The sequence below is a fragment of the Pinus tabuliformis genome, chromosome Q (genome assembly GCF_031772625.1).
Source record: "Pinus tabuliformis cultivar Carrire ecotype Pingquan chromosome Q, CPIR1, whole genome shotgun sequence".
NCBI lineage: Eukaryota > Viridiplantae > Streptophyta > Pinopsida > Pinales > Pinaceae > Pinus > Pinus tabuliformis.
Genome location: NC_142296.1, coordinates 984,759,748 through 984,831,836, shown reverse-complemented (window position 1 = coordinate 984,831,836; position 72,089 = coordinate 984,759,748). Strand labels below are relative to the sequence as shown.

Below are 72,089 nucleotides of genomic sequence, written 5' to 3'. Positions count from 1 at the left end.
TACATGACTCTTCAACTTCGTATGTGGGTCTCTTGGACTTCCACATTACATTACATTAATTACAATAGTATGGCCCACTGTAGTGATGTGGTCGAGATGAATCATGACATGACTCGACATGACAGTGCTGGTATGTTCATGTTGATGGTGGTGTCCAAGCCGAGTTGCAATGCTGCTAAATGATGAGTGTGCTCTTGGTGTATCATAGCTTCACCTCTGCATGACAAGGTGTGCGAAGTCTTCGATGGTCTTGGTGTTTGATTGATGTTGCATATGCATGTATCCCCTTCGCTGGTACTCGACATGCTTCATGTGTTCATCTGTTCGCGAACAAGTCTCCTAGCATGCACTCCTTTTTCATCCCGCTCATCGTCGCGCCATGTATCATCCATGTACCTGTATTTGCAATCACTCATGATGAGATGACATCAAATCTAAAAATCCCCTAGCCTACCATGATGCATCATCTTTCGTTTTCGAGTGCAGGTGACCGGGAGAGAGGACAGGGCTCTGAAACTTCACAAAGCACATTTCAGGTCGGGATGCAAGGCTTCGAGGCACTGTCAAGAAAAAATACACAGAGGTCACTAAGAGGTTGGGTTGAGCAGTCTGAACAACAGTGACATCTGTGGGATCTGACTCAGCTGGGAGGCATAACTGCACAATTTTTCTAGGGAAGTTTGTGCAGGCAGTAGGAGGCACTGGCAGTGAAAACTAAGCAGAATTCTAGAGGAGGTCGGAAGCGGGCTGCGGGAGCTTGCTGGCCAAAACCGCACAGATCTGGGAGGTAGTCATTCAGGACATGTCTGCATAGTTTCCAGGCTGAGTAAGGTGTCGGACAGCAGATGGACAGTCTAAGAAAACTGCGCAATTTTCATGAGGAGCAGCAGGTCGGCCGACGAGGACACTGACTGACAAAACTGCGCAATTTTTAGAGAGTGCAGTGACAGGCAGCGGGTGCCTGTCACTCATGTCTACGCAATTTCTTCAGTCAGTGGAGGCAGGCATGCTAACAGCTTCTGCGTAATTTTGGGAGGAGTGAAGCCAGAGGTCACTACCCAGTCAAATTCTCTGGTTGACCAACCGGAGGCTTGATGGATAGGCTTGCAAGAAACGTAAATTGAGATAGCTTCTTGGGCGACTTCTGCGTTGTTCTGGGTGATAGTCATCCAGGTTGATTCTAGGATTGTGCAGTGCAGACTGCCTAGGGGGCAACCTCAAGCTCTGCACAATTCTGGGCAATAGTGCTTGGTCACTGAGAGCTGAGACTGCGTAGTGCAGCTCAGTGGAGGTTCGACTGATGGAGGGTTGTATGGTCAACATATCTTTGACAAAATGGTTAAGTATGTGAGCGGGTGAACTCGTGTATGCATGACCTTGCAAACACACACTCAACATGACTCGACGAAAAGACACCTCAGACCAACACGACAACATGCTCAATGTGACTGACTAAAGGATGTGAGTGACAAGTGCGACACTTGAGATAAATCGTTGAAAAACCGTGACAAAAATTGTGCAACATTGCATACAACTTTGTGTGTGAGTGCGACAAATGCTTACATAGCGAACACAAATTGTACACATGAAGACAGACCTTCAACATAGCTAGAAGTGGACCGCAAGCATGACATTACAACCAACATGCTAAAAGACGACCAGTGAATGGTCAAGCAAAGAGGGTGTAAAGACTTGACACGAGATCATGGGATGAGCCCGAGTGTTTGCAAACATCAAGGAAAAACCAAGGAAGGCTCCGAAATTGGATGCAGGCCAAAATTTTGGAGGGTGTTGCAGCCACTACAACTCCACCTTTTGGAATTTTCACATGTGAGACATTGGTTGTTTGACCAAGCTTTTTGACCATAGGTTGATTGTAGGTTACACGTGTGGGTTTGACTGTAGATTGATTGTAGGCCACACATGTGGATTTGACTTGAGAGTTGGCTGCAAGCCTTAGTTTTGACGAGGTTGAGTTGGCCGCAGGATTTGAGAGTTTGACCAAATTTGACTTGTGATTATTTCGACTAGTTTGACCAACATTAAATTGGAGTTGCTTTGATAAGGTTCGCCTAGTATTTTGACTTGGATATTGGCACGGATTTATAAACAAATTTATGATTTGTAAACCTTGTTGAAAGATAATTCTCCTTAAGAAAAGATTGTTGGATTTTCTCCTAGTGTTAGGTTTCCTTGGGTAAAATTGTTGTCTCTATTGTTCGTGCAAGTTGTCTTTCTATGATATTTACTATTTCCACTACATCTACTATTGAGATTTTATGGGTATAATTATTCAATGATAACAGTGGCATAAAATATTGTTTGAAAAACATTAAGAAGTATCTGGAAAAAAATTGTTTTCTTCTACACTTTTCATAGAATTTCAACACTTCACGTACCAAGATATGAAAATTATATAATGATCCATTATGAATCAGTGATAAATAAAATTAGACAAATCAAGCCATGGAAAGGAAAATATTGTTGTTCTCCACGCAATTGATCTATTGTGTCATTTCTTGATGGGACATTGTTTAAGAGTATGAAATATCATAGCATTTTTAATGTTTCTTGGAACAATGATTGTCCCTGTAGATAAACATAAGTGAGTCACTAAAATGTTAGGTTATGATTATGAGATCACCTACAAAAAATGTGGCAGCTAATGCTCCGGCTAGGAGGTATAAGGAAGGCTTGTATTTTGCTTACCTTTAATAATGCTTGTTTCGATAGTGGAAGTGTGTTAAGAAGCATTACGAAATGCCAAGATCGTGCATATTCTCCATTCATTATATGTTGACCTTGATGCCTATTCAAGGTACACTTGAATGATACACTATGCTATAAAGAGTGTATATTTTTTGTCATGATTTCAACCTTTAAATCAAAAGTGTTACCTAAATTACATTCTTCTCCCACATTATGTTACTCACTTTTTTAAAAAACATAAGAAAGGAATAAACATCTATTATTTTAGGGAGGCATGAAAAAATAGATCCACAACTTTGTGGTAGAATGTGACATGTACCATAGGTACAATGGGGAGATGATGAAGCCTCTAAGAGCATTACAACCTTTATCAATTCTTACCAGAATTTGTACTAACATTTTTAGAATTTTATTGTGGGGCTACATAAAGTGAGAAACAAATTAGCCATCATGGTAGTTGTGGATCGCCTTTTTAAATATGATCACTTATGTTCCTTACACAACCTTTCAAGACCTTCATAGTGGAATAATTCTTTATGGAAAATTCCCTTGTAACTAACTATGAACTTATGATCACTGGTAATTGCTAGTAGGAATTGTTTTAGTTTACTAAATTAAACATCAACATGACATATCATCCCTTAATATATGGTTAGACAGAAGTAGTCAACAAGTGTCTATTAACTTTTCTACAATGTTCACCTTGGAATGACATGCCAAATGGATTAGTGTCCACCTCTTGTAGAATGTTGGTACAATACCACCTATCCTAATATGACCAAAATGTAACCCTATGAGGTGGTCCATGGGAAAAAAACCCACATTAGTGTTCTCCTACTTCCCATGCATATCTACGGTTTTGAAGGTGGACAAAATCTTGATAGATTGTGTTTCATAAGGATGTTAACATTCTTCGTATACTTGAGAACAATTTGGTGTTGGCCTAAAATATGGTGAAGTAACATGTTGTTCAACATCATTTTGAGCACCATTTTAAATAAGGGATTGGGTTGTCCTTTGTCTCCAACCCTATATGTTCACTCAAGGATAAGAGACAACAAAAGTTAGCACCTAAGTTTTATGGCTTCTATACCATACTCAAACTTATTGGCCATGTGACGTACAAATTTGCAACACCTGATTTTTATGGACTCTATAGAATACTAAAAAAATTTGGTCATGTTACTTACGAGTTGGATTTTCCATGCCACTGTAAGATCCTACTAGCATTTCACATATCATGCATGAAGAAGGTGGTCAGGCCAAATTGTAGATTTTGAACTATCCTCTTAGAATTAGATGATGAGGTTTCCATTTAGTCACAATTAGAGGTTATTTTGGACAAAAGAGAGTGTTGTCTCTACTGACAAACTATTTACCCAATTTTATCCATTGAAACAATGCGCACCCTAAAGATGTCACTTGGGAACCAATCACCATCCTATAACAATTCCCTCTTCTCTAGCTTTGAAGAGAATGTTCCTTTGTAAAGTGAAGGATATGTCAAGGCTTGACCCTAACTCTCCCAATGAATGGATAGGTTGTTACTTAATGGATTATGGCCATCTCTATTAAATAAGTCCTACAAGTTAATTTGATTGTGTATTTAATAAACGTTGTATGGCCTTATTAATGAATTATTAATAGTTAGTTTGTAACCTCATTAATGAAGACTCATTAGGTGATTAGGGTTTTGGTCAATTAGAAACTGCTTACAATATTGGAAGCTACATAATAGCATACGAAAAGTATTTAATATAGCATAAAAACTCTACTTGGTTAGCTTAAAAAAGGCAAGCGAACATTGCTTTTTATTTAAAATATCAATAAAAATTTGTTATATTAATACTTTACTTTTGTTTTTATTTATTTTCTATAATTGCATTTATATATAGGCTTAGTCTAACTTATAGACGAAATGACATTTTTTCATGACATTTTTTTAACCAAAATCCAGTAGATATTTTTGAAAACTTGAGTTTAAGTTCAGAATTTAGGCTTCTGATCCATATTTTGAATGTTGAGAGATCAATCACATAAGATACTTTTAGTTGACGTGTTTCCAACCATCAAGTGTGGTTTATCGTCATGATAAGATGAAGAACTAGATCTTGGCATCAAATTAAATAGATGAAGAGAAATGTTTACTAGTCGTTAGAGTATAATAGCTAGTTTTGACCAAAGAATAGATATCTGTTAAAAATAAATTTATAATATAAATAAATAATCGTTAGCCAGTTAAATTAACTTAATTCTTTTTAGCCGGAAGTAAAGTCTTATAAAAATAACTCAAAAGGAGAAAAAGAAACGAAATAAAATGGTCGAACCTAAATAATCAAACAATAAAATAATAATAAGAAAATGGATCAATAATGTAAACAAAAATAAAAATAAAAATAGCATAACATATAATAAATAAATAAATTAAAATAATTAAAAATAAAAGGAATCTCTCAAATTCCAACTAGAACAAAGAAAAGAAAAAGAAAAAAAAAGAATAATAATAAATAAATAAACAATCAAATAGAGAAAATAAAATAAAAATCAAATACTAATAATAAAGTAAAAATATAAATTCTAAAAACTTAAGAAGACAAGGCAGGGATCCAACGCCTGCTAATATTCCAACCATCAGCGCTATTCAGATTATTAGGTCTCCTTTCAATTTCCATTGCCTCCTAAACTTACCGTGATGAAAATAATCAACCCTGGCAATGACCCTAGCCTCTTCAATGCAGATGTGATGTTTTGTCTTTTCAGCATGTTCTGCCAAAGCTGAGGAGGGGGACCTCCTATGTTTGATGTCGGTTGCGTGTTCCTAAATTCTCTGATTTATTTAGCCGCTAGTTTCACCAATGTACGAAGTCCCATAGGAGCATGGGATGACATAAACACATTGTTTAATATGTAGAATTTAAGTGTTTTTCAAGGTGTTTAGTCCATTTATGCATTCAAAAATGCATTTTAAATAACAAAAAAACCTGTTTTTTTTCTTGAAATTGTTTTGTCCGATAACTGTGAAAAACACTACTTTATCTATAAATTAGACTACATCTTCTTATATATATATATATATATATATATATATACAAAAGAAAATCAACTATACTTAAAAATATCCATAAACTTTTTAAAGATAAATCCAAAACCCCTCTCCTCTGAAATTAATTATGTGCTCTAAAAAGTTTTGAAATTAAAAACATCTTCTCGTGTAATATCACACTTGTCTGCTTAGTTTAAATATAGCTAAATTGAAGTATAAAACAATGGTCTGCAACCATTAATCATATAAAATTTAAAAAAAATAAACAAATTCTTGAGTATATTCCAAGAATCCCCACATGTCCATGAACCTCAATTGACTACACAACATGAATGTACAATTTGTTAAAATGTGTTTTGTTCTCTAATTTGTGATGTGATATATAATAATGTGTAGATATAAGGTTTCAAACTGAGTACCAATCAAACTTAATTGCCAATTTCTTTGGACAAAAAATTAAATAAAAACAAATAAAAAATTTAACCAAATATCAACTAAATTAATATGAAAAAAATAATATAACTTTAAAATCTTCTTAAATAGGACAACATTGGAGAGGCATGAGGGTTCTGGTAGCAGGAGGACTCGAACCAGGGCAGCCTAGGCCGTCGGCCTAGGGTGCTGCAGACTAGACCCCAAGCAGGATGACGAAGACTAGGAGGTACGAGATGGGTCAGCAGGTTTTCACATCGAGGCAAATGACTGGATGACTAGGAAGACGAGGACAGATGGGGTTCAAACTGCAGGGCAATATCGGAACGTGGAGGTTTTACACTTAACCGAGCAAACAAATGGTTATAACCCTTGAGGTGAATGCGTTGGCAGCATTACCAGACTACCCGAGGCTGAATATAGCATCTGCGGAAGGAAACGGACCGTTAACGGTTGACTGTAAGTGTTTACTGCAGGGTAATTACCATGGTGAAACCTAGAGAGGCAATCGACCTAGACCCTGCACCGGAAGACATCTTGTCGGTTTGGGGAAAGGAGGTAACCACCCAAAATATTGACAAGTTTCTTGGGTCAGCTAGTAGTCATGCATCCGAGGAATTCGTTTTGGAAGGTTCATGGAGCAACAAAGCAGCAAAAGGGTTACTGGAGGAAAGCCTGGAGCTGGCCGGGCTGAATAGCCAAGGAGAAAGGGTTTTTCAAGCTACAGTTTCTCAGGAGAAAGTTTTCATCTAACAGATAAACCATTCGACATTCAAGAAAGAAAGGATAAACCCCTCCTAAATGCTCCCTTTTTATCCGGAGGGCTTGAAGTCATCATAAACTACAAAGCGAGTCATGGAATCTGGAGATCAGTTGGAGGAGGCCTTAAAGTCGATATTGCAGTAGCGGAGGGGGGTGGATCGCCGGCAATCACCAGACCGATAATCGCAAAAGGAACGTTCAGGCCCAGCCTGGGAATTGGAGTGATTGCTGTAGGAACGGGTGAACCCTCGAAGCAAAGGGTTGAACGTGATGAACCAGCCTCTGGGTTGCCGAAAGAGGGTTCCGGATTCACAACAGGTATTGGAGGTAGAACCTCATCAGAGAACCCAGGCAAGGGGAATCAAACCCTAGATAATATTGAGCCCGGACAACAAGCAGAAGCAGTCAAGAGTGACCCAAAACCACAAGATAGGGAGGAGGACTCTAGGCAAGAAAAGACCGGGGGGAAAAGGAAAAAACCGAAACCCCTAAAGAAGAAAAAGTTTGAAGGGAACTTAGTCCTGGGTATGGATGTACAGGTAGAGGACGCTCTAGAGGTGGCGGAATGCACTCTGGTAGGGAGGGCTAGAGGTAAGAGCTACTCAGGAAAATTCATAAAACATTGGGCAGAGCAACAGTGGAAGACGGCACCGATTAAAAATTTCAAGGTAGCAGTCTTTGTGAAATGGTTGTTGGCATTATGATTCAAGTGTTGTCCTTGATGGCAACTCTCTCAGAGGTTGGTACAGGTGCTCAGAGGTTGGTACAGGTGATGGCAACTTAATCAGAAGACAGATCTTAGTACAGCATGCCAAGGAAGTTCATATACGCAGGTTCGTTAAGCCCAAGTCGCGTGTACACGCTAGTTGGATTCAGAAAAAGCGCGTGTATGTGGAAAAGTACCTTTGGTCCATGGTGGTTAGTCCTTGGAAGTTGTGCCTATGGTTTCGGACCATTGTGTCTCGACGGGCGTGTCGATCTCTAGTTTTGAAGTTGATGGTATTGTATTACTATGGTTTTGGCTCTTGGTATTGAGCAAGGCCTAAGGCTATATAAGGAGAAGAAGATCATTAGGCAAAAATATCTTTCGACAAGGCTTGAATATCTAAGAGAGAAAGAGATCTGATATGCAGGTTCTGAGTTGCTTGATCTAAGCCAAGGAGAGATCACATCGGTTGATGGAAGACTAGATCTAAGGATAGATCGGGATCTAATGGTTTGAAATGCACTATCATGATATGGTTGATTATGCGTATTTCTAGATCTGCATATTGTCGCAATGTTATGTTCTGGGTCTAACTAATGTCTGGTACAGCTGCAAATTGAGAAAGTTTATTTTTAGATCTGTACGCAGGTTGGCTTCGGTAAAAGCGCGTGTATACGCGGGTTTTGCTCATTGAAGTAGCGTATATCTTTTGAAGCTTGATTTTGGGTTTACAGTGGGGTCTGACTGTTATTGCAGAGTTCTGTAGTCTGCTCTGTGTTCTGGTAACTGGTGATTGACAGGGTTCAGTGGTTCAGTGATTCAAAGTTTGGTTGTTTTATGCTTCAATGATCTGTTGTGGAAATTGAATGAATTGTGGTCTTCAGATTGTAATGTTGTGCTTCAGGAATATCCAAGTCTGAAAATGTATGAAAAGTGATACCTGAAAGAAAGAAGATTGTAGGTCAGCACCTACGTACTAGTATCTTGGCTAGTACAAGAGCAAAGGGGGTTGGAGCTCCCTTCCAAGGAAGTTTGGAGAACGAGAGAAGGTTGTAGCCTTCTGCAGGTTGTAGCCTGCGTACTGGTATAAGGCTGCACCAGTACAAAAGATTGTAAACTGAAGTTTCATATTAAAGAAAGATAGAGACAACTTGCAGCAGGTGGTTTTCACCCACATTGGGTTTCCACCTTATATCTTGGTGTTCATGTGTGTGGCTTTTGATCTGTTCTGTTATACTGCACATGTTTACTGTTAATGTGGTGAATAATGTCCTGATGCACTTAACTGAAGAATAAGCTAACTAAATTGTGAGTTTTCTTCTTATACGCTGTTTTACTTAGTCACAGTAGCGTGTACACGCTGGTTCACTTAACTGAAGTAGCGTATATGTTTCTGAGCATTTAAAAGTTTGATTGATCTGATAATACTGATTCACCCCCCCTCTCAGTATTATTTCCAACAATTGGTATCGGAGCAGGTCCTTCAGAGAAGCTTGATCGCTTGAAGGTAGATCATTCATCATGAGCAACTACGAGAAAGAAGCATCAATCAGGCCACCGGTTTTTGATGGAACAAATTTCAATTATTGGAAGGTAAGAGTTACTGCATATCTTCAATCTCTTGGTACAGAAGTTTGGGACATTGTAGAAACAGGCTATGCTTTTCCTTCAGCTACTCCTACAGATCCAGCTGAGAAAAAGACATATGAAACAAATGCAAAAGCAGTCAGTACTCTATTAGGAAGTATATCCCAAACAGAATTCATGAAGGTCATGCACTTCAAATCAGCAAAAGAGATATGGGACAAAATGATCACTAGCTATGAAGGAGATGAACAGGTAAAGCAAGCTAAACTTCAAACTCTCAGGATTCAATATGAGACTCTCAAGATGTATAATGATGAAAGTGTGGCTAATTATTTTCTTCGGGTAGATGAGATTGTTAATTGTATGAAAAATTTGGGTGAAGAAATAAAAGAGACTATAGTAGTTCAAAAGATTCTAAGATCATTATCCCCCAAGTTTGAATCTAAAGTATCTGCAATAGAAGAAAAGGAAAATCTCAAAGTTCTCACTATGTCTCAGCTACATGGAATTCTAACTGCTTATGAAATGAGAAAGGGAGGTCCATCAGACAGAAGGGAAGCTGCTTTTAAGGCATCAGGAAAAGAAGATTACTATGAAGCAAGCCATGTTCCAGAAGAAGAGGAAGAAGAATCAAATTTTGTCAGAAATCTTCAAAGGGGTGCTGGAAGGTTCAGAGGTAAGCTACCTTTCAAATGCTTTGCTTGTGGAAGAGTAGGTCATTATGCTGCAAAATGTCCTTATAAGGATAAAGGAAAAGAACCTGCTAGATGGAACAAGAAACAAAGTGCAAATAAGAAAAGCTACTACACCCATGAAGATAGTGATGGCTTATCAAACAGTGATGAAGATGAACAAGGTAATAAATATAAGCTGTTAATGGCATTTGAAGATGATGATTATGAGGATGCTGTAGATGTGGATAATCTCTATAATGAAATTACTAGACTCAAGAGATGCATAGAAGAAAAGAATGTGATCATTGATACTTTGCAATTTCAAATTGATGAAAAGGAAAAACATCTTGAAAAACTAGAAGGTGAAATTGTTGGTCTCAGAAAAGAAATTGAGAAAACAAAAGCTATTAATCTTAAGTTTGTCAAAGGATCTGAAACTTTGGATGAGATTATCAATGTGCAGCGGTCTCCTCTAAACAAGACAGGTTTGGGCTATAATGGAGAAACCTCTCAAGCATCCACCTCAAAAAGTTATCTTGATGCAGCAAGAAGAAATGAGCAGAAGAACAATGAAGATAATCAGGTAAAGCAGGGACGAATTACAAACAGAAACTATCAGGGACAATCCTTCTTAAGGGTGAACAAAAGCTACAACCAACCACAGGTAAAATCTTCTCAGTTTGGCACAAGAATAGATGAAAATAGAAATTACAATCAGTTGGCTGGTAGATTCAATAACCGCAGAAGCTTCTTCAATGGACAATGCTTTTCTTGCCATAACTTTGGTCACAAAGCAGCTCAATGTGTTGCATATAAAACAATCATGACTAGGGAAGCTCAAAAACAAAGAAGTATGACAGGGATTACAAAGAGGACCTATAACAACTTTTCGGTTCTTGAAAATGAAGTTGAATGTTCTATTTGCAATAATTTTGGTCATAAAGAATCTGAATGCAGGAGCAGGTTTCAGGAGAAAAAGGAACAAGCCACGAGCACCAAAAAATGGAGAATAAAGGAACCTCAGACAGAAAGATGTGGGATAGCTTTTTATGCAGAAGGACAGGAAAATCTATGGTACATTGACAGTGGATGTTCGAAACATATGACAGGTGATAAAGAAAAACTTGAATCTTATTCTACTTTAGAAAAGGGAAAGAAAGTTTCTTTTGGAAATGATACTCCTGCAACTATAAAAGGAAAAGGTATTGCTCCTTTGAAAGAAAAGGTCAAGGCTGGAAATGTTTTGTATGTTGATGGATTGAAGCATAATCTACTAAGTGTCAGCCAGATGTGTGATCAAAAAACCGAGGTTATTTTCAGATCGAATGGATGTCTTGTTCGTGATCTTGATACAGGTAAAACAGTTCTCAAAGGCAAAAGAACTCCAAATAATCTGTACATATTTGAAGAAGGACAACAACAATGCTATCTTAGCAAGGATGAAGAGCACTGGTTATGGCATCGAAGGTTGGGACATCTAAGCTTCTCACAAATAAGGAAAGCATGCAAATATCAGGCAGTTCGCGATCTTCCAGATATCAAAATTCCAGACAACACCATATGCAAATCTTGTCAGTTTGGAAAGCAAACCAGAACTAACTTTCCAGAGAAGGAAGGATCAGCTAGCTTGCCTCTTGAGCTAGTCCATACAGATGTATGTGGTCCATTTAGGAAAAGGACACCTCGAGGAGAAGAATATCTGATATTATTCATTGATGATTTCTCAAGGTTTGTTTGGTTAGGGCTTATGAAGCACAAAGATGAAGCATTCGAAAAATTCAAATCCTTCAAAGCATTGGCTGAAAATGAATCAGGACACAAAATTAAGTGCCTCAGATCTGACAGAGGTGGGGAGTTCACATCAAATGAATTTTTCGATTTCTGTGATGAACATGGGATAAGAAGAGAATTCTCTACAGCTAGAACTCCTCAGCAAAATGGGGTTGTGGAAAGAATGAACAAAACTATCCAACAAATGGCTCGTGCTATGCTCGATGAATCAGGTACTCCTGCAACCTTCTGGGGTGAAGCTGCACATGCTGCTGTTATCATTCTTAACAAAACAAATGTCCGAGTAAACAGCACTCAAACACCTCATGAGCTTTGGAGTGGTAAAACTCCTTCCGTGAAGCATTTCAAAATCTTTGGGAGCAAATGTTATATTAAGAATACTGATGAGCAACTTGGCAAACTTGAACCTAGAGCAGATGAGGGCATTCTTCTTGGTTATTCTCCACATAGCAAAGCATACAAGTGCTACAATAAAAGACTTGGCAGAATTGTTGACAGTATTGATATAGTGGTTGATGAGAAGGGATATATTCCTAGGCAAGTTCATCATGAAGACATTGAAGAAGATGAAGGTTACTCTCAAAGGCGAAATGATGAAGAAGAAGAACCTCAAGAAGAAGAAGAATCTCAAGAAGAACCAGAGGAGCAGACAAGAATAGAAGAGAAGACTCCATCCAGATATGTCCAAAAGAATCATCCAGAAACTCAGATTGTGGGGCAGAAAGAAGCAGGAGTACAAACAAGAAGGACACTTGCAGAAGCTTCAAGCTACTTGGCTCTACTCTCCTCCATTGAACCACAAAATGTGAAAGAAGCATGCAAAGATGAATGTTGGGTCAAAGCAATGGATGAAGAACTTGAGCAAATCGAAAAGAACAACACTTGGGAATTAGTTCCTAGACCAAAAGATAAGAATGTAATAGGAACAAAATGGGTCTTCAAGAATAAATTAAATGAAAATGGAGAAGTAATTAGAAACAAGGCCAGACTTGTTTGTAAAGGGTATGCACAGCAAGAAGGAATAGATTTTGAAGAGACCTTTGCTCCTGTGGCAAGACTAGAGGCCATCCGAATGTTCCTTGCTCTCTCAAGCTTTCAAAACTTCAAGGTATTTCAAATGGACGTGAAATCAGCCTTCCTGAATGGAGACTTAGAAGAAGAAGTATATATTGAGCAGCCAGATGGTTTCATTCTTGGGAATGATCCAAACCTTGTATGCAGATTGAAAAAGGCACTCTATGGGCTCAAACAAGCTCCAAGGGCTTGGTACTATCGGTTGGACAAATATCTTCACCAACAAGGCTTTTCAAAAGGATCAGCAGATAGCAATCTCTATATAAAAGTTGAAAATAACAAATTGCTAATTCTTGTTGTTTATGTAGATGATATTATTTTTGGCAGCAATGAAGAGACTATGAGTCAAAACTTTGCCTTGGTTATGCAGAAAGAATTCGAAATGTCACTTCTTGGAGAATTGACATATTTTCTTGGATTGCAAATCCAACAAAATGAAGGAGGTATCTTCTTGTCTCAAACCAAATACCTCAAGCAGATCTTGAAGAAGTATGGCATGGAAGAGTCAAAGCCAGTTTGTACACCCATGGTTACAGGATGCAGCCTCAGTGCTAATGATGAATCAGCAGCAGTTCACCAACCCACTTATAGATCCATGATTGGGAGTTTGCTTTATTTGACAGGTACTCGACCAGATATTACACATGCAGTAGGAATGGTTGGAAGATTTCAAGCCAACCCAAAGGAAACTCATCTTCAGGCAGTCAAAAGAATCTTCAAATATCTTCAAGGGACCCAAAACTATGGCTTATGGTATCCTAGAAATACAGATCTCACTCTTCATGCTTACACAGATGCAGATTGGGCTGGAAGTGTGGATGATAGGAAAAGCACAAGTGGTGGTGCTTTCTTCATGGGTTCCAGATTAGTATCTTGGTTCAGCAAGAAACAGAGTTCGATTGCCTTATCTACAGCTGAAGCAGAATATGTGGCTGCAGCATCTTGTTGCACACAACTTCTTTGGATGATGCAGACCTTGCAGGACTTTCAAATCACTTGCACTCCACCAGTGTCTATCTTATGTGATAATACTAGTGCAATCAGCATTTCAAAGAATCCAGTCATGCACTCAAAGACCAAGCACATACCAATCAAGTACCATTTTCTCCGGGAACAAGTGCTTGAACAGAAGGTCAAGTTGGAGTATGTTCCTTCTAAGGAACAAGTTGCTGATATTCTCACAAAACCACTGCCCAGGGAAACTTTTGAATATCTCAGACAAAAGCTGGGAGTAGTTGATGCTTCATCCTGCTGTTGAAGCTTGTCTGTTCTACAGAAAAGTTGGTATACGCAAGTTACGAAAGGTATATACGCGTATACACGTGGATTTATAGTGGGAAAGTCGCGTTTAAGGTGTACGCTTGTTGCAGAGATTATATCCGCATACATACGTTGTTTTATGCAGGAGAACTCGCGTATATGAAGTTCTGAACAGCAAGGGAAAACTCTGGAGTTCTGAACAGCAATGGGAATGTCAGAATTCTTCAGGCACAGTTTCAGGGGGTGCAACAGGCACAGGTTCAGGGGGAGCAGCTTAAAAGTCTCATAAAGCATTGTTGGCATTCAAATGTTTTGGTTGTTGGTTTCAGGAGAAGGAGCTCAGAAAGAAATCCTGGTTGCTGATCTAACAAGATGTTTATCAGATGCTGCTGGTGCCTTTCCTAAGTCTTGGTCTAGATCTGTTGTCTCTATGTCATGTATCTCTCTTGTCATATCTCTTTTATGGTGTCAAGGTCATGTAACGGCCTATGTTGGTTTCCCCTCTATGCCTGGGATGAATGCTGTAATATAATTTGTTGTTTCTGATATGTCCCCTCTTGGTAGGGAGTATGGATGTATGTATTGAGTCTTTTGGTGATAGGAAGGTCTCTTATGGTGTATAAGTCTTGGTTCTTGTTGAAGAACATCTTTTGCAGATCTGGCCTACTGTCAGGGGGAGCACGAGTCAGCACAGCCAAGCAGAGGTATCAGCATGTCCTCAGGGGGAGCACAGCCCTTTGCCCTTGATGTCAAAGGGGGAGAGTGACTTGGTGTGGTGGTTGCCATCAAGTCCAAAGGGGGAGATTGTTGGCATTATGATTCAAGTGTTGTCCTTGATGGCAACTCTCTCAGAGGTTGGTACAGGTGCTCAGAGGTTGGTACAGGTGATGGCAACTTAATCAGAAGACAGATCTTAGTACAGCATGCCAAGGAAGTTCATATACGCAGGTTCGTTAAGCCCAAGTCGCGTGTACACGCTAGTTGGATTCAGAAAAAGTGCGTGTATGTGGAAAAGTACCTTTGGTCCATGGTGGTTAGTCCTTGGAAGTTGTGCCTATGGTTTCGGACCATTGTGTCTCGACGGGCGTGTCGATCTCTAGTTTTGAAGTTGATGGTATTGTATTACTATGGTTTTGGCTCTTGGTATTGAGCAAGGCCTAAGGCTATATAAGGAGAAGAAGATCATTAGGCAAAAATATCTTTCGACAAGGCTTGAATATCTAAGAGAGAAAGAGATCTGATATGCAGGTTCTGAGTTGCTTGATCTAAGCCAAGGAGAGATCACATCGGTTGATGGAAGACTAGATCTAAGGATAGATCGGGATCTAATGGTTTGAAATGCACTATCATGATATGGTTGATTATGCGTATTTCTAGATCTGCATATTGTCGCAATGTTATGTTCTGGGTCTAACTAATGTCTGGTACAGCTGCAAATTGAGAAAGTTTATTTTTAGATCTGTACGCAGGTTGGCTTCGATAAAAGCGCGTGTATACGCGGGTTTTGCTCATTGAAGTAGCGTATATCTTTTGAAGCTTGATTTTGGGTTTACAGTGGGGTCTGACTGTTATTGCAGAGTTCTGTAGTCTACTCTGTGTTCTGGTAACTGGTGATTGACAGGGTTCAGTGGTTCAGTGATTCAAAGTTTGGTTGTTTTATGCTTCAATGATCTGTTGTGGAAATTGAATGAATTGTGGTCTTCAGATTGTAATGTTGTGCTTCAGGAATATCCAAGTCTGAAAATGTATGAAAAGTGATACCTGAAAGAAAGAAGATTGTAGGTCAGCACCTACGTACTAGTATCTTGGCTAGTACAAGAGCAAAGGGGGTTGGAGCTCCCTTCCAAGGAAGTTTGGAGAACAAGAGAAGGTTGTAGCCTTCTGCAGGTTGTAGCCTGCGTACTGGTATAAGGCTGCACCAGTACAAAAGATTGTAAACTGAAGTTTCATATTAAAGAAAGATAGAGACAACTTGCAGCAGGTGGTTTTCACCCACATTGGGTTTCCACCTTATATCTTGGTGTTCATGTGTGTGGCTTTTGATCTGTTCTGTTATACTGCACATGTTTACTGTTAATGTGGTGAATAATGTCCTGATGCACTTAACTGAAGAATAAGATAACTAAATTGTGAGTTTTCTTCTTATACGCTGTTTTACTTAGTCACAGTAGCGTGTACACGCTGGTTCACTTAACTGAAGTAGCGTATATGTTTCTGAGCATTTAAAAGTTTGATTGATCTGATAATACTGATTCACCCCCCCTCTCAGTATTATTTCCAACAATGGTGGTTTATGGTGAGATTTGAGAGCAAGGAAGAGGTGGACTAGGTTGCAGGGAAGAATTGGGCTTTTGGGAATTGCCCAGTCCTATTCAAACGATGGACCCCCTTATTTGATGCGAAAAGGGAGAAGGTAGATGAATTTCCTGTTTGGGTAAGGGCACCTGGTCTACCCCCTTTTCTCTGGGTTGAATCGGTATTCAGGTCGATAGGAAACCTTCTTGGCACATTCCTGGAGGTAGACATGTCCTTCCTTCATACTCACAACAGAGCTATGGCCCAGATCCTGGTCAGCCTAAATCCAAAAGAAGGCCTTGCGGAATCCATCAATCTGCAATACAGAGACTATGTTTTTGAGAAACCGCTGGACTATGAACATCTACCCTTTAGATGTCATAGATGCCACGAATACGGGCATCTGGCAAGAGACTGTCCACTGGGCATCCGCATAAGAAGGACTCAGAAGAAAGTCGATCAGGGGGAGATGACAACGAAGCTGGAAAAGGATCCTGGAATAGAAGAAACATTAGAGGAGGGTTCTATGGAAGCGGACTTTAACCATAAAGGGGACCGAGAGGAACAGGCCGGAGCAACCCAACCGGTGGAAGGAGAAGCAAATGAGGACCATCGCAGACCCGAGAATTTATCAAAGGAGCCTATCAAGGAATCAACAGTCATCCCGGTCGAAGACACAAAGGGTATGCAAATAGACTCAAGTAACCCATCTTTATATTCAGATTTTAAAGATGCTTGCTTGATATCTGGCTCACAAATGAATAATTGTACCAATGATGAACATCTAAATATTGAAAACATCATTGATGCTATACCCTCACTTGACCTGAACTGTGAAGATGCCCCTCTTGGATTAAAAGAACCTGTTCCCTTCACCCCGGCGTGTCATTACAATCTAAGATCCCTTGACAAAAAGCATGTAATCCCTGAACCGGTTGGTGGCTTAGGCCCATCCTCATCTCAGGCCTTCAAAAGGAAGGCTAGAGGTAGGAAATCAAACATGTCCAAAGCACAGGTAAAGGCGAAGTATGATGTGGCAGACGACAAGCAAATGTATATCCCTGGGGCGCTTAGAGCAGCAAATCCCCATGAGAATGTTATCAAATGATCTTTTTATCCTGGAACTGCAGGGGTTTAGCCAGTAAACCCAAAAAACTGGCGCTAAAGGAGATAGTTATGCGTTATAACCCGGATGTTCTTTTACTTCAAGAGACCCTAGGCAGAAGTATAGAAGTGGAGATGACCCTTAGAGCTACTCTCCCAGGCTGGTTTTTTTAGCAGTAGACTCTGTTGGACACTCGGGCGGAATGGCCATAGGTTTCAGGGAAGGAAGAATGCAGCTAATTAACCACTGGGGAATGGCTCATGTGCTAGGGATGGAGTTTCAATGCCCAGAATTCGGTCATCCCCTGTTGATTTTAAATATCTATGGGCCCTGTCAGGGAAGGGCTACCTTCTGGACCGATCTTCTGTCAAAATCTCTGTTAAAAAATCAAAACCTGATAATAGGAGGAGACTTAAACTTCTCGGTGGGGAATGGTGAAGCTTGGGGTCCTTCAGCTAGAGAAGACCCACTCTCTGATTTTTTCTTGACCACCCTAAGCTCTCATAACATGATTGATGTAAACCTAATCAAACTAAAGCCTACCTGGAGGAATAGAAGAGCAGGGGATGAAAGAATTGCAAAGAGACTGGACCGGTTCCTGTTGTGCGAAGATTTGGCATCCAGAATTCCAATGTTCAGGCAATGGGTGGGCGAGGGAGGGAACTCAGATCATTTCCCTGTTCTTATGGAGCTCTCCAAACCTCCCCATAAACCAGCGGCCCCCTTTAAATTTAACGCGTCCTGGCTTCAAGAGGAATCCTTCAATAGGCTCTTCAGGGAAACTTGGAGACACCCGGATAGAAACTCAAGGGAAATCAAAGGCTTCCTTTTCATGGAAAACTTAAACAGACTGAAAAAAGATACCATGGAATGGGCAAAATTAAGGAAAAAAAAGTAGAATGAGGAAATCACCAAAATTGATGCAGAGCTACGAGAGCTGGAAGACCCCAAGACGGATGGATATGCAACTCAGGAGTCCAAAGAAAGGATTATGCTGCTTGAAAAGCACAGGAACCAAATCTTGCTAGATAGAGAAGAGGAATGGAGGCTGAAGAGCAGGGCGATCTGGCTAAAAGCTGGGGACGAAAACATGAAATTTTTCCATAACTATGCAAGAGGGAGGAAGAATGCAAACACGATTTGGAAGCTAAAGGATGATGAGGGCAGAGAGGCCAACTCTTTTGAGTCTTTATCCAAATTGGGAAGGAATCACTTTCAGAATCTGTTTACTGACCAAGGAGGGATAACATTAGCAGAAGTGATCAGAACTGCTCAATGTTTTCCCAGGTATGTAGAGGAGGAGGAAGCAGAGGACCTAATCAGAGAAGTTTCCAAGGAGGAGGTGGAAGGCATTATAAAATCAATGGCCAAAGATAAGAGCCCTGGCCCGGACGGGTGGACCATAGAACTCTTCCAACATTTCTTTGAACAGATCGGAGCAGAACTAACTGAGGTAGTGGAAGAGTCGAGGAGGAAAGGTGAGATTTATTCCCCCTTCAATTCCACATTCATAGCCCTTATTCCTAAAAAGGAGGATCCAGAATCCTTTGAAGATTTCAGGCCTATCTCATTGTGCAACTGTATATACAAAATTATTGCAAAAGTGATAGTTGTCCGGTTAAAACCGATTCTGTCAAAATGTATTTCAAATGAACAGTTTGGGTTCCTAGATGGTCGACAAATTCATGAAGCCATTGGAGTGGCGCAGGAGACAATACACAGTATCAGACAGACAAACAAGAAAGGAGCTGTGATTAAAATTGATTTGTCAAAAGCCTATGATAGGATCAGCTGGACATATCTGAGGATGTTGTTAACTCATCTAGGATTTAAGCTGGACTTCATCAACTGGGTAATGGGATGCATCACTAGTGTCAGTTTTGCAGTTTTAATCAACGGGGCCTCATCCTCCTTTTTTAAAGGACAAAGGGGCCTAAGACAGGGATGCCCCTTGTCGCCTCTGCTCTTTCTTCTAGTGGCTGAGGGGCTAAGTCAACTGATTCTGGAAGCCAGAAGAGCAGGTTTGGTAAAAGGTTTGGAAGTTGCTGTAAACATGTTCATTTCTCACCTCCTATTTGTAGACGATATCTTATTATTTACAAATGGGAGTTTGAATGAAATTAAAGAACTTAAAAACATTCTTGATTTGTTCATGAAAGCCACAGGGATGCAAGTAAATCTTAGGAAATCTCAGCTCATTATGGAAGGTTTCAATAGACATGAGAAAAGCCTGATCACCTCTATTCTGCCGTTTGATGTAAACAACATGGAAAATCCTTTTAAGTATTTGGGTTTCTGGCTGAAGCCAAATGCGTACAAAAAACAAGATTGGAACTGGCTGGTGGCAAAAATCGAAGCAAAAATCACACATTGGAGTTTCAAGTGGCTATCTAGAGCTGGTAGATTGACTCTAGTAAAATCTGTTCTGCAAGCCATGCCGGTTTTCTGGGCAGCCTTGACCTGGGTTCCTAAAGGGATTCTAAACAAGATCAAAAGAATATGCAGCAGATTCCTGTGGTCTGGCTCAAAGGAGGACTCAATCCTCCCCTAGGTTGCATGGGAGAAAGTGGCAAGACCAAAAGAATGGGGAGGATGGGGAATTAAAAATCTGTATGATTTTAGCCTATCATTGGCAGCAAAATCTGGGTGGAATCTCATCAACTCAGAAAATTTGTGGACAAGAGTGGTAAAGCGGAAATATGTAGATCCTGTACCCCTGGAAGAATGGATCAAAAACCCAAATAAGAAAGGAAGGAATGTTTTGGTGGTATGGAAAGCTACTACAAAGGCATTTAAAATTATTGAACAAGGATTGGCTTGGCAGGTTGGAAATGGAGAAAATTTGAGAATAGGGAAAGATCTGTGGGTTGGCTGTAATGGACAGTTTGCTCTCTCCCCAGGATTGATCAGACATCTGGAATCAAAGGACATTCTCTATCTGAATCAGGTTGAGAAGATCGGCCAATCCACAATCTGGGGGCAAGCATGGAAATCTGGTGAAGAATTAGATCTCAGACCCTACTGGTGGAACGAGTGGAAGGCTTTCATTCAGGAACTAATCAGATCAAATGTAAGACTGAAAGACAGCCTGGACCGATTGGTATGGGCTCATGCGGAAACTGGGGCTTACTCTCCAAAGTTCGGTTATAAATTTTTAATGACAAAAAAAGGATGGGAAGAGCCAGAATGGTGGGCCAAACAGTTATGGAAACTTAAATGCCCCAAAAAAGCCAGGCTTTTCTTCTGGTGTACTCTAAAAAGGAAAATTCCATCATGGGATATTCTCCAGTCCAGATTCAAGCAAGGCCCGGGGAGATGTCCCTTATGTAAAGCTGACTCAGAGACGATCAATCACCTGTTCTTAAAATGTCCTTTTGCCAAAGAATATGGGGAGAGGTTCAAAATCTCTTACAAAAGCAGTTGAGCTGGAATGGAGATAATATATCCGTGGCCTGGGAAAAGTGGTGGAGGCAGTATACAGAAGGAAATCTGCGGAATTTTCCCCCCATCATTTGCTGGGGCGTTTGGATAGCAAGGAACAGGTGTATTTTTACAGACAAAGAAACCCCGGCTGAAATTATTGCTCTCCAATGCACTGCTATCCTATCCAATATCCCAGATTCAGAGGAGGCAAGGAATCCTAAAAAGAGCAGAGAAGAACAAATCAAAGCAGGGACCCCATGGGCTTATTTCGATGGGGCCTCTCAGATCAACTCAGCAGGAGCAGGGATAATCATACACCTAAATGAAAATCATTCTTTAAAAGCTTCAGTGGGCCTAGGCAGCGGAACAAACAATTTTGCTGAACTCTCCGCTTTAAAGCTTCTTCTTTGTTGGCTTATTCATAGGAACATCTTCACAGTTCAGATCTTTGGGGACTCCTTAAATGTTGTAAAGTGGGTTAATGGTCAAAGTAGATGCCAAAATTACATGTTGAGACCTCTATTAGAAGAAATCTTGAATTTAAAGCGTTCTTTTAATGATTTTTCAATTGGCCATATTTACAGGGACCGAAATGAAGCAGCAGACAGGCTTTCTAAAGATGGTTTGCAGCAAACTATGGGCAGTTGGAAAATAGCTGAACAAGATCATGATCAGATCCGTGTGTCGGATCAACCTCCCTATGTTTAGTCTCTTCTGTTATCTTTATGTTTGTTTTTACATATGCTATACAAAAACTGATGTAACCGGATGTATGTACAGTCTGTCTATTGGCGAACTGTTGGCTCTTTTTTCTGATTTCCATGGTATCTAACTTCCATATGTGGGTTGTTTTCCTCAACGAGGAGACCCAGGAGTAGATACGCGACCTGGAACATTGTCATTTTTGGTTTATATGGGATGATTGTAGAAAGTAACTGGAATGGGTGCTGAATCTTTTGACCCAGATGTCCAGAGTCTCTTCCTACCTAGTTTTGTACAGAGAAGGTAGACTCTTTTCTGGAGCAGCTGTAGGACTTGCTCATACAGCAAACTGAATGCATTTGCATATACTTGTAACTTTTTATCGATTATATAAAAAGTTCGATTTTTTTTCTTTGGAACAAAAAAAAATCTTCTTAAATAAAATAGATATTGATTATGTGCTTCAATTTTGTTTCCCTAGAAGAACTTTAAACTTTCAAAAAAGTGATGAACAAACTCAAATTGGTGAAATTTGAGTTTCTCATTGGTGGGCAATTTGTTAAAAACTTTAATGAGGCTTTTACTAAAAGCTCACTCTTTGAATGATAATATGAAAGATTAAACTCTTTGAAATCAATAACATTTGATAGATTTTATTCTTTGTATATGGAAAAAGAAATTGAAATATGAATTAAACAAACGAATTTATATATTTAATGATATTTCCATGTCCAATCTTTTCAAATAAAACATTTTCTCAAATTGCTTTCAAAAAATTGTTCAATGGACAAGTCTATAAAATTGAAAGTCTAAAAATTGGAAAAATTGACATGATATGTGAATTTTAAGAACCTAAATAATAGAAAAAAATCATGATATGTGGACTTTGAGAACCTAGATAGTTGAAAAAATTGACATGATATATGAAGTTTTAAAACCTAAATAATAGAAAAAAATTACATGATATATGAACTTTAAGAACCTAAATAATGGCTAGTGAAACAAAACACTAAATGGGTAATACCATGCACGTGGCCCCTAAATAATATATCTAGAAAACATGACCAACACAAAAAAAATTAAACACCAACTTAGGAAAACTTCATTTACAAAACACTAGCTTCTACTCTGAAATGAAGTTATTACAACAACTCCAAATACACAAGTTTCTTAAATATTAAAAAAATATATATTCTTAGCAATTATGTCTTAGTGCACCTAATTATTTTCTAAACAAATAAAATAAAATTAACTTTTACAAAACTACATTATTGATTAAAAATTGTAACTAGAAAACAAGATCGAGTTTAAACACCAACACATGAAAGTTTAAATGAAGTTACTCTTACTCTTAAATGGAGTTTCTTATTACAAGAACTCCTAATACACTTAATTTCTTACTACAAAGACTAAATCTTAAATTCCAATTACTTTTAGAATGTCCCTGATTTCCCTCAATACATATAATCCCCAAAATTATATATGAAGTCTGAGTGAACCTAGCATAATCTATATGTGGATCAAAACAAAAATAGTGAACTTAGAATGCCCACATATAAAGAATATCAAAGTTGTGGCTGCCATTTTTGCTCCCTCGTGCACAACATTAGAATAATCATATAAGCTAAAGTAGTACTCATTGAGAAAAAAAAAATGTAATCTCAAAATCATCCAAGTAGTACTTCCCGAAAATGGCTTCAAGCCTTAGCCCTTTCCAATTTACACACAAAGTTATTTTCTTTTTATAGAGAATCACTTAATCTTTAACCTAAGTGGCATTGCTAAAATCTTAGGACATGCGCTTTAAGAAACTATCTCATAAACGCTCTTCAATATTTCAATATCTTATCGATAAAAGCGTACAAAAATATTTCAATATCTAATCGATAAAAGGGTACAGAAAATGTTGTGCTTGAAGCTCCCTAGCCTTGGCATTCATGGACCCTGCTCTCCCATGTGACATAAATTTCAAAGTTGGCTGTGATGAAACCTCACTGAAAGTAAATGAATGGCAAAATCACTTTTGTCCAAGATTTTGGCAAAAAAAATTAAGAAGAATAATTTTACAATGAAAATTTGAAGAGAAAGGAAATTTTTCCAAAAGCCGTAAATGAATAAAATCACTTTTGTCTCATTATGGTCAAAGAAATTGAAGAATAATATCTTAATAAGATTTTGGCACAAAAAATCAAGAATAATAATTTTAGAGTGAAAATGAGAAGAGAATGAAATTTTCTCTTGTGTAGAGGATTAATAATAGAAAAAAGAGAAATAAAATAAAAAAACTAAAAACTAAAAAAAATAGTAATTAATAGAAATTGAAATTAATAAACATCCCATAATTAGACATCAACAAATTACTTTAAAAATGAATAAATTTAAATAATAATAATATTGTTAGATATTATTTTGGGATTCAACTCTGTTAAGTAAGTCATTCATCTATGACCATTTCCATGAGAGGTAGTTATAACTGACTAATTTCTCATGATTTTTTAATAGTCCACTTAGCACTCAAGAAGTGGGATTGAAACTAGTGAAATGAATCACATAGTGTCAATCATCACTTCCGGGGCTTGCACCCTGTAACCAGGACTTCCCGTGAGGTCACCCATCCCAGATCGCCTTTGGCTCAAGCACGCTTAACTATGGATTTTCTCCTGCAATCAAGCCCACTTAGCTTGCTACCCCATTTGTAAAACCTTAGCAAGTATTGTGCCTCATGAACCATTCAAGTAGAGTTCTCTTCACTCTTTTTGAATTAAGTATTGGGGGTTTTCGCAGTGCATTATATTAGATATCATTTTGGGATTCAACTGCGTTAAGTAAGTCATTCATCTATGACCATTTCCATGGGAGGTAGTCGTAACTCTGACTAATTTCTCATGATTTTTTAATAGTCCACTTAGCACTAAGTAAGTCATTCATCTATGACCATTTCCATGGGAGGTAGTCGTAACTCTGACTAATTTCTCATGATTTTTTAATAGTCCACTTAGCACTCATTGCATCGGGCGATGCTCACAGGGGTGAAGAAGTGGGATTGAAACTAGTGAAATGAATCACATAGCGTCAATCATCACTTCTAGGGCTTGCACCCAGTAACCAAGACTTCCCGAGAGGTCACCCATCCCAGATTGCCTCTGGCTCAAGCGCGCTTAAGTGTGGAGTTTTCCCCACAATCAAGCCCACTTAGCTTGCTACCCCATTTGCAAAACCTTAACAAGTATTGTGCCTCATGAACCATTTAGGTAGAGTTCCCTTCACTCTTTTCTATAAGTTATCATAAATTGAAAATATATAATTAAAAAAACATATATAAGTCATGAAAATGGAAATAATAGAAAACATAAAATAAAAATAAGAAAAGTGAATAAAAAATAAATAAAACTTAAAAACAAAAAATTAGTAACTAATAGAAATGGAAGTTACTAAAAAACCTATAATAAAACTTCAACTAATCACCATACAAATAAATAAATTTAGATAATAATAAAAAATAACAAAAAATGAAATTCTAATATTAAACCATAGATAAGTAGCCAAAAAAATTAGTGAATACAAACTAAAGTCAAAGCAACACTAAATATATAATAACAATATAATAAATAATTACATATACATATGCTTTAATTAATATAAACTCTGTAAATATTGCTGGGCAATACACGGACACACTTATAGATTTTAGAAAATGGGTTATTTTTTTCCCAAATTGTGATAATATTTTTTTATTTATTTAAAAACATAAATCTTTATATAAAAACAATCTAATTTAATTTAATTTTTTTATTAAAACTTATTTATAAAAAACATATTTTTATTAATTTTTTATTAAAACATATTTATAAAAAACATATTTTTATTATTTAAATTCTATTTTTAAATAGACAAATAATTTCAACTTTTTACAAAACCATATAATTTACAAAATTCAAACTTCCTATTCAAAAGAATCCCATCAAATTTTAAATAAAATCAATAGCAAAATAAACCCCAACGAGTTAGACTATGTGGTTTCGGTTTGTTTCTGTTTCATTGTCGTAAGATCCCGATAATTACATTCGTTTTTGACAACCCTTTTTGGTCGTAGCCATGTTGTCGTAAGATCCCGATAATTCCATTCGTTTTTGACGAACCCTTTTGGTCGCAGCCATAATTATTGACTCATATTTACTCTCCATTTAATAATAACGCAGTGCGTACTTTAGGGGAGGGATTCCTATTCTTGTGCAGGGACCAGTGGTTGATATAATACTGGTCCCACCAAACCACCAGTGATTAAGACTTGTGAAACCAAATTTTAAACAGAAATAAATAACATTATGTATAAATAAGTTTTAAATTATGTCCAAAAATCACCCATATATTGACTGGGCCCACAACTGTCCATAAATAGTATTTTACTACTTAATATTGCAAAACATATTGACCGAAGTAGAAAACAGCTAGAGCCATAAAGGCTTCCAAACTGGTCTATTCCAGAAGTACAAAACAGCTGTCACTTCAACCCCCACTCATGAGAACTCCAACTTTGCATCCCAAATAAATATGCCTACCTGCACATAACAAAAGGAATGTTGTCAGCCATAACTGCTGTGTTGTTCAACAACTAAGCACCCTATGTTCAATAAATGACACCCAACCCAATAACAATTAAATCCAATTTGTTCAATAAATGACACCCAACCCAATAACAATTAAATCCACTTTGTTCAATAAATGACACCCAGACCCAATAACTGCAATAAATGACACCCAACTCATTCTATTTCTCATTAAAACAAATCAAAGCACATGGATCAACAAATAAACAATTCCCAACCCTTAGATCACAGCAAATTAAATCCATACCACACATTCAAAATGAAGCCATTGCAATCCATGTGCATCCATGTCCACCAATTAAAATCAAGTCCCCAAAACTATAAAACAAGTCCACCCACTGTTGAAGTTGTATCTTATGCTTTCAAACTATTCAGCAAACTTGAAGACAACATCACAAAACAGTGGCCAATATATTCAAGTTAGTTATATGAATTACAACTCATTCTTCTTACAGTTCTGTTTTCATTTATCAGATTTTTCTTACATTACAGTTCTGTTACAGTTCTGTTTTCATTGTTTTCATTTATCAGATTTCTTACATTACAGTTCTGTCCATTCATTTATCAGATTTCTTACATTACAGTTCTGTCCATAGGGTGGTCACAGTGAACCTATACAGTTACAATTAACCTTTTTTATACAGAGTTTATGTATGTGTTCTAGCTTATACAGTTAACCTATTGAATACGATGGGAAACTTCTAAACATCTAAACATCGTTTCTCCTAGTTTCTTCAATGGGAAACTTCTAAACATCGTTTCTCGTCCTGTTGTCGTTCCCGATAACCCTTTATACACGGTAGGGTCTCCGCAACGAAAGCCCCGCTGTGTCCATGTTGATTGGACCAACTTAACAAAAGCAATATGAAACAACACACTGTACAGTAAGCGCAACGAAAGCCCCGCTGTGTCCATGTTGATTGGACCAACTTAACAAAAGCAATATGAAACAATACACTATACAGTAAGCTCAACTTTCAGACTTCTAAAATAGATCATTTTTTCTAGGATTACAAACAAATTAGTGCAGTAAGCTATCAAACATCTTGCTCAGAAAGACAGCAAATCAAATAAGAGGACAAGATGCTATTAGATTTTAATGAAAAGTGAGACCTCTCAGCCGAATTTTAAGTTCAGTCACATTTTACAAAGGTCGCGCTTATTTTTGCTCATGCAACAAGCACATGGAACAAACTAAATAGGATTTTAGTGAACTATCGGTGAAGTAATATGAGGAGATGCAAGCCATTTGTTTCAAAAAGCCTAAGGACAAATTAATTGAAAGAAGAGACAGAGTAACTGTAAAGGAAACAATCAAAATAGGGCACTGAATCCAAATTTCCAGTAAGCATGGTAAACACCAATAAAATACTAAGCACTGAAGCAATAATTTCAACTCTTTTGAAATTATGTAAAGATAGAGAAAAAGACTCATTTAGACATTACATGAAAAACTAAAATCAAACTCACAAATTCCATATCAGTCAAGTGGGAAGCATTTCTAAGTTTTTGTAACCAGATATGCGAAGCAGAGGAAGACATGTCCCAATAATGTAAATAAAAGCACAAGTTTACCTCCATCGTAAAAATCTTGTTTTGACACCACAGATGAGAAAACATCTTATCTACCTAAATTTTTGTAGTCAGATATGCTAAGCAGAGAAAGAAAGTCCCAATAATGTAAATAAAAGCACAAGTTCACCACCATGGTAAAAACTTGTTCTGACATCACAGATGAGAAAAAATCTTAATCTCAAGATCTACCTAGTGTTGTAAGTTACAAATGGTATGAATTCTTTCAAAATGGTATTCATGTGTGTAAGTCTTTTGTTAGCCTTGAAAATTTAAGAATGCTATCTATTTATGTTTAATTTTATTTTTAAAACTGTAATAATTTGTTGACCTTATTTGTTGCTTACCTTACAGGAATTGAAGGTTAGCTTACAGGAATTATTCGATAATCAGCTTCATAGGGATAATTTTTGTAGAAGTAATAAAGCATAATTTAACATATATTCTAATGTCTAAATGCATGCAATAATTTTATAGGTTGTTGCATCTATGGCAAAAGGAAGTTACTCTGCTCGTACAAGGAGAAGTGGCAGGAGAGTGACAAGGGGTGCGCAGCGCCGATGCACATCGTCTGATGATGACAGGCCAGCTGATGTCGATGCCAGCAATGCACCAGGGAACATTGTTGAAGATGACCATGTGACAGTTGCTGATGTTAACACACCATCAGCCACAGAACCACCATCAACAACAGTCCAAGGGGCAAGCTCAACTAAAAAAATCAGTGCTATAAGAGGATGGACAAAAGAACAAATGTTAGTTGCAATTGACAACATAGAGTTTAATGGATACTCAGTTCGGGCATCTGCAAAAAAACATGGTATTCCTCCCTCGTCAATACATTATTGGATAAATGGACTGACTCATACAAAATGTAGAGGGCCTCTTACAGTTATGACTGAGGATGAGGAGGCCGAGGTGGTTGAGTGGTGTAAAGAGATGGCCCAACTGGGACATGGGCTAGAGTTGATACAACTCAAATCAACAGTTGCTCAAATCTGTCAAGGGAGGCCAAACCCATTCAAAGATGGGTTTCCTAGTAAATCATGGTGGTTTGGGTTTAAAAAAAGGCATCCAGAACTTGTATTGCGTACTGCTGAGGGCCTTGACAGAGACAGAGCATTAAATTTGCGCCCTGCAGTTGTGCAAAAATTCTATGACACACTTTCTAGTGCTTATGATAAACATTCTTATGGAGCAGACCATATATGGAACTGTGATGAAACAGGTTTACAGGCAGGGAGGAATTGTGGCATGCGGGTAATTGCCAAGAGAGGGAGCCGAAATGTGCCAAAGATTTTGCCCAAGAGCAGGGAGTGGATAACTATTTTATGTTGTGTTAATGCAATTGGTACTTCAATCCCAGGATTTTATCTATTCAAAGGTAAAAATCAACTGAAAAACTATATACAGAACTGCGAACCAGGTGCATGCATGGCTGCACATCCCCATGCATGGATGACTAAAGAATTGTTTCTAAGTTGGCTTTTTCACTTTGCTGCATCGGTACCAGGTGGCGTCTCGCCTAATAACAGACACCTTTTGATATTAGATGGCCATGGGAGCCACATGGCTGTACAAACAATTGAGGAAGCAAACAATTTAGGCATCGACCTATTGACATTGCCAGCTCATACCACTCATAGACTGCAACCCCTTGATGTTAGTGTGTTTGGCCCTTTCAAGAACTATTTCAGGTCGGAGCGTGCTGCATGGATGGCAAAGAATCCAGGGGTTGAGGTGAAAAGGTTTGAGCTAGCAGAGCTTGCAAGTAAAGCTTTTAAAAGGGCTTTGACACCATCAAATATCAAGGCTGGCTTTAGGAGGACAGGAATCTGGCCACTGAACTATGATGCTCTCATGCATGATACTGGTTGTAGCCAAGCGTTTCATGTGGATGGTCAGGAAGAAGGGAATGCCCAAACAGGTGTTGAAGTGCAAGAAGTAGATGACCAAGATGATGTTGTTGCAGCTGGTAATATGATTTCCTTGTCTCAAGGACACTTATATGCTGAAGATGATGAAACTGTATGTGAAACACAATATAACGATGAACAAATTCGCAGTAACATGGAGATTGTTCCACCAACTCAAGAACATGAAATTCCTGTTGTTGATATTGTTAATGTTATTGCTGAACATGCAGTTGACAATGACCAATTGACATTGCCAAGCCAAGTAACCCCACCTTCATGGCTAGCAGAAGCAATGATCAATATGAATGCACATAGTGTCTCAGCAACCAATGAAGAAAGCATGAACATGCCCTCACAACCAGCAGAATTGAACAGTGAAATTGTTCATTTTTTTGTGGACAATATATCAATGGAAGAAGATGAAGGACATAATGAGGCATCAAATGAAGATAATGATATAGTTCGATCAGTTCCAACAGAAACTGGAAGGGAAGTACCAAGCAATGACATGCAGGTGGGAGGGGTGGAGAAGACACTTGGACGATTCCTAAAGCTACCAGTACAGAGAGTATCAATGAAAAAAAAGCAAGGTGCACCAGGTAGTCTTTGTCTGGGCCGAAGCTCACAGTTACTCACCTCAGAGGACTATATAAACCTGTTAGTTGAGTCTGAAAAAAAGAAATTTGAAATGCAAGAATTAAAACAGAAAAAGAAGGATCTAGTCAAGGAGAAGAAGGCAGCAAGGATTGTTGCAGCACAACATCGAGCAGATGAAAAGATTGAAAGAGATAAAGCAAGGCAAATTAAGGACCAACAAAAGCAAATGGCAAGACAGGAAAAGGAAAAACGAAAGGCACAACAAATGCTTGAAAAGGAACAAGGGATGATCAATATGGTTGATAATGATACAAGAATAGCTAATGAAACCAGAATTATTTCAAACTCATTGGACTCCATTGCAGATAATACACCATTATTCCAAGATCTCATAAACATTCAAGTGCCTCACTATACCACTGAGGGTTTACCCACTTGCCTTATTCCTACCAGAGTTGGTGCCAATTCTATGTATGCTCATTACACACCTCCACTTAATGCAGGGACCAGTAGTGCAAATGTGAGGTATGGGTACTCAATACCTCCATGGTTGGAAGCTGCAAATTGGAGTCAATCATATGGCAGCAATCAACCATTTCCTAATCAACCCTTGACAGGTAGGCCAACCTACTTGGCTCAAGAAGGTAACTCGGGGAGTTTTGGCACTCAAGATTCTCAGGGCCATAAAGAATAGGGGTGTCATATGTTTTTGTTTGTAACCACATTATGATGTGGATTTTGGATGGATTGTGTCTTTTTCTTGTCACAAAAACATTCTGGTTTACAACCTAGGTTGTTTTATTGCTTTGAAACACTAACAACATTATGGTGCTATGCATTCACTACATTGAAAAGCCAACAGCAGCTTGGTTGGTTGTAAAGCAGTTTTATTTGCGAGTTAAGCACAAATGATATCAGTCCACAAAAGACGCTACAATGATAACTTAGATACTTATTCCCCTTTTGAAATTGTTATGTCAATTCATATTATGTCTTGGGGCATCTTTTTCCACTCCAAAGATGAACTATATTTCACAAAATAAATCACTTAATACTTCACCATTAGCTTCAAAATGATGCTCCCAACACTGATACGTGATTTCTTATGGATATTAAACCTTAGCAAATTGATTTCTTCTTACTAAAACAAGTACACCAGATCTCGAAAAGCATATTTCAGATATCAGAAAACATATACCAGACCTTAGATAAACACTTGGAAAGTCACCAACAGAAAAACATATGACTTTATTAGTCTCTTATGGTCAATGTGCAGTGGTCTTGGGCTTATTATTATTGTCTTATGGTATTTATGCAGTCACCGTAGCAATATGCTTTAGATCTAATTATTCATTGCAGTCAACAAGTATCATAGAAAGCAGGCCACTGTAAGCAGTTTTTCAACTTTGAAAGAATAACCTAGATCTAAGTAAGCTTACCTACAAGCACATACTTCTCTAAAATATCCTAACTCTCAAACACATCCATCTTCTATTGAATACAGAAAGAAGTTAATACACAACAATAGCTCAAAACCAAAACTGAACTAAACTTAAAGCCTACACAACATATGTACTCCACAAAGATCATAAAGAGTTACAATTGGAACTACTGGACTCTTTGAAGTCATTTTCTTCATTTTTGGAGTAATTATTATTTAAATTTGTTGAAGAAAACCTGAAACACTGAGATAATAAGACACAGAGCTGCAAATAAATTCTCAACCATAAATAAGTAAATAAATCCAACAAATCTGATTTTAATATAATCAAATATGTAGTCATATATAGTTCTAAAATAATTGAGCTAAGTATTGTTCCAAGGAAACGAACAAAATGCATGTGATAGACAAAATTGAATGGCATAGGCAAACATGGGAGATAGTCTTTAGGAACCTAACCCAAACTACTGCAAGCACTATATCGGTATTCATCAGATTAGTCCCATGGAAGTGAGAAGCTAACACAATGCTTGAATAAGAGTACTCATTGTAATCAATTCAATGGGAATCGGAGCCATATGTGTGAAATAGTTATAGGTATAAATGTATTACAGCTTCTACTAATATGGAGTTTAAGCTTAGTCAATTATATATGGTACATCAATTGATACCGTGTAAGTGATTAGACTATACGCTTCATATTCCATATCCTTACATTGAGCTTATATCAGTAATATGTAAGAGTTATGATATCACTGTAATCAAGCTATACTAATACAGGAACAAGAGCTTATCGTAATTAAGGCATGTAGATTATGTGAACACTGTCCATAAGGTTATGCATTGTGATTACTAGTAACCAATACAGAGAAACAAGCTATCATAATATATGAATAATACGTAAGCTGCTTACACCATAGGCTCTAGTATCCTTCAAGAAGCAAACCAACATTCCGAAGAAGGACAGAGACAATCTGAAGATGGTCTGAGACATTAGCTTAGAAGGACTGAGGAAGCTAGATCTTTGGAATGAAACACTAGACCTTGAATCCTTACAATACCTGCTTAGGAAGGAATCCGCATACCTTCTTATCTGTATAACTCCCTTCAAACCCTCAGAACAAGACTAGACGCAGTAGAACCCTAGAAACAGCTTAGCCACCTTAAGACAGTCTGACAAACTTCCTACAAGCAAACAACCTTACATCTCATAGAAGGATTTAGAACACCACCGGCTTAGGAGTCTTACAATTCATGAAGTATGCCTAAATTATATGGAATGGTACAGAAGCTTGAAAGGCAGTTGAAACATTCTCTGTTCATGCTCCAATATTGAAAGGAAGCCTATAATATGGCAGGGACCTGAAGCCTCACAATCTCCTGGTGGATAAGCAAAGAGGTGTAGTAAAAATAGCATATCTTGGCCTCGAAAGAGCATTTACAATTCCTATTAAGAAATATACACATGAGAATCCAAAACCCTAAACCCTTCAACAAAGCAGCTAATAAACATTAGCTTAGAAGGACTGAGGAAGCTAGATCTTTGGAATGAAACACTAGACCTTGAATCCTTACAATACCTGCTTAGGAAGGAATCCGCATACCTTCTTATCTGTATAACTCCCTTCAAACCCTCAGAACAAGACTAGACGCAGTAGAACCCTAGAAACAGCTTAGCCACCTTAAGACAGTCTGACAAACTTCCTACAAGCAAACAACCTTACATCTCATAGAAGGATTTAGAACACCACCGGCTTAGGAGTCTTACAATTCATGAAGTATGCCTAAATTATATGGAATGGTACAGAAGCTCGAAAGGCAGTTGAAACATTCTCTGTTCATGCTCCAATATTGAAAGGCAGCCTATAAGATGGCAGGGACCTGAAGCCTCACAATCTCCTGGTGGATAAGCGTAGAGGTGTAGTAAAAATAGCATATCTTGGCCTCGGAAGAGCATTTACAATTCCTATTAAGAAATATACACATGAGAATCCAAAACCCTAAACCCTTCAACAAAGCAGCTAATAAATTATACCTTCAACAAAACCAGAGGGCTACCATTATATCAGAAAAAGCACAAGACCTTAACACCGAAAAGCTACAACATCATTTCCGTATGTTCGGAGTCTCACACTAGCTGCAAGCTTTGGAGATGGCAACCAAAACCAAGCTGCCATTAGAATCCAAAACCCTAAACCCTTCAACAAAGCAGCTAATAAATTATACATTCAACAAAACCAGAGGGCTACCATTATATCAGAAAAAAGCACAAGACCTTAACACCGAAAAGCTACAACAAAACTTCCAATAAGCGAGGTGAGGTGTTGAGAAACACACGGTGAGAGGTGTTGAAAAACACTTCAGAAAATGGCTGGTAGGATAAAAATCCTACCGGATAGAAGCCATCAGTCCAAAGCTCGCCACACATTCGGCGGACCTTCCCCAGTGCTCGCTGGACCTGCCACACCTGCAACAATTGGAAAAAATTAACAAATGAGCAAATGCAGAAGAAAAAAACCCAAAAAACCACACAAATACCACCGAAATTTGCAGTTACCTGTAAATTGGTACTGGCTCCTCCCCAAACAGCAAATAGCACGAATTAAACAACCACCCAGGAAACCCTAAACCACCGGCGGTCCAGACTAAACAGCAATTGGCATAGCAATTGGCGAGCAAATAGCGCGAATTAAACAACCACCCAGGAAACCCTAAACCACCGGCGGTCCAGGCTGAACAGCAATTGGCGGACATGAGCTCAACCATGGCGGACATCATGCACAGGTAATGGAGCCCTCCCGCGCCATCATCGGCGGAGGGCTTCGAACAAACACCGGACCCGAACAGAAAACCCACAGTCGGAGCATACATCGCGCGGTAAAGGCGGAAATGAGCGGATCCATGGTCGTTAAATAAAGTGTAAACCCTTGACACGCATGTTAACAGGTGGCGGATTGAGTTGGCGTGGTGTCGTACGAGGCCACGTGCCTGCAACGTGCTTGTCCGCCAGGTGGAGGGGAGGGCGCACAGGTAATGGCGTCCCTCCCCTAATCTGACAAGCCCTATCTTTGAATCGCCTATCTTTGATCGGTTGCAAAACACGTAAGCATGTACTTTAACGATGTGTAGTATGCCACGTGTAAAGAACACTTTTTAAATTGTCATCGGCGCGATGCGGTGGAAAGAAAGAAAAAAAAAATATTTTAACGCTAAATATCGCTTATAGGACAGAGTGTTTTTTCATGTGGTTGATGTATTCGGCCATTACAGAGTGTTTCTTCATGTGGTTGATGTATTCGGTCATTTCTCTCTGAAACCTCACAATAAACGCTCTCAATTTCTCGACAAACACTAAATAGATTATCCTAAGAGCTAGCTGCAAGAATATTTGCATAACTTTTTGTGTTGTCTATGAAGACCTCTTGCTAAATAGATTATCCTAAGAGCTAGGTGCAAGAAAATCTGCATAACTTTCCCTGTTGTCTTTGAAGGTCTCGAATTCTAAAATGAAATGTGGTCTCGCATTTTAAAATGAAATGCTTTTATGTTACCACTTTTCCTGAAGATCAAAAAATACATGCTCTTTCCTCCCACACTTCTTTTGGCCTTTTCCAGAACCTGTGTCACAACGGAATTGGTGAGAATTGGTGAAAATTAGTCATTCATTGCGCAATAAGAATTTTGGCTCTCCAAGAAATATTGGCCTCTATGTACGTTTTTTGTTGATAATTATGAGTGAGATTAAAGACTTCAATATAGTACTTTTTCTTTCTGTCTAGCTCCTTATCCCAAATAGGCTTGTGAAATTTATCCATAACAAAAGTTTTTATATCTTCACTGTTTATGGGACAGGTATTCAAGCAAATACCCCATTTACTAAACCATTTGTTATTTCGCTACATCGAAGTTTTTTTTTTTGCACAATATGTCAATAAAGACAGCTTTGAGACAACCTTAGGCTATCTACCCTCTGCCATTTGCTCACTTTTTTTTAAATACCTTAACCAAAGCAATTGCTTCAATAGCAGAGACCCCTGTTTCACTTAACAATATAGCATAAGGAACTGGACTTTTAATTTTGAATTTGTTTGTAATCAAACACGAGCAACCCCTGTTTTATTTAACAATATAGCATAAGGAATTGGACTTTTGATTTTGAATCTGTTTGTAATCAAACACTTCTGCATTTTTTCAATTTGTTTCCACTGCATGTCAGATGTATCGTTAACCCACAGTTCACAATCATAGAATATCACAAACACAACTGAATCTTTTCAATTTGTTTCCTGTATGTATCAGACTCGGATATACTCGGATATACTCTGGCCCACCATCACCATTCATAACCATAAAGAATCACAAAAATCATTAGAAAGCCCAAAAAATTTGAGAAATTTTCCTATCGTAACACTGCTTTATTTTGAAAAGAATAAAATGGTAAAAGTAAAATTACATTGCAAAAGAGGCGGCGCAAAAGAGGTGGCGCAGACGTCATAGTTATCCTGACAAATTCTATTTATAGGGCCAGCGTTACCCTGTTTGGGCTCCCGCGTTAGTAAGTACTTGACTTTGAAAGCTTTTGGGCCGCAGGTCTCCAAAACGAATCCCAAATCCAAGGGAACGCCTGGTGCATCGACTATTCTGGTCTTGTTCCATTTTGTTGATAACTTTGGCCGATTTGGATTATCTGCAATTCCTCAGTATAACCTTGGAATTGCCAGAAAACGTTTCTTGACCTGCAAATCCCAGTAATTAACGCTTGAAGAGTTCCAATGGTGACCAAGGCACTGCAAAGCGGAGCCTGCGCTTTTGTTGAGAATTTTATGGCTAAGCCTGCGAGATTGTCTTCAAACGGAAAACAGAGCGTACCCATCTCTGTAATTTCATGTAAGAAAAGTACTTCCTGCGCCAAACCCTATGTCTTAACCAGCAATGCAACCATATTTCAAACAGGGAAAAAGGAAAACAGCAAAATGAGCTTGCAGCCCATCTGTGTAGATGGGCTAACCTGTGCCGAGGAAATGAAAGCCTGTCCGCCAGTTACCTCTGAGAAGCTCGAAGAATGGATGAGAGATTCAGTAATCGAGGTACGCTAATAACATGAAATGAAAATCTAATATTTTGTAACTTTTCGAAGATTTTGATGCAATATTGCTGATGGCTTTCTCCTTTTTGATGCAAGTATAGTGATGGATTTTTATTTCTGGATGGAATCTGATGAAATATAATTAATTGGTTTTCAAATTCTCTGGTAGGAAGATCATCATTTTGTATATATCACGCTGGTGAAATTCTGACTTTTGCTCTTTGTTTTATTGCCTGTTCTAGCAGATTGTCAAGCATATTCAGGAAGCCCCTTTTTTGCACTATGTATTTGACAGAAAATCTCCTTCGGCAAGTTTGAAGAAACAAAGGGATTATGCGGATATCTCTGGAAAGGTCGATAGTTGGGCTAAGATCAGAAATTCTGTGAGAGATATATCTCCTGAAGCGGTGATTCTTGTACAAAAGTTGAATCAAGATATCTCTGCTGAAAGTGAACTTTCAGAAGAAAATGTGCTCTGTAATGGGAATGGAAGGCATAGTACAGATCAGCAGGGCCGGACAGCTGTTTGGGGTTTGCTCATTCAAGGTAGAAGTGTTGGGATGAGCGCTTGTTATATTTTGAAGACAACGCAGATTGTGTCAGCCATTGGATATTGTACCAGTTTTTGTTTGACCAGAGCAAAATGCTTTGGTCCAACTCCCCATATACAGCTCACTAACTCTTGGCTTCTCTAGTCTGCACCATAAGATTTCTCAATACCAATTATTGTTCCAATCACTGAGATATTGATACATTCTTTTTTTTTTTTCGAAAGGAGAGATATTGATACATTCACTACCATTGACCTGTGTATATATCAATTATCATTCTAATAATTGCTTCTGTTTCTTTTTTCCAAAGGAGAGATATTGATACATTAACTACAATTGACCTGTTTATATATCAATTATCATTCCAATAATTGCTTCTGTTTCTTACCAGTTTATGTTTGACAGCTAAGGTCTGACAACATTTACATGGAAATTCCAAATTGTGAAGCTCTAATGAAAAAAAAAGACACTATATATTGAGAAAGTGCTTGGTCTACTGTAATAAATAAACGTAAATTTTTTTTCATTAATCATGTCAGAAAACTGGTTATTCGAATTGGTATACTGGTTCACTTCAATTAGTTTTTTATTGCTTTTTTGGTATGAATATAGTGTTACATTTTGGTCTTTTTCATTATAATATATTGATATTTTTTTTATGAGATTAATTTGTTTGTTTCAATAAATTAACACTTTGAAAAACTTAGGAACATTTGCATTTTGTTCTTAACCATTCATATATACAATTTCAATACAGAGCCAGTAACTCAAATATGGTATTCTAACTCATTTTGGTGAAATTTTACTCAAAAAATTGCTTTTAAAGACATTTGAAATATACAGGTGCCACTTTAAAAAGATTAGAAAAAAAAACATATACAGTTTTTAATACTAGCTAACTGAATATGTAATGATTAGAATTTTCTGTGGAAAAAAAACATATATATAGGTTTTAATACTAGCTAACTAAATATGTAATAATTGGAATTTAGGTGAAAAAAAAAAATCCCCCTTATTCACTGCATTTATTTGTTCACGTTAGATGTTTTTTATTTAAGTTAATGGGGTTGTGTTCTACTTATTCAATGCTATTATTATCTTGTTTATTAGTAAATTTTAGAATATTTGTTAAGGATTAATCCTTATACATATTTTTTTTCATAATAATTTGGATTAACCTGATAATTACGTGTTCAAATCTGTGAAAGCTGAATAATTTGGATGCTCCTAAAAGGTTTGCTTTAACCTTATTAATTGTGTTTGATCACCTGTAATAAAAGGTTTGGATTAGTTTATATTTTGAAACTGAGCATAAGGTTAATTCCATTAGTCGAATTCAATCACGGTTTTGTAGCTTGCCTTCCGAATCCAATAACATATAAAGTAATAAAAAAGAGAAAACCTACCAATAAAGGACTTGGCTGCCTTCAACAGCGTTGTAGAACAAACCTAGGAAGCGCAAAGCCACCTTGCAATTCCAATCGAGGGAGGTTTTGAAGGTGGACAAAATCTTGATAGATTGTGTTTCATAAGGATGTTAACATTCTTCGTACACTTGAGAACGATTTGGTGTTGGCCTAAAATATGGTGAAGTAACATGTTGTTCAACATCATTTTGAGCACCATTTTAATAAGGGATTGGGTTTTCCTTTGTCTCCAACCCTATATGTTCACTCAAGGATAAGAGAACAAAAGTTAGCACCTAATTTTTATGGCTTCTATACCATACTCAAACTTATTGGCCATGTGACGTACAAATTTGCAACACCTAATTTTTATCGACTCTATAGAATACTAAAAAAATCTGGTCATGTTACTTACGAGTTTGATTTTCCATGCCACTGTAAGATCCTACTAGCATTTCACATATCATGCATGAAGAAGGTGGTCAGGCCAAATTGTAGATTTTGAACTATCCTCTTAGAATTAGATGATGAGGTTTCCATTTAGTCACAATTAGAGGTTATTTTAGACAAAAGAGAGTGTTGTCTCTACTGACAAACTATTTACCCAATTTCATCCATTGAAACAATGCGCACCCTAAAGATGTCACTTGGGAACCAATCACCATCCTATAACAATTCCCTCTTCTCTAGCTTTGAAGAGAATGTTCCTTTGTAAAGTGAAGGATATGTCAAGGCTTGACCCTAACTCTCCCAATGAATGGATAGGTTGTTACTTAATGGATTATGGCCATCTCTATTAAATAAGTCCTACAAGTTAATTTGATTGTGTATTTAATAAACGTTGTATGGCCTTATTAATGAATTATTAATAGTTAGTTTGTAACCTCATTAATGAAGACTCATTAGGTGATTAGGGTTTTGATCAATTAGAAACTACTTACAATATTGGAAGCTACATAATAGCATAGGAAAAGTATTTAATATAGCATAAAAACTCTACTCAGTTAGCTTAAAAAAGGCAAGTGAACATTTCTTTTTATTTAAAATATCAATAAAATTTTGTTATATTAATACTTTACTTTTGTTTTTATTTATTTTCTATAATTGCATTTATATATAGGCTTAGTCTAACTTATAGACGAAATGATATTTTTTCATGACATTTTTTTAACCAAAATCCGGTATATATTTTTGAAAACTTGAGTTTAAGTTCAGAATTTAGGCTTCTGATCCATATTTTGAATGTTGAGAGATCAATCACATAAGATACTTTTAGTTGACGTGTTTCCAACCATCAAGTGTGGTTTATCGTCACGATAAGATGAAGAACTAGATCTTGGCATCAAATTAAATAGATGAAGAGAAATGTTTACTAGTCGTTAGAGTATAATAGCTAGTTTGACCAAAGAATAGATATCTGTTAAAAATAAATTTATAATATAAATAAATAATCGTTAGTCAGTTAAATTAACTTAATTCTTTTTAGCCGGAAGTAAAGTCTCATAGAAATAACTCAAAAGGACAAAAAGAAACGAAATAAAATGGTCGAACCTAAATAATCAAACAATAAAATAATAATAAGAAAATGGATAAATAATGTAAACAAAAATAAAAATAAAAATAGCATAACATATAATAAATAAATAAATAAAAATAATTAAAAATAAAAGGAATCTCTCAAATTCCAACTAGAAAAAAGAAAAAGAAAAAGAAAAAAAAAGGAGAATAATAATAAATAAATAAACAAACAAATAGAGAAAATAAAATAAAAATCAAATACTAATAATAAAATAAAAATATAAATTCTAAAAACTTAAGAAGACAAGGCAGGGATCCAACACCTGCTAATATTCCAACCATCAGCTCTATTCTGATTATTAGGTCTCCTTTCAATTTCCATTGCCTCCCTAAACTTACTGTGATAAAAATAATCAACCCTGGCAATGACCCTAGCCTCTTCAATGCAGATGTGATGTTTTGTCTTTTCAGCATGTTCTGCCAAAGCTGAGGAGCGGGACCTCCTATGTTTGATGTCGGTTGCTTGTTCCTAAATTCTCTGATTTATTTAGCCGATAGTTTCACCAATGTACGAAGTCCCAGAGGAGCATGGGATGACATAAACACATTGTTTAATATGTAGAATTTAAGTGTTTTTCAAGGTGTTTAGTCCATTTATGCATTCAAAAATGCATTTTAAATAACAAAAAAAACCTGTTTTTTTCTTGAAATTGTTTGGTCCGATAACTGTGAAAAACACTACTTTATCTATAAATTAAACTACATCTTCTTTTATATATATATACAAAATAAAATCAACTATACTTAAAAATATCCATAAACTTTTTAAAGATAAATTCAAAACCCCTCTCCTCTCAAATTAATTATGTGCTCTAAAAAGTTTTGAAATTAAAAACATCTTCTCGTGTAAAATCACACTTGTCCACTTAGTTTAAATATAGCTAAATTGAAGTATAAAACAATGGTCTGCAACCATTAATCATATAAAATTTAAAAAAATAAACAAATTCTTGAGTATATTCCAAGAATCCCCACATGTCCATGAACCTCAATTGACTACACAACATGAATGTACAATTTGTTAAAATGTGTTTTGTTCTCTACTTTGTGATGTGATATATAATCTGTGTAGATATAAGGTTTCAAACTGAGTACCAATCAAACTTAATTGCCAATTTCTTTGGACAAAAAATTAAATAAAACAAATAAAAAATTTAACCAAATATCAACTAAATTAATATGAAAAAAAAAATATAACTTTAAAATCTTCTTAAATAAAATAGATATTGATTATGTGCTTCAATTTTTTTTCCCTAGAAGAACTTTAAAGTTTCAAAAAGTGATGAACAAACTCAAATTGGTGAAATTTGAGTTTCTCATTGGTGGGCAATTTGTTAAAAACTTTAATGAGGCTTTTACTAAAAGCTCACTCTTTGAATGATAATATGAAAGATTAAATTCTTTGAAATCAATAAAAATTTGATAGATTTTATTCTTTGTATATGGAAAAAGAAATTGAAATATGAATTAAACAAACGAATTTGTATATTTAATGATATTTCCACCTCCAATCTTTTCAAATAAAACATTTTCTCAAATTGCTTTCAAAAAATTGTTCAATGGACAAGTCTATAAAATTGAAAGTCTAAAGATTGGAAAAATTGACATGATATATGAATTTTAAGAACCTAAATAATAGAAAAAATTGACATGATATATGAACTTTGAGAACCTAAATAGTTGAAAAAATTGACATGATATATGAACTTTTAAAACCTAAATAATAGAAAAAAATTACATGATATATGAACTTTAAGAACCTAAATAATGGCTAGTGAAACAAAACACTAAATGGGTAATACCATGCACGTGGCCCTAAATAATATATCTAGAAAACATGACCAACACAAAAAATTTAAACACCAACTTAGGAAAACTTCATTTACAAAACACTAGCTTCTACTCTGAAATGAAGTTATTACAAGAACTCCAAATACACAAGTTTCTTAAATATTAAAAAAATATATATTCTTAGCAATTATGTCTTAGTGCACCTAATTATTTTCTAAACAAATAAAATAAAATTAACTTTTACAAAACTACATTATTGATTAAAAATTGTAACTAGAAAACAAGATCGAGTTTAAACACCAACACATGAAAGTTTAAATGAAGTTACTCTTACTCTTAAATGGAGTTTCTTATTACAAGAACTCCTAATACACTTAATTTCTTACTACAACGACTAAATCATAAATTCTACTTACTTTTAGAATGTCCCTGATTTCCCTCAATACATATAATCCCCAAAATTATATATGAAGTCCGAGTGAACCTATCATAATCTATATGTCGATCAAAACAAAAATAGTGAACTGAGAATGCCCACATATAGAGAATATCGAAGTTGTGGCTGCCATTTTTGCTCCCTCGTGCACAACATTAGAATAATCATATAAGCGAAAGTAGTACTCATTGAGAAAAGAAAAATGTAATCTCAAAATCATCCAAGTAGTACTTCCCGAAAATGGCTTCAAGCCTTAGCCCTTTCCAATTTACACACAAAGTTATTTTCTTTTTATAGAGAATCACTTAATCTTTAACTTAAGTGGCATTGCTAAAATCTTAGGACATGCGCTTTAAGAAACTATCTCATAAACGCTCTGCAATATTTCAATATCTTACCGATAAAAGCGTACAGAAATATTTCAATATCTAACCGATAAAGGTACAGAAAATGTTGTGCTTGAAGCGCCCTAGCCTTGGCATTCATGGACCCTGCTCTCCCATGTGACTTAAATCTCAAAGAAGTTGGCTGTGATGAAACCTTACTGAGAGTAAATGAATGGCAAAATCACTTTTGTCCAAGATTTTGGCAAAAAAAAATCAAGAAGAATAATTTTACAATGAAAATTTGAAGAGAAAGGAAACTTTTCCAAAAGCCGTAAATGAACAAAATCACTTTTGTCTCATTATGGTCAAAGAAATTCAAGAATAATATCTTACTAAGATTTTGGCAAAAAAAATCAATAATAATAATTTTAGAGTGAAATATGAAGAGAATGAAATTTTCTCTTGTGTAGAGGATTAATAATAGAAAAAAGAGAAATAAAATAAATAAAACTAAAAACAAAAAAATTAGTAATTAATAGAAATTGAAATTAATAAACATCCCATAATTAGACATCAACAAGTTACTTTAAAAATGAATAAATTTAAATAATAATAATATTGTTAGATATCATTTTGGGATTCAACTGCGTTAAGTAAGTCATTCATCTATGACCATTTCCATGAAAGGTAGTCGTAACTGGCTAATTTCTCATGATTTTTTAATAGTCCACTTAGCACTCATATTGAAACTAGTGCAATGAATCTTCCCGCGAGGTCACCCATCCCAAATCGCCTTTGGCTCAAGCACGCTTAACTGTGGATTTTGCCCCACAATCAAGCCCACTTAGCTTGCTACCCCATTTGTAAAACTTTAGCAAGTATTGTGCCTCATGAACCATTCAAGTAGAGTTCTCTTCACTCTTTTTGAATTAAGTATTGGGGGTTTTCGCAGTGCATTATATTAGATATCATTTTGGGATTCAACTGCGTTAAGTAAGTCATTCATCTATGACCATTTCCATGAAAGGTAGTCGTAACTGACTAATTTCTCATGATTTTTTAATAGTCCACTTAGCACTCATATTGAAACTAGTGCAATGAATCACATAGTGTCAATCATCACTTCCAAGGCTTGCACCCGGTAACCAAGACTTCCCAAGAGGTCACCCATCCCAGATTGCCTCTGGCTCAAGCGCGCTTAACTGTGGAGTTTTCCCCACAATCAAGCCCACTTAGCTTGCTACCCCATTTGCAAAACCTTAGCAAGTATTGTGCCTCATGAACCATTCAGGTAGAGTTCCCTTCACTCTTTTCTATAAGTTATCATAAATTGAAAATATATAATTAAAAAAACATATAAGTCATGAAAATGGAAATAATAGAAAACATAAAATAAAAATAAGAAAAGTGAATAAAAAAGAAATAAAACTTAAAAACAAAAAATTAATAACTAATAGAAATGGAAGTTACTAAAAATACCTATAATAAGACTTCAACTAATCACCATACAAATAAATAAATTTAGATAATAATAAAAAAATAACAAAAAATGAAATTCCAATATTAAACCATATATAAGTGGCAAAGAAAAATTAGTAAAAACTAAAGTCAAAACAACACTAAATATATAATAACATTAATTTTTGACGACCCCTTTTTGGTCGTAGCCACATTGCCGTAGGATCCCGTCAATTCCATTCGTTTTTGACGACCCCTTTATGGTCGCAGCCACATTGCCGTAAGATCAGTTAACATTGCATTCGTTTTTGACGACCCCTTTATGGTCGCAGCCATAATTATTGACTCACATTTACTTTCCATTTAATAATAACGCAATCCGTACTTTAATTATTGACTCACATTTACTTTCCATTTAATAATAACGCAATGCGTACTTTAATCCGACAAGCCCTATCTGTGATCGGTTGCAAAACACGTAAGCATGTACTTTAACGATGTGTAGTATGCCACGTGTAAAGAACATCTATTAAATTGTCATCGGCGCGCTGCGGTGGAAAGAAAGAAAGAAAAAATAATTTTAATGTTTAAGAGGTTAAAGATAGTTTATAGGATAGAGTGTTTCTTCATGTGGTTGATGTATTCGGCCATTATAGAGTGTTTCTTCATGTGGTTGATGTATTTGGCCATTTTTCTCTGAAGCCCCACAATAAACGCTCTCAACTTCTGGACAAATGCTAAATAGATTATCTTAAGAGCTAGCTGCAAGAATATTTGCATAACTTTTTGTGTTGTCTGTGAAGACCTCTTGCTAAATAGATTATCCTAAGAGCTAGGTGCAAGAATATCTGCATAACTTTCCGTGTTGTCTTTGAAGGTCTCGAATTCTAAAATGAAATGTGGTCTCCCATTTTAAAATGAAATGCTTTTATGTTACCACTTTCCCTGAAGATAAAAAAATACATGCTCTTTCCTTCCACACTTCTTTTGGCCTTTTCCAGTAACCTGTGTCACAACGGAATTGGTGAGAATTGGTGAAAATTAAGCATTCATTGAACAATAAGAATTTTGGCTCTCCAATAAATATTGGCCTCTATGTACGTTTTTTGTTGATAATTATGAGTGGGATTAAAGACTTCAATATATTACTTTTTCTTTCTCTCTAGCTCCTTATCCCAAATAGGCTTGTGAAATTTATCCATAACAAAAGTTTTTATATCTTCACTGTTTATGGGACAGGTATTCAAGCAAATACCCCATTTACTAAACCATTTGTTATTTTGCTGCATCCAAGTCTCTTTTTTTGCACAATATGTTATTAAAGACAACTTTGAGACAACCTTAGGCCATCTACCCTCTGCCATTTGCTCAATTTTTTTTAAATACCTTAACCATAGCAATTGCTTCAATAGCAGAGACCCCTGTTTCACTTAACAATATAGCATAAGGAACTGATTCACTGAACTTTTAATTTTGAAATTGTTTGAATCAAACACGAGCAACCCCTGTTTTATTTAACAATATAGCATAAGGATCTGAACTTTTAATTTTGAATCTGTTTGTAATCAAACACTTCTGCATTTTCTCAATTTGTTTCCACTACATGTCAGATGTATCGTTGACCCACAATTCACAATCATAAAGAATCACAAACACTTCTGAATCTTCTCAATTTATTTCCTGTACATATCAAATTCAGATATACTTTGACCCACAATTTATTGGCCCGCAATTCATAACCATAAAGAATCACAAAAATCATTAGAAAGCCCAAAAATTGAGAAATTTTCCTATCGTAACTCTGCTTTATTTTGAAAAGAATAAAATGGTAAAAGCAAAATTACATTGCAAAAGAGGTGGCGCAGACGTCATAGTTATCCTGACAAATTCTATTTATAGGCCAGCGTTACCCTGTCTGGGCTCCCGCGTTAATAAGTACTTGACTTTGAAAGCTTTTGGTCCGCAGGTCTCCAAAACGAATCCCAAATCCAAGGGAACGCCTGGTGCATCGACTATTCTGGTCTTGTTCCATTTTGTTGATAACTTTGGCCAATTTGGATTATCTGCAATTCCTCAGTATAACCTTGGAATTGCCAGAAAACGTTTCTTGACCTGCAAATCCCAGTAATTAACGCTTGAAGAGTTCCAATGGTGACCAAGGCACTGCAAAGCGGAGCCTGCGCTTTTGTTGAGAATTTTATGGCTAAGCCTGCGAGATTGTCTTCAAACGGAAAACAGAGCGTACCCATCTCTGTAATTTCATGTAAGAGAAGTACTTCCTGCGCCAAACCGTATGTCTTAACCAGCAATGCAACCATATTTCAAACAGGGAAAAAGGAAAACAGCAAAATGAGCTTGCAGCCCATCTGTGTAGATGGGCTAACCTGTGCCGAGGAAATGAAAGCCTGTCCGCCAGTTACCTCTGAGAAGCTCGAAGAATGGATGAGAGATTCAGTAATCGAGGTACGCTAATAACATGAAATGAAAATCTAATATTTTGTAACTTTTTGAAGATTTTGATGCAATATCCCTGATGGCTTTCTCCTTTTTGATGCAAGTATAGTGATGGATTTTTATTTGTGGATGGAATCTGATGAAATATAATTAATTGGTTTTCAAATTCTCTGGCAGAAATTAGGAAGATCATCATTGTGTATATATCACGCTGGTGAAATTCTGACTTTTGCTCTTTGTTTTATTGCCTGTTCTAGCAGATTGTCAAGCATATTCAGGAATCCCCTTTTTTGCACTATGTATTTGACAGAAAATCTCCTTCGGCAAGTTTGAAGAAACAAAGGGATTATGCGGATATGTCTGGAAAGGTCGACAGTTGGGCTAAGATCAGAAATTCTGTGAGAGATATATCTCCTGAAGCGGTGATTCTTGTACAAAAGTTGAATCAAGATATCTCTCCTGAAAGTGAACTTTCAGAAGAAAATGTGCTCTGTAATGGGAATGGAAGGCACAGTACAGATCAGCAGGGCCGGACAGCTGTTTGGGGTTTGCTCATTCAAGGTAGAAGTGTTGGGATGAGCGCTTGTTATATTTTGAAGACAACGCAGATTGTGTCAGCCATTGGATATTGTACCAGTTTTTGTTTGACGAGAGCAAAATGCTTTGGTCCAACTCCCCATATCCAGCTCACTAACTCTTGGCTTCTCTAGTCTGCACCATAAGATTTCTCAATACCAATTATTGTTCCATTCATTGAGATATTGATACATTCACTACCATTGACCTGTGTATATATCAATTATCATTCTAATAATTGCTTCTGTTTCTTACCGGCTTATGTTTGACAGCTAAGGTCTGACAACATTTACATGGAAATTCCAAATTGTGAAGCTCTATTGGAAAAAACAAATACACTACATATTGAGTCTGAGCTTCGTCTACTGTAGTAAATAAACGTAATTTTTATTTTCATTAATGATGTCAGAAAACTGGTTATTCGAATTGGTATACTGTTTCACTTCAATTAGTTTGTTATTGTTTTTTTTTTTTTTATAATGAATATAGTGTTACATTTTGGTTTTTTTTCATTATAATATAGTGATATAATTTTTTTATGAGATTAAATTCGTTTGTTTCAATAAATTAACACTTTGAAAAACTTTGGAACATTCGTATTTTGTAGACTTAAAAGTCAATAACTCAAATATGCTATTCTACCTCATTTTGTTGAAATTTTAGACAAAATATTCCAAAAAAAATTGCTTTTCAAAACATTTCAAATATCTCTATAAATGCTAGTTATTTAGGTGCCACTCAGAAAAATTAGAAAAAAAACCATATATAGGCTACTTATTTAGTTGCAAAACATATATAATAATACTAGCTAACTGAATATGTAATGATTAGAATTCAGGTGAAAAAAAAACATATATATAGGTTTTAATACTAGCTAACTGAATATGTAATGATTGGAATTTAGGTGAAAAAAAAAAAAAAACTCTTATTCACGACTTTTAACTCAAATATGCTATTCTACCTCATTTTGTTGAAATTTTAGACAAAATATTCCAAAAAAAATTGCTTTTCAAAACATTTCAAATATCTCTATAAATGCTAGTTATTTAGGTGCCACTCAGAAAAATTAGAAAAAAAACCATATATAGGCTACTTATTTAGGTGCAAAACATATATAATAATACTAGCTAACTGAATATGTAATGATTAGAATTCAGGTGAAAAAAAAACATATATATAGGTTTTAATACTAGCTAACTGAATATGTAATGATTGGAATTTAGGTGAAAAAAAAAAAAAAACTCTTATTCACTGCGAAAAGCATCTCGTGTTACTTTAGATGTTTTTTTTATTTAAAGTAAATGGGGTTGTGTTCTACTTATTCAATGCTATTATTATCTTATTTATTAGTAAATTTTAGAATATTTGTTAAGGATTAATCCATATACATATTTTTATTTTTATTTTCCGTATAATTTGGATTAATCTGAAAATTACGTGTTCAAATCTGTGAAACCTGAATAATTTGGATCCCCCTAAAAGGTTTGTTTTAAACCTTATTAATTGTGTTTGATCACCTGTAATAAAAGGTTTGGATCAGTTTATACTTTGAAACTGAGCATAAGGTTAATTCCATTAGTCGAATTCAATCACGGTTTTGTAGCTTGCCTTCCGAATTCAATAACATATAAAGTAATAAAAAAGAGAAAACCTACCAATAAAGGACTTGGCTGCCTTCAACAGCGTTGTAGAACAAACCTAGGAAGCGCAAAGCCACCTTGCAATTCCAATCGAGGGAGGAAACGATATGTGAGAGATTTATTTTTTTAATGAAGTTTTAAGTTTTTATGTGGATCACTGAGTAAGAAATAATTGAGCCGAGAAGTACATTTTATAGCCTAGTATGATGTTTAATTTAGATAAAAGTTTTTAAAGTTTTTTTGGATTAATCACATTATTAGGATTTAGTAGACGTTTTGGACCACTAATGTGGTCCATATTGATGTGAAATCTTAATGTGGTCCATCCTGATATGTAAACTTGTTTCGAACCAACTAATGTGGTCCATCCTAATGTGTAACGTTGTTTCGAACCAACTAATGTGGTCCATCTTGATGTGTAACCTTAATGTGGTCCATCTTGATATGTAACTTTGTTTCGAACCAATTAATGTGGTCCATCCTGATGTGTAACGTTGTTTCGAACCAACTAATGTGGTCCATCTTGATGTGTAACCTTAATGTGGTCCATACCGATGTGTAACCTTGTTTCGAACGAACTAATGTGGTCCATCCCGATGTGTAACCTATCAAAGTCGAAATTTTGCTCATGTCAGCTCAAATAAAAATTTTAAAAGATATTTTTAAAAAATAACTATACAAAATATTTAAATAATGTCAGCTCATCAAAAAAATTTGCATGTCATCAAAGTTGAAATTTTGCTCATCTCTGCCCAAAAAAAATTAACTATACAAAATATTTAAATAATGTTGTTTCATAAAAAAAATTGCACGTGAAGAAATTGGATCCCTCTCAGCTCATGTTAGATCCGTATTTAAGGTGGATCTAGCAATTGCCCCAAAAGGTGCAAAAAGATGCATATAGGATTGTGAAATTGAAAAAGTTGTACTTTGACTATAATTATTTGGAGTTGTCTTTAGTGCTACTTTTTGGAGTCTCTGGTGCCGCAATCTAGCGTAAAAATTCGTGGTGAAATCATGATTTGCGTTACTTAAACTAGTTTTTTGACCCTATATATAGATTCAGCGCTCTGAAAAACCCCTAGGGCACTTTTATTGTGCAGGGTTTACCCATCAAACTTGTGATTTCAATGAATTCAATTTTAGAGAAATTAGACCGTAAAAATCCACCGAAAAAGCTTCCAAAAAGTTGCACTAAAGACAACTCCTAATTATTTAAGATGGATCTAGCAATTGCCCCAAAAGGTGCAAAGAGATGTGGATAGGATTGTGAAATTGAAAAAGTTGTACTCAAGTGTCTACAGTTGTAGGTAGAAGTTATCCAAGTGGTCTTCAGCCTTCACTGTTATGTCAGGGTCATACTTTGTCAACATCCTCTTTGAACGCTTTGGCATCTTGTGCAAAGCACCCAGGAGAGCCAATGGTCCCTAAGTCATCCATTCCAAGTTCTTCGTCCTCCTCCTCTTCTTCAAAATCTGATGGTTCCGCCTCTAAGTCGGTTGGTTTGTCTGAGCCTCCACCTCCTCTCTCGCCTTCCCCTCTACCTATTGTAATGGATTCTGAGCCCAAGATCATGAAGGTGTCTTGTTCTTCCTGTCGGAAGTCTGGAGGTTCCTCTTTGTTCTCAACAACTTCTGCAAGACCTTCGAGAGTGGCAAGAACTGCTTCTTCCATTGATGAGACAACAACTCCTGTGGAAGTGGTCTTTAGCTTCTTTTGATGCATATGGAAGATATTGTATTCCTAGGATCAGTGTGACTGCTTCAGCAAATTGACAGGTGATGGGATGGACAGAGCGAAGGTGGTGATATGAAATTTTGTGTTCACGTCTAGGAGGTGAGGAGTAACCAATTTCAGAGTTACGTGTAGGTGAGAGGGAATGTGAGTTACTGCCTTGACCAGATGATTGATGAGTGGAGGTGAGAGGACATTTAGTCATAAACAACTGGTGGCCCTACTTCTAGCGCCATAAATTTTGACGGTGTTGGACCCATCAACATTCAGGGGATCTCCGTGGTATGAAGTCCCAACTCGACCTCTGTAGGAGTCCCATCCATTGTGATGGCCCGGTTGCCATTATCTTAAAGATATACCTTAGCTCTTTCTTGTCAACACATGAGAATAGTATATTTAGTTTTCAAATAGCGAGGTTCGTGTGCCTGGTGAGTGCTTAGTGTAACTTGTGTCTAAGTTCTTTCACTACATAGGGAGAGGGTGAGAGTGAGTCTCAAGTCGAAATGGAATAGTCCCAACTTTCTTAGAGACGCACAACACAACACAACATGCGTAGCTTCCAGCAGAGTGGTCCACATGGATGCGGCAGTCACAAACACAAAGTGAAAAGATAGCACGTACAACACCCAACGGAATAGTCCACACGAGTGCGACAATCGTTATAACAAGTTTACAAGAATGAATATGTCGAATGTCCGACGAAGTAGTCCACAAGGGTGAGACAACGTTAACAACTGATACAAAATATTTCCAACAGCATATGCACTAAAACCACCGAAATAGTTTAACTATCTTAGTATAAGTTAAAGCAACATGCATTACAAACATCCAAAGAATAGTCTTCCAAACGAATACAATACATGTGTGAATACGTGTTGGTCTGTTAATAGTCTTCTGAATTAAGCGAAAGTCCCAAGACACATCCATACACCATACATCACTAACCCCAATAGTGGGGCGTTGGAGCCACTACTCACTCCTCAAAGAAAATACTATAGATTCTCAAGGCTATGTGGGAGGAGCCAAGGTGAAAGGTATTTTTAATGTACAAATGAGGGGTATATATAGCCAACGGTGAACTTGAGCCTTGTAACAATTCAACTTCCCTCGTGACTGTTTCACTTACATGACTCTTCCACTGACATCACTCTTCAAATTTGTATGTGGGTCTCTTAGACTTCGACGTTACATTACATTAATTACAATAGTATGGCCCACCATAGTGATGTGGCCAAGACAACTCATGACATGACTCGACATGACAATGCTGGTATGTTAATGTTGATGGTGGTGTCCATGTCGAACTGCAGTGTTGCTAAATGATGAGTGTGCTCTTGGTGTATCATAGCTTCACCTCTGCATGAAAAGGTGTGCAGAGTCTTCGATGGTCTTGGTGTTCGCTTGATGTTGCATATGCATGTATCTCCTTCGCTGGTACTTGACATGCTTCATGTGTTCATCTGTTCACGAACAAGTCTCCTGCCATGCGCTCCTTGTTCATCGTGTTCGTCATCGCGCCATGTCTCATCCATGTACATGTACTTGCAATCACTCATGACGAGACAACTGTTAGAAAATTATATATTACGGAGCAATGGAACACATAAAATATTGCAGAAATATAAACACAGAAAATGCACAAAACAAGAGAGACACAGATATACGTGGTTCACCCAGTTTGGGCTACGTCCACCCCGAACAGCCAGTCCTTCCTTTCTATTATCCAGCAAAATGAAGAGACACAACCTACAACAAATCCGCTGTAATATCCTCTGTTTTCTCTCACAGTCTCATCTCTCTGTTTTTCGCTCACAGAATACACATCTATTTCACAGCCTCAAATACAATACCCTCATAAAAAGAGAGGGGTTGCCTTCTAGGGAAAAAAACCCTAAACTAAACATAAGTTCTACCGTCAGATCATCTGCCTAATGAATGGCCCAGATTGACTAGAAATTACTATACTTTTACAAGGCAATTTTACATTTGTTTTTAGCTTCGGGGGCGCTGCCCCTGAGCCCCTGCCGGGGGACCGCTGGCCCCCGGACCCCCGCGGGGGGGGGACAAGCCCCCCCCGCACCCCCCCGCGTGGAGGGGTGTACAAACTTCCTGGGGTATACATCCGGCTGAAACAAAGACCTCTGAACAATCATGCTCCACACACAACAATCTCCCACTTGGAGAATGATTGTAGAAACTCCACCGCTGCTTCATTTGCTGGACAATGACTCCTCTTTGGACCTGGTTGTTTCTCATCTTCATCGTCATCCTTGAAGACCAATTGAAACTGAGCATATTCTCAGTTTCTCCCTGGTTACAACTTTTGTTAGCATATCTGCGGGATTCTGGCTAGTGTGTATCTTTTCCAGCTTCAACTCTCCATCTTCCAACACTGATCGTATGAAATGGTACTTGATCTATATGTGTTTAGTCCTATAATGAAATGCTGAGTTCTTTGCAAGATGAATGGCACTTTGGCTATCACTGTATAACGTGCCCATATCATGCTCCTTATCCAATTCACCCATAAACTTTTGTAACCAAATCATTTCTTTACTAGCCTCTGTGGCAGCAACATACTCTGCTTCTGTTGTTGAAAGTGCAACAACACTTTGGATTTTTGAAATCCAACTGAGCGCTGTTCCTCCAACAGTAAATACATATCCTGTAGTGCTCCTCCTGTTATCTCTGTCACCTGCCATATCTGCATGAACATATCCTTGTACAGAAATGTTTGCACCACCAAAGCATAATGCTTGATTTGTGGTACCTTTCAAATATCTGAGAATCCATTTCACTGCCATCCAATGTTCCTTTCCTAGATTGTTCATGTACCTGCTTACAACTCCCACTGCATGTGCAATATCAGGCCTTGTGCAGACCATTGCATACATTAAGCTTCCAACTGCTGATGCATATGGAACTTTAAACATATAATCCATGTCTTCTTGGGTCTTTGGGCACATTTGCTTACTAAGTTTGAAATGGCTAGCAAAAGGTGTACTAACTGGTTTTGCATTGTGCATATTAAATCTTTTCAACACCTTTTGTATGTACTCATTCTCAGACAATGTTAATTTGTGATTTTTCCTGTCTCTAGTGATTCTCATACCAAGGATTTTTTTTGCAGCTCCCAAATCCTTCATTGCAAATGAATTTGCCAATTTTCTTTTTAGTACATTTATTTCCTGCATGTTAGATCCTGCAACAAGCATGTCATCCACATACAATAACAATATAATATAGATGCGATCATTTTGCTTTTTCAGATAAACACAATGATCAGATGACATCTAGTATAACCTTGTTTAGACATAAACTTGTCAAATTTTAGATACCACTGCCTTGGAGCCTATTTTAAGCCATACAAGCTCTTCTTCAACTTGCACACTAGTTTCTCCTTCCCTTTCACCTCATATCCTTGTGGTTGCTGCATATATATCTCTTCCTCCAAATCCCCATGGAGAAAGGTTGTCTTTACATCTCACTGCTCAAGATGCAAATCTTCAGCTACTACAAGACTTAAAATAGTTCTTATTGAAGTCATTTTAACAACAGGAGAAACTATTTCATCAAAATCAATACCTTTCTTCTGTGCAAACCCCTTCACCACAAGTCTAGCTTTGTACCTCTGTTTTCCTCCATCTTCTTCCTTCACCCTGTAAACCCATTTATTCTTCAATGTAGTTTTTCCTGCAGGCAACCTGACTAAATCCCAAGTCTGGTTATGCATTAAGGAGTCCATCTCTTCTTCCATGGCTACCTCCCACTTCTTCCTGCTTTCAACCTGCATTGCTTCTTCATAACATTCGGGTTCACCAGAATCAGTCAACAATAAATAATATAATGAAGGAGAGTATCGTTCAGGGGGTCTACTTATCCTGATAGATCTTCTAACACCACTTTCAGGTGTTTTGGGTGCCTGTTGCTGTTGTGGTGGTCACTGTTGTTGATTATTATTATTTTCAGGCACCTTTACCTTTTCAGTGATTTCATCAAGAACTGCGTATTCCTTGTTTTCTTTTTCCTGTTTCTTTTCCTGCAACTGATTCTTATACAAGACTTTTTCATTGAATATTACATCTATGCTCCTAATGATTTTGTGATTTTCGTAATCATATAAGCGATAACCAAAATCATTAACACCATATCCAATAAAGGTACATTTCTTTGACTTTGCTTCAAGCTTTGTTCTATTTTCTTTATCAATATGGACAAAGGCCTCACAACCAAAAGGCTTTAAAAAAGAGTAGTTTACCTTTTTACCTGTCCATGCTTCCTCCGAAACACCACCATCCAAGGAACTTGAAGGCCCTCTGTTTATTAGATAAACAGCAGTATCTACAGCTTCTGCCCAAAACTGTAAAGGCAATCCTGCATGCAATCTCATGCACCTTGTGCGCTCCATGATTGCTCTGTTCATCCTTTCTGACACACCATTTTCTTGTGGTGTTCTTGGAACTGTCTTCTCTCTGCGAATTCCATGCTCTGAACAGTACCTATCAAACTCTTTGCTGCAATATTCACCTCCATTGTCTGATCTAAGACACTTCAATTTCTTTCCTGTCTCAATCTCAACCAAAGCTTTCCATTTCTTGAAAGTATCAAATACATCGGATTTATTCTTAATACAATAAATCCAAGTTTTTCTAGTTGCATCATCAATAAAAGTAACATAATAACGAGAGCCATCGAGAGATGATACCTGAGCAGGTCCCCATACATCTGTATGCACAAGCTCTAATTTTTCATTCTTCTTTTCTTTCCCAACTCTGAGAAATCTGACTCTCTTCTGTTTTCCATAAATGCAATTCTCACAGAAGTCCAAATCAACATTCTTCAAACTCAGCAACAAATTCCTTGAGTGAAGAATCTTCATCCCCTTTTCACTCATGTGTCCGAGCCTATGATGCCATAATGTTGCATCTGCTCCTTTGGAAGTTAAAGCATTAACAGAGTTAGAAATACCATTGCATAAATACAATGTACCAACCTTTTCACCTTTTGCTATTACCAGGGCTCCTTTGGTGACCTTCCAAGCTTTATCTGTGAAAGTTGTCACACAACCGTCACCGCCTAACTGCCCTTTTGAAATCAGATTTTTCTTTAGATCTGAAACATGCCTTACCTCCTTTAATAGCCATTGGTTTCCATTCCGCTGTTTTACAAGAACCTTACCCATTCCAACGATTTTACAGGGTTTATTATCACCCAGACGAACTTGTCCAAAATCTCCTTGAACATAGTCATGAAAGTATTTCTTATCAGGTGTGGCAGGGAATGAAGCCCCTGAATCTACCACCCAGGAATCAGTAATATTTTCGAAAGAAAGAATCAAAGCATCGTGTAACACTTCACCTGTCACATTTGCTTCATGATTGTTTTCTTGCTGTGCATCTCCTTCTTTTCCCTTTCGAGATCTACAGTTTTTCTTTAGGTGTCCTTTCTTTCCACATTTCCAGCACACTATCCCCGATCTGGACTTGGATCTGCCTTTCCTTGATTTACTGTGATATCCTGAGCTCTTTCCTCTTTCCATTTTTCTTCCTCCAGACTCTGCACTCAAAGCATTTCCTGATGTCTCACCGAAGCTTTTCCGTTGCATTTCCTCGCTAAGGATAGCATCGACAACATCATCAAACTTTAAAGTACTAGATCCAGAAACGGAGTTACTAATGGCCATTACCAAACCATTCCAACTTTCTGGTAATGAGCACAAGAATAACAGAGCTCTAAATTCATCATCAAATTTTACTTCTATAGAACTTAACTGACTTGTAACTGTATTAAAATCATTTAAATGGTCTGCAACAGATCCACCTTCCGACATATTCATATTAAATAACCATTTCATAAGAAATACCTTGTTTGAGGCCGAGGGTTTTTCATATAGTTTCGACAACGTCTGCATCAAACCCTCTGTCGTGGTTTCCTTCGAAATGTTGAAGGCGACTGACGTAGCAAGGCACAACCGTATTGTTCCGAGTGTCTTTCTATCGAGAAGGTTCCATTCTTCGTCTTTCATACCCATTGGCATCTTTGGTTTTCCGCCCAATGGTAGGTATAGATCTTTCTGATACAGATAGGCTTCCATCTGCATCTTCCACAGCGAGAAGTTTTGGCCGTTAAATTTCTCAATCCTAAACTTACCATCTTCCGCCATTGCTCCCACTCGAACTAGGAACCCTTCTTTCCTGCGAGTTTATCAGCCAAACAGATCTTCGGCTCTGATACCAGTTGTTAGAAAATTATATATTACGGAGCAATGGAACACATAAAATATTGCAGAAATATAAACACAGAAAACGCACAAAACAAGAGAGACACAGATATACGTGGTTCACCCAGTTTGGGCTACGTCCACCCCGAATAGCCAGTCCTTCCTTTCTATTATCCAGCAAAATGAAGAGACACAACCTACAACAAATCCGTTGTAATATCCTCTATTTTCTCTCACAGTCTCACCTCTCTGTTTCTCGCTCACAGAATACACATCTATTTCACAGCCTCAAATACAATACCCTCATACAAAGAGAGGGGTTGCCTTCTAGGGCAAAAAACCCTAAACTAAACATAAGTTCTACCGTCAGATCATCTGCCTAATGAACGGCCCAGATTGACTAGAAATTACTATACTTTTACAAGGCAATTTTACATTTGTTTTTAGCTTCGGGGGCGCTGCCCCCGAGCCCCCGCCGGGGGACCGCTGGCCCCCGGACCCCCGCGGGGGGGACAAGTCCCCCCCGCACCCCCCCGCGTGGAGGGGTGTACAAACTTCCTGGGGTATACATCTGGCTGAAACAAAGACCTCTGAACAATCATGCTCCACACACAACAACAACATCAAATCCAGAAATCCCCTAGTCTACCATGATGCATCATCTTTGTTTTTGGGGTGCAGGTGACTGGGAGAGAGCACAGAGCTCTGAAATTGCGCAGAGCACATTTTAGGCCGGGCTGCGAGGCTACAGGGCACTGTCAAGAAAAACTACGCAAAGGTCACTGAGAGGTTGGAACAATGTAAACTTTGAAACAGGAACTATAAACTCAAAACGGGAACTCTGGCCCAAAAACCCCAAAAAAACATCAAAAACAGTGCTAAAAACGAAAAGTGTGTATACTAGAATGATGTTTTTTTTTTTAGGTGCCAATTTTGAACGTGTTTTAAAAATGGCGGTGACTACGAAATTTACTACGAAATTTTCGTGCAAAATATAGCTTCAAAACGAAAGTGATGCTACTGGAATAACGTTTTTTTTTTTTAGGGTCAATTTTCAAACTTTTTAAAAAATGCTAATAAAACCAATTTTTTATGTCTCAAACAAAGTTAATTTTTAAGGAAAAGACACATTAATGTTTCTGGTAGAATATCATTTTTCTTTCCTAAGTATAAATTTAACATGTTTTCAACCACACCATGGTAGATACAAAAGAAATTGAAATTTTTTCAACTATAAAATTAAAAAACCATGACATTATGAACAAAGTATATCAGTCAATGAAATCAAAAGTCTTTATTTGTATACTGAATAAAACAGACATTATATCTCTAATTTAATATTGCATTGTAGATATTTAAACAATAAAAATTATCATACTTAAGACATAATCCAACAACATAAAAATGCTTCATAACTTCTCATTTAACAACATATGCAAAACATTAATTTTATTTGAAGATATGATGCATACATCAGTTATATAATCTGTCTTAAACAATTATTCAAAATCACTCATATTTTCTTGCACACCATCACAATTCACATCTTCAGATGAGTGACTGGATGCTGATGAAGATGTTCCATATTCTTCTCTTTCATCAACTAGTGCCCCATCTGAATCCACATGCATGCCCAACATTCCAGGTTTCAAAAGTCTTCTAGATCTACGACTGGTTTCAGCAGACTCCCATGTCAACACATTCCTTCTGGTAACAACCTTTTTAGAATCTCTATCGTCTTGAAGCGAAGAGTTCCTCTCTTTGTTAAATTGAAGTCATAAACAAGTATGTCAACATCCTCCAATTGTAATATGTCTGTGCGGCGGCGATTTATATTTGTACCCTTTCTTTTTCTTTTTCCACCATTTTTTTTGTCAACTACCATCTCTGGCTTATACACACCATTGACTGGGTGTGTATTTGTGGCATACCAATGTACTTCAACACTTGTAACATCCTCATTTTCTGTAAAGACCTTTATAACTTTAGCAACCCAAAATGGATAGCATTTGGAATCTCCATCTGCTAGCACTGCAATCATGCAACCCTCCTTAATATCATGTACTGAACCCCTATAAAGGTCTTCCATGGCTTCATGTTGTGCACGAGATCTTCTGGAACCAATATACATCTCTCTTTCCCTTGCCTGTGAAGAATTAATAATACCTTGAGTTTGTTGCTGTTCAACAATGTTTACTTCCTCTTGTTCATTCGACACATTTTGTGGCCAAATAAATGGATTTTTCAAAGGTATATCTTCATTGGTTGTTGTTGAAATGATATCACTTTGATTATTGAAAAATGACTCCCACCAAACTGAATTAGCAATGTCAAAGTACTCATATGTATATCTAATACATTTTTTAATTTCTTCTAGGCAATCAGAATAATTTATATGTCTATTATGTCTGCGTGCATTCTGAACTTCACCAACTGATTGTAATAACAATATTTTTGATGCAAATATTGGACGATCTGGAATGAACTTCAAAAATTTCAAACCTGATGACGGTGCCCATTCTGTAGTAGTTGAAAACTTCTTGCCCCATATTAGTGTTTTCCCATCAATTTTTTTTATACGAAATTGATGTTGGAAGCTAATATCATTAAGTTGTTCAATGCATTTCCCCTCACCATATGATCCTAGAATAAACCTTTGCATGTCAACAGTTTCTTCCAACACTTCAAAAGCAGGCTCTGGCATGTACGATTTCTTAATACATTCAATTAGTGATGGCAAGCTCCCAACTTCCTTCCTCCTCAATGTGACTAAAAAATGACTGAACATCTAATCAATATGGTCATGAGTGTGCCCAACAAGAAGGAAACCAACCTTTACCTTTTGAAAAATTCTCAATTCAACAAGCATGTTCAGATACCCAAAAACAACCTGATTTTTGTTTTCACGGCAAGTGTTGTCCAATTGTAGATACAAAACTTCAGGAAGATTACCAAACCAATGAGAAATCACATCATGAATTATGGTTATGGTCAGATTTGCATCATTATGAATATTTGGAGCTGTGAAGTACACCCTTGGCAACATTTTCCCATTGAAGACCATACAACCGACCAAGTGAAACTGAATAAAATTTTCCTCTTGTAGATTTTTGGGTGTGCGAACAAAATGTGGTAAAAGTGTTTTCTTCTAGTCCATACCATCAATTATCAAACCCAAATATTTATTTGGATTATCATAACACTTCTTTCGATGCTTGTACAACTTCTTCCTTTCATTTGTTTGTTGTTCGCGATGCTCCTGAAGTTCTTTGACAATTAAATCTACACAACATAAAAGAAATTCATTAAGAAATATGTTTTCATAGTTGATGACTATACAATTTTGAAAGTAAAAGTTATGAACACTTACCTCTTTCTGAGCCTTCACATTTGTCTCCTTTTTATTTAAGAGAAGCACATGTACTGCAAATCCCCATCCTTGTCTTCTTAGGAATACGAACATTATTGAATTCTTTCTTCCATATCTTCACAAAATATTGATATGTAATAAATTGGCCCTGTCCCTCAGCACTTTCTACATATTCTTTGTATAAGTTGTAGATTTCTCGTCTTGAAAAATTATCTGGAATATGTATTGTCTCTCTATTTGGCATACACTCTCCATGCTTTGAAAAGAAATCTTTCATCCATGACATTGCAGTATTTGATAATGGCCCAAACTGTCTTTTATAACGTACTTCTGAGTAAAATGTGGGATCCTTTTCCAAATTTTCTTGAATTTTCGAGAGACGAAAATTCCCAATTGAATGAAACATTTTGAAAGCTTTTCTACACAATAATAAATTCCTAATATGATAATCATAACCTGACAATGTAGATTGCATGCAGCCAACTGAATATGAGTTTTGCATGCTTTTATTCATTGACAAATATCTCTTCCTGCTTTCTAATGCAAATGTGAAATCCATACGTTTCAAGCAATTTTTTTGGCAACATTCACTTGAAATGAGAGCGCTGATAGAACTTCTTCTCGTCAGATATTCTGCTCTACCCCTTGTATAACTAGAATAGTTTGCATTGATACGAAAAGGTCTGCTCCTACTCCTCGATACAATATTTCTTGGCAACATCTCCATCATTGGATCATCACTGCTGCTCTCATCCTGTTCTTCATCACTGCTGCTCTCATAGTCCTTAGAATCAGGACTAAGAGGAGATTGTGATACTCCAATCTTTTGAAAATCATCATCCCGCGCTTCATCACTGCTGCTCTCATAGTCCTTAGAATCAGGACTAAGAGGAGATTGTGATACTCCAATCTTTTGAAAATCATCATCCCGCGCTTCATCACTGCTGCTCTCATAGTCCTTAGAATCAGGACTAAGAGGACATTGTGATACTCCAATCTTTTGAAAATCATCATCCCGCGCTTCATCACTGCTGCTCTCATAGTCCTTAGAATCAGGTCTAAGAGGAGATTGTGATACTCCAATCTTTTGAAAATCATCATCCCGCGCTTCATCACTGCTGCTCTCATAGTCCTTAGAATCAGGACTAACTGGACACTTTGACACTCCATTCTTTTGAAAATCATCATCCCGCGCTTCATCATCGCTGCTCTCATAGTCCTTAGAATCAGGACTAACTGGACACTTTGACACTCCATTCTTTTGAAATTCATTATCACACTCATCATCATTGCTGCTCTCATAGTCCTTAGAATCAGGACTAACTGGACACTTTGACACTCCATTCTTTTGAAAATCATCATCCCGCGCTTCATCACCGCTGCTCTCATAGTCCTTAGAATTAGGACTAAGTGGACACCGTGACACTCCATTATTTTGAAATTCGCCATCATGCACATCAAAACTGCTGCTCTCATAGTCTTCAGAATTAGGACTGAGTGGACACCGTAACCCTCCATTCTTTTGAACTTGACCATCACGCTCTTCAAAACTGCTACTCTCATAGTCCTCAGAATTAGGACTAAGTGGACATCGTGACACTCCATTCTTTTGAACTTCACCATCATGCTCTTCATCACCGCTGCTTTCATAGTCCTTAGAATCGGGACTAAGTGGAAGAATTGACTTTCTATTCATAGTGGAAGAATTCCCGCTATATTCATTAATATGAATAGAGTTGTTACGCGATAAAGATGTTGATGGTGTATAAACCAAAACTTCACCATCAGAACAATCCATCCCTTTCACATAGAAGATGTTGAATGATACAAATGGAGTCTCCTAAGAATATTATATAGCTTAAAGAATGAATTATTCCCTCCAAAATTATTCCGTCCAAATATTTTCGCGAAAATATTTCCCTCCAAAAGTTTGTTAGATTTATTTACCTTTATTATTTTATTCTACAATTCATTGAAAAACATAAACTAATTTTTTTTATGAAATCAATCATTGAAATTCAAATTGTAAACAACAACTTCTATATTAATTATTCTAATAGTTAAAGTATATAGTATTTACTAAACAACTATTTTTTTTTTTAATTTTTATAATATATTCTAAAACAAATTAATCCCACATTCAATCCATTGTAAAATAACTCTACAATATTCGCTCTATAATAATTTAAAACAAATTATAGTTAAAGTATATAATATTTACTAAACAACTATTTTTTTTTTTATTTTTATAATATATTCTAAAACAAATTAATCCCACATTCAATCCATTGTAAAATAACTCTACAATATTCGCTCTATAATAATTTAAAACAAATTATCCCACATTAATTGTACAGAAAAACATCTTCGTATTTTCACTTATATATTAAATTTCGTTATCACTATTACTTACCTCACATCCAGGTTTTCTGAAGTTCGTTGAAAGACGTGAATTTGTGGAGCAGCTATATTGCTATCAACAACATATTCAACGAAGAATTATCGCAATTGAAAGGTAAGTTCAATTTTTTTTCAAAATTTTCATATTAAATTAATTTAACGTCGAAGAAGATTTTTTTTTTTAAATTAATAATTTTTCCAAGCCCCTAATTCCCATTCCCCTCCAATCTCAACTCCTTCCCCCCTTCCTTAACGCCGGCCCCATGGGCCCCACCCCCTAACTCCTTCCCCGTGCCCACTTACCCACCCCCCCTTCTGCCCCTACCCTACCCTACCCTTACCCCCCCCCTTCTGCCCCTAGCCCTACCCCCCCTACCCTACCCTACCCTACCCCGTCCCCCTACCCTACCCTACCTTACCCCGTTTCCCCCCCCACGCCCCCATCCACCCCATTCCCACCCCCCACCGCCCTCCCTGCCCGGCCCACCCGCCCTCACCTGCCCCCCACCCGGCCCTCCCCTCCTCGCCCTCACCCGCTCCCCACCCGGCCCGCCCCCACCCGCCCCTCCCGCCCTCACCCGCCCCTCCCCGCCCACCCAGCCCACCCGCCCCTGCCCCTCCCCAGCCCACCTGCCCACCCTGCCCCTCCCCCGCCCCTCCCCGGCCCCCTCCGCCCGCACAGTGCACAGCGCCGCCAGTCGGGCGGGGCAGGGCGGCCTGGGGGTGGCGCTGTGCGGGCGCAGCGCCACCCCCAGGCCGCCCCGCCCCGCCCGACCGGCGGCGGGTCGATTCCCGGAATCGACCCGCCGCCAGTCGGGCGGGGCGGGGCGGTCCGGGGGTGGCACTGCGCCCGGAATCGACCCGCCGCCGGTCGGGCGGGGCGAGGCAGCCCGGGGGTGGCCCTGCGCGGGCGGAGGGGGAGGCGGAGGGGGCGGGTGGGCGGGTGGGGGGCGGGTGAGGGCAGGGAGGGCCGGGTGGGGGGCGGGTGAGGGCAGGAGTGCCGGGTGGAGGGTGGGTGAGGGCCGGATGGGGTGCGGGGTGGGGACGGGGTAGGGTAGGGTAGGGGGGGTAGGGTAGGGTAGGGGCGGTTGGGGTGGCGTAGGGTAGGGTAGGGTAGGGGGGAGGGGGGCTAGGGCGCAGGGATGTTGGGGGTGGTGTGGGGAGTGGTGGGCATAGTGGGGAGGGGCGGCCGCGGGGAGGTGTTGGGGGGTGTAGGGGGTTTGGGGGCGGGGGATGGGGGTTTTGGTGGCGGGGGTGTGGGGGGACGGTAGGGGGTGGCGTGAGGGGCGGGGTGGTAGGAAGCTTAGGGGGTTGTGGGGGGCGCGTGGGTAGGGGCTCACCCATACTTGCCTAAATGTCTACTTAGCCTCATTATCCCTCACCTGACCTCCCGCTCGTCCATCGACCCGCCTGCCCGTTAGAGGTGGCTGGGCAATTCTGATTATACAAATAAAAAATTTATGGTATATTTTTGTTATTAACTTAAGTTAATATGTTTTTTTATTTACTAATTTATGTGTTTTTTTTTAGGAAAATGGCATCAAGGAAAATTTCTGTGAATCTTTCTAGACCAAAGAGTCTTAAAGGTGTATCTTCAAAAAACATTAGTGAACGAACTCCACCTGAGCTCATGCCTACAAATATTTCAAGTGATAAGAAGCTAATCTCAGATTGGAAAAGTTCAAAAGAGGTGAAATTTCCATCAAGAGTCTGGTATGTGAAAGAAAGAGAGAGCACAACTGTGAATATATATCTATACATTGATATATCCCAAAATAATGAAAATTTGGAGGTGAAAGGAAGAGTCATAGATATGTGTTCGGTAATAAACACTGAAGTTGTTTACGTACTTACAAAAGCTCCCAAGTCACATGAAAGGATTAAATACCGACTATCATATTCATTATATGACACGAGAGAGGTATCTACAAAGTTGTGTAAACAAATCGTATATGAGATGACACAAAACATCGTAAGTATTGTTATTTTTATTTTTATTTTGCGTTTTGAAAGTGTCTCGCTATATTTTTTTAACTTTGTTTATATTAACATATGATATTTTGTTTGGCAGAATTTTGTTGAAAGCTGTTCAATTAGGTTGGGAGGCATTCATTACATAGAGAATGATATCATGAAAGTTGTCAGCCATTTTTACTCAGTGTCAGAAGAAGATATGGAAAACATGGAAAATGTAGTAATTGATGATGCTACAAAACTACATCCAAAGAATCAGAAAAAAAGGCCTCTGGTGGATAAATCTAGCAAGGGTAAACAAGTCACTTTTGAGGACGATGAAGTTGAAATTGACAATGAAGCATATGTTGCCATTACTGAAGATGACATTGGAACTGAAGAAGGTCGTAAAAGACCAAAAGTAACAATGCCCAAGAATAGATCTCTTGAGAATGTTATGACGAAAAAAAGTAGAGTTGAAGATCTTGAAGTAGTCATTACCAGCAGTCAAGAACCTAGTGAAACTTCAAAAGAAAGCAGAGAAATCATTACACCAGGAGCTGATTTAGATGATGGCATAATCAAAACAAAACAAAATGCCATTCGACAGAATTTGACAAAGAGAAACTTAATTGATGGTGGTCATACATTTCAGTTAAATGTCAGACAAACCTATAAGGCAAGTGAAGGACAATGCCAATATCAAATCAGAAAGCCACATCATCTGCATGTTCACAACTTGAAGACATTGATGAGGTACAATCCATATGCTCATGTGGTTAGTTATGTGTTTCTTGTTGATCCACTTCAAGTTCCCAACAAAGAAGCATTTGATAAGTCAAAATGTTTTGAATACAATTATTATGTGCTTGGGGGAACCATTCTGTTGAAGCTGAAAGACAATTGATGGAGGAATATCCTAATAACCCACGTTTTGAAACAATGAAATGTGTCATTTATGCTGGTTTAAATGAAACAAAAGCAAAGTTAGTGGCATTGGATCATAATTCAGATAATGAATATAGGATGTCTATGACTTTGATCCAAAAGGTTAGATTTATTCATAGTGAATTCCTAGAAAAATGTGGTGGGGATAAGATAAATATTACTGCAGATTTCCGAAAGGAATGTTGTATGGAAATAGGCTATCAAATTGAAGAGAAAACCAATTCAAAAGGTGGAAAAGACAGCAGATATAGCGATTTATTCAGAGGTATTGATAACATTTTCCAATTGGCATTTAGAACTAGAGATATTTGGAATTTGATTGATGACATTTTTAGCATGTGGGAAGACATTGGCATTAAAAACCAGAGGGTCAAAAAGTCTAAGTCATTGATATGTAGCAACAATAAATCAGCTCCTGAACTGAAGCAATTTCCAGACGATATGACCATCACGCCTTGGAGGGCGATGCAAGGAGTGAAAGATGAAAAAATTGTCAAAACAATATTATCTCGTGTGAGGTCAGGGGAATTATCATTGGAAGAAATGTCTGAAGAATTTCAAAAGTAAGTTTGCTGAATTATTTTTACTTATTTCCAGGATTATAGTTATCTTTTAAATAAAACATGTTGTTATTGGTAGTATTTGTTATACATATCATTATATTAACTTTTTCTTACTTTATCTATGCAGTCACAAAGTTTACATGAAAATTCAGGAACAAATGGTTAAACTGTTGAATGAAGATAGTTGGGATGATGTTGTACGCAACTATCCAGATTCAAGTTCTACATCAACATTAAAAACTTTTTATCTTGCATTTAAAAATGTAACTTGATTTATACATTCAGTTTTAATCATCTGTGTACTATTTTTAATTTAAAACTTACACATACATTTGTTTGTTTGGTAAAAGATGAAGAAAGAAGATAATAGAGCACCAGACAGTTTCAAGACTTTTATTGAAAAAATAAAGATTGAAAGACTGAGAAAGCAACGTATTAAGAATGTTGTACTTGATCCAACTCTTAATCATTTCATTTGGAATGGGCTAGACACTATTCAATATCAAGTAATACAAGGCGACTGTGAAGACATTGCTAAACTCGTACCAAAAAGGGATTATGCCCTGGTTATTGCAGATATTCCCTATGGTTTCAATATTCCAAACATTTACTATGATAGTGACCCTTATACTTATCAAGCTTTTAATAAAGTGGTGGCGGGATTTATGGAAGTGACGTCATCACCATTATGGAGATTTGTGACATTTCATTCAGACACACAATTGGCAATGGTATTGTCAAGCTTCAAGGGGAAATCAAATTCAAGGATGCAGCTTACATGGTAAGATGTTTAAAGGTATATTTGATTAATGTTGAAAAATTCATTTATGTACAAGTTAATTGAACTTTTACTATTTTATGTTACAGGCAAAAGTCAAATCTTCTTAACAATGAAGATCAACAATTTATAAATGACTGTGAGTTCATTCATATTGATAGTTGGGCAAAAGATGATAGCCATATGTCTATGATTTTTAATCGGGTGGAGAGAAAGAGTCATAGCCAAATACTGACTTATGATGCTGTTGTGAGAAAACTAACATATGAAGACAAAGAAATGAAAGGAAAGATAGTTAACATTTATCAGAAACCACAATTATTGATTAACTATCTTATAGACATATGTTCAAATGAAGGAGATTGGGTTCTGGATTTATTTTCTGGCTCAAGTAGGTTTTGCCACATGGAATTGAATTTCAATATGTTCTTTTTTTTAATTAATATGTCATTGTATTAATTTACTTCATTATTTTTTTGTGCTTGATAATTAGGTACAACACTAGCATGCTGCCTTCAAAAAGGAAGAAATTGCATTGCAATTGAGAAAGATCCATTACAATGCAATTTCATTCAGCAAAGAATTAATGCTCTTCAATTTCGTCCAGATGAAATGCAAGAAATTGGATTGAGGAAATGAGACTTTAATGAATCACGTGTGGCAAAAAAGGCAAAGGAACCCCAACCACCATTACATGGAATGTTTGGAAAGACATATATTGGGAGATTTGCAGACATCAAAGACCCATTAGAAGAGGAAATTGCGCAAAAGGAAGCAGAAAATATTGTGGAAGATGACAATGATGAAACTCTAGAGGACGAAGAGTTTGGATTACGTGACATTGTTGATTAAATTTAAGTTATACCTGGAAATCAAGCTTTGCAATGTTTTGACTCTGACATTTCATGAAAAGAATAATCAATGAATTAAAGTTGTTATGTGTTCAATATTTGTAATTTGTGATTTTCGCATTGATTTTTAAGTTAATTATTATTTTTTGAAAAAAAAGTTGTTATTATTATTTTTTTGACATGAAATTCATAAAAAAAACTATTATTTGACCATTTTTAGTTAATATTTTTGTATAAAAATTGGGATTTTGACATGTTAATTCTAGCAAAAAATTATCAAAACGTTTAGTTTTTTTGTTATATTTATGTTAAAAATGGTTATTTTTATGTCCATTGTTAAAAAATGTTGTTTTTTAGAAACAATTATTTCATGTGGATTGAAAAATTAATTAAGGATGTATAAATATGCACATTATCTAAAATTCAAACTATCGACTTTCTAATTTAAAAACGCAAAACATTAAAAACCCCCTAAAAAAAAAAAAAATTAAAATAGAGAACAAGAAAATATGAATAAAATGACGACTTCAAAAACTATCAAATTTAGAAAATAATTTTTTACATTTCACACACTAGAAAATTAAAAGTCAAAAAATAGGTCTTTTAAAAAAAGGGTGTGATGCAGAATACTCACTTTTTAAAATCAGCATGAAAATCACTACCATTCTAAAACTTGATTGCATCCTTGAACATGAAAAAAAATTAAAGTTCCAAAAACCATGTTCTAAAAAAAACATGTGTATTCTGCATCACCACTTTTGAAAATCGGGTCATTTTTTTGCTATCTCTACGAAACAGGTAACAGTATCAGTTCCCGTTTCAAAGTTTACATTGTTTTGGGTTGAGCAGTTTGAACAGCAGTGACATCTGCGGGATCTCGCTTAGTTGGGAGGAAGAACTGCGTCATTTTTCTAGGGAGGGTTGTGCAGACAGTAGGAGGCACTGACAGTGAAAACTGCGCAGACTTCCAGACGAGGTCGGGAGTAGGCAGCGGGAGCTTGCTGGAAAAAACTACACATATATGGGAGGTAGTCATTCAGGACAAGTCTGCACAGTTTTTGGGTTGAGTGGGGTGTCGGGCAGAAGATGGACAGTCCAAGAAAATTGCGCAATTTTCAGGAGGAGAAACAAGCCAGCCGATGAGGGGACTGACTAACAAAACTGCGCAATTTTCAGAGACAGCGTAGTGACAGGCAGCGGGTCCCTGTCACTCATGTCTGCGCAATTTTTTCAGTCAGCGGAGGAAGGCATGCTGACAGCTTCTGCGTAATTTTTGGGAGGAGTGAAGCCCAAGGTCACTACCCAATCAAATTATTCGGTTGACTAGCGGGAGGCTTGATGGATAGGCTTGCGAGAAACACAGATTGAGATAGCTTCTTAGGAAACTTCTGCGTTTTCCTGGGTGACATACAGCTAGGTTGATTCCAGGATTGTGCAGTGCAAAATTCCTGGGGGGAAACCTCAAGCTCTGCGCAATTCTGGGCAACAGTGTGTGGTCACTAAGAGCCGAGACTGCGCAGTGCAGCTTAATGGAGGTCCGGTTAATGGAAGGTGGTTCGGTCGACAGATCTTCGACAAAATGGTTAAGTGTGTGAGCAGGTGAACTCGTGTATGCATGACCTTGTGAACACACACTCAACATGACTTGACGACAAGAGACCTCAGACCAACAAGACAACATGCTTAGTGTGACCGACTAAAGGGTGCGAGCTAAAAGTGCGACACTTGAGATATATCGTTGAACGACTGTGAAAACACTTGCGTGACATTGCATACAACTTCGTGTGTGAGTGCGACAGATGCTTTCATAACGAACACAACTTGTACACACGAAGACAGACCTTCAACATAGCCAAAACAAGACCGCAAGCATGACATTGCAACCAGCATGATAAAAGATGATGGGTGAACGGTCAAGCAAAGAGGGTGTAAAGACTCAACATGAGCTCGTGGGATGAGCCCAACCATTTACAAACATCAAGGAAAAACCAAGAAAGTCTCTGAAATTGGATGCAGGCCAAAATTTTGGAAGGTGTTGCAGCCGCTACAACACCACCTTTTGTATTTTTCACATGTGAGACATTGGTTGTTTGACCAAGCTTTTTCACGATAGGTTGATCGTAGGTTGCATGTGTGGGTTTGACTGTAGGTTGATTGTAGGCCACACATGTGGATTTGACTTCAGAGTTGACTACAAGCCTTAGTTTTTACGAGGTTGAGTTGACTGCAGGATTTGAGAGTTAGACCAACTTTGAATTATGATTATTTCGACCGGTTTGACCAACGTTAAATTGGAGTTGTTTTGATAAGGTTCATCTAGTATTTTGACTTGGATATTGGCACAGATTTCTAAATAAATTTCTGATTTGTAAACCTTGTTGAAAGATAATTTCTCCTTAAGAAAAGATTGTTGGATTTTATCCTAGTGTTGGGTTTCCTAGGGTAAAATTGTTGTCTCTATTGTTCGTGCAAGATGTCTTTCTATGATATTTACTATTTCCACTACATCTACTATTGAGATTTTATAGGTGTAATTATTCAACGATAACAGTGGCATAAAATATTGTTTGAAAAACATTAAGAAGAATTATCTAGCAAAAAATTGTATTCTACTACACTTTTCATAGAATTTCAACACTTCAAGTACCAAGATATGAAAAATTATATAATGATCCATTATGAGCCAGTGATAAATAAAATTAGGCAAACAAAGCCATGGAAAGGAAAGTATTGTTGTTCTTCACTCAATTGATCTATTGTGTCATTTCTTGATGAGACATTGTTTAAGAGTATGAAAAATCATATCATTTTTAATGTTTCTTGGAACAATGATTGTCCTCTGTAGAGAAACATAAGTGAGTCACTAAAATGTTAGGTTATGATTATGAGATCGCCTACAAAAATTATGGCAACTAATGCTCCAGCTAGGAGGTATAAGGAAGGCTTGTATTTTCCTTACCTTTAATAATGCTTGTTTCGATAGTGGAAGTGTGTTAAGAAGCATTACCAAATGCCAAGATAGTGCATATTCTCCATTTGTTATATGTTGACCTTGATGCCTATTCAAGGTACACTTGAATGATACACTATGCTATAAAGGGTGTATATTTTTTGTCATGATTTCGACCTTTAAGTCAAAAGTGTTACCTAAATTACATTCTTCTCCCACATTGTGTTACTCACTTTTTCAAAAAACATAATAAAGGAATAAACATGTATTATCTTAGGGAGGCATCAAAAAATAGATCCACAACTTTGTGGTAGAATGTGACATGTACCATAGGCACAAGGGGGAGATGATGAAGCCTCTAAGAGCATTACAACCTTTATCAATTCTTACCATAATTTGTACTAACATTTTAAGAATTTTATTGTGGGGCTACGTAAAGTGAGAAACAAATCAGTCATCATGGTAGTTGTGGATCACCTTTTTAAATATGATCACTTATGTTCCTTACAACAACCTTTCAAGACCTTCATAGTGGCATAAGTCTTTAAGGAAAATTCCATTGTAACTAACTATGAACTTATGATCACTGGTAATTTCTAGTAGGAATTGTTTTAGTTTACTAAATTAAACATCAACATGACATATCATCCCTTAATATATGGTTAGACAAAAGTAGTCAACAAGTGTCTATTAACTTTTCTACAATGTTCACCTTGGAATGACATGCCCAATGGATTAGTGTCCACCTTTTGTAGAATTTTGGTACAATACCACCTATCATGATATGACCAAAATGTACCCCTATGAGGTGGTCCATGGGAAAAAGACCCACATTAGTGTTCTCCTACTTACCATGCATGTTTATGGTTTTGAAGGTGGACAAATTCTTGATAGATTGTGTTTCATAAGGATTTTAACATTCTCCGTACACTTGAGAACAATTTGATGTTGGCCTAAAAGATGGTGAAGTAACATGTTGTTCAACATCATTTTGAGCACCATTTTAAATAAGGGATTGGGTTTTCCTTTTTTGTCTCCAACCCTATATGTAGACATCACTCAAGGATAAGAGACAACAAAAGTTAGCACCTAAGTTTTATGGCTTCTCTACCATACTCAAACTTATTGGCCATGTGACGTACAAATTTGCAACACCTAAGTTTTATGGACTCTATAGAACACTAAAAAAAATTGGTCATATTACTTACGAGTTGGTTTTTCCATACCACTGTAAGGTCCACCTATCATTTCACATATCATGCATGAAGAAGGCGATTAGGCCAAATTGTAGAGTTTGAACTATCCTCTTAGAATTAGATGATGA

The 72,089-nt window shown here is 37.2% G+C and overlaps 2 protein-coding genes across 2 annotated transcripts; both read left to right on the top strand.

Moving 5' to 3' along the window:
• Window positions 1-36,249: 36,249 nt before the first annotated feature.
• On the top strand, window positions 36,250-37,606 carry LOC149222770 (uncharacterized). Its single transcript, XM_089383157.1, has 2 exons — window positions 36,250-36,783; window positions 37,028-37,606. The coding sequence occupies exons 1-2, from the start codon at window positions 36,469-36,471 to the stop codon at window positions 37,475-37,477; spliced, it is 765 nt and encodes a 254-aa protein (XP_089239283.1). The 5' UTR covers window positions 36,250-36,468; the 3' UTR covers window positions 37,478-37,606.
• An 8,660-nt stretch (window positions 37,607-46,266) lies between these two features.
• Window positions 46,267-47,504, top strand: LOC149222769 (uncharacterized). Its single transcript, XM_089383156.1, has 2 exons — window positions 46,267-46,791; window positions 47,043-47,504. The coding sequence occupies exons 1-2, from the start codon at window positions 46,477-46,479 to the stop codon at window positions 47,490-47,492; spliced, it is 765 nt and encodes a 254-aa protein (XP_089239282.1). The 5' UTR covers window positions 46,267-46,476; the 3' UTR covers window positions 47,493-47,504.
• The last annotated feature ends 24,585 nt before the right edge of the window (window positions 47,505-72,089 follow it).

Excerpts from the sequence above, each read along its gene's own strand:
- LOC149222769 (XM_089383156.1), top strand. The coding sequence starts at position 46,477 with ATGGTGACCAAGGCACTGCAAAGCGGAGCCTGCGCTTTTGTTGAGAAT. Across the intron at positions 46,792-47,042 it reads TGAGAGATTCAGTAATCGAG|ATTGTCAAGCATATTCAGGA; the intron begins GTACGCTAATAA and ends CTGTTCTAGCAG.
- LOC149222770 (XM_089383157.1), top strand. The coding sequence starts at position 36,469 with ATGGTGACCAAGGCACTGCAAAGCGGAGCCTGCGCTTTTGTTGAGAAT. Across the intron at positions 36,784-37,027 it reads TGAGAGATTCAGTAATCGAG|ATTGTCAAGCATATTCAGGA; the intron begins GTACGCTAATAA and ends CTGTTCTAGCAG.